Here is a 72089-nt window from a genome sequence, read left to right on the forward strand (position 1 = left end):
TACAATGTAGGATGATCTCAGCGTCCCCCAACTCAAAATTGTCAAATTCGTAGGCTCAATTCTTATTGAATTCATTTCAATGAGAATGTTCATATTTCATAACCAAACCATAAAAAGTGGGTAAAAAAAGAGTCGCGCTAGAATGGCTTCAGCAGGGGACACTTTGACATGATGGTGCACACATGTTCGTAGATGCGTTTTACTCGTATCTCAAAAGAAACGTATCTACGAGCATGCGTGTGCCACCACGTCAAGATGTCCTCCTGTGTGTCCCTCACTAAGGTCACTCCAGCATTAATCTTAAAAAAAGTATGATCGTGCATTTTCCTTGAAAATCCTTTTCCTGCTCAAAGTGATCGAATTTTATACTTCGAATAGAAAAATATTTTCCTAGCTCATCCGTGGAAAAAAACTTTTTCCAAACCCTAGTGTTATTCTGTCACGATTACCACAAGCTCTTTTCTAAGGTTGAATTCATTTTCCTATAAACATTTTCTCAAAATTTAAATTCCAATGAAAAGGAATTCCCCACAATTAGTTTATTGCCTCTATCAGGAACAATTAGTTTTTCTTTTGATCAAGACAAATCTTGGAGACTAGATTTTTATTGATTTATTTATTTATTTTGCTTAAACCATGACTAAACTATAAGATTAAGAAAAACATCGAGGTTACTGAGAATTACTAAATAAAAACAGTGCCATTAAATACGGTCAACATAACTGAAACCCATTCTTATTGTTGGAGAATCTCCAAACACTTCAGCTCAAACTCTCAACAATCTGAGAGATGGCAGAAAAAGTTCCGAAGGTGGACGATATTACCCCTACTACAATAATCAAAAGACACAGGGACACCTGCAAAAAAAAAAAATGTTTTATTGCCTGTCAGCAAAAAATAAGAAAAAATAAAAAATCAACCAAAAAAATAACATTTCTTGGTGATCAATGGGAGGTCCACAGAGTAAAATTCCCAGATTAGGCAATCAGTGGGGCATGGATTTCATATCCTTTGTGAGTCCCATGAACTGGGTAGCACTAGATCACCCCACCTATTTCCTGTTAATTACTCTTATTTTTGATAGTGAAGTAAACAAATTATATCAAACAGTGAAGATGAAATGCTACTATAGAATTTTGATATGAGCACACCTGCAACCAAGTCACTTTACCCTTCAAAATGCTTAGAAAGCAAGCACAAGGGAGGATCAAAGTCTGCAGTAAAAATAATGAAAAGTGCATTAATCTTAGTGTAGATATAATCTTCCTTAAATCAATCCTTTTTTGTATCAGATGTTAAGTTAAAATCAACAAAACATGAACTCAGGAAATTCAAGAAAACTTACTACAAGCATGGTGAGTAAAGATCCGATCAATGCCATCACAAGACCTGAAAGATAATTAGAAGATTCACCATAATAGACCAAAAAGATTTATTACTAGATGATTAGAAGGATAAAAAGAAACTTACCGAAGAAAGGTACACTGAGGGCCACGATTAAGGTAGAGATTACCAATGCTGTTCGTATAAGGATCGCATACATGTGAGATTTCATATGGTTTGATGGTATCAGCTCTTCCAGACTCAATGCCACTGGGGACATTGTTAGTGCATATGTGAATTCCCATTAAGGAAACTAGAGAATTCTCTTCTTTGAATTAATGTTGGGTTTAGGAAATAATTAAATCAAGACAAGCATTGAAGGGACCGTTTTGATGGAGCAAGAAACAACTCACCCCATGAGGTCTTGGACATTAGCATTCCCCATATATATATTTTTGCTTATCATGAGTATCCTCACCTTTCGGGTGAGACAAATCCCCCAGTCACATGCACCGTCCACTCGAAAAGTCCTATGTGCAACTGGTTGAGTCGAGGGTCAACCAGACCCTGGAGGGTGACCCCAAGGAATTCATTGCTTCGTGGGGTTTCGAACACTTGACCTACCCTTCCTGAAAAGCTTCTCGCCACTAGGCCAACTCCTTGGGGTTATGATTATTTGTTATATACTTTGTTAACAAAATTTGGAACCAATCCTTAATAATTAAGTGAAATATTTATTTCTTTCCTAGCAAACTTTTATGTCTTCACCTTTGAAGGCTGTCTAGTCTTATGTATTCTGATAATATATTCTAAGAAAAAGGATATTTGGTGAATGGGTTAACCACCTGCCAAAACAAAAACCCAAGAAGCAAGTTAGACTCACACAATTCTAGATTAATGACTTGATACCTACATGCACTATGAGTAAAAATTATGTAGTTGTAATCCTATACATATTCAATTTGGTTTTGGCCTAATATCTGGTATTCTTTTGTTCTTCCCCTTGAAACTTCTTTACACATGTTTCGGTTACTAAGCTATTTCTACGTGCCCAAATTTCAGTGCCATCAAGGGGAGACCTATTTTTATGGAGAACACGTTCATCCTAGGCACTGGGTTTATATTAAAAGATGTGTAATGCCCTCTATGGGAGGTGGATATATGATCCATATAGAACACAACTCTCTAAAATCAATCCAAGCTAAACAAAAGAAAAAAGTTGTTCTAATGGCTATGATTAAGGGAAAAGACATGCCCAAACTAAACTTCAAGAGAGGAACTATAGAGGGGATGTCGCAGTATACCGTAGTCCAGACAGCAATCTTGGAAGCAACCAAATTTTGGGGCATGTTGAGAGTGAACTGTGATAATGTTGTCTCCCCAAACATACTGTATCCCATCACAGCAACTCCAGCGTACATCACCGTAACAATTGCAAAACTGCAAGAGTATTTTAATCGAACTTTACCAGTGAATGTAATGTGAAACAAGAAGTATTAAGGAAAATTTACCAAAACATGCACGACATATCGATTATTTACCAAAACGGATCACTATACATCTTATTTACCAAAACAGCAATTTACCATTTTGGTAAATACTTTATTTTACCAAAATGGTAAAAATAGTAATTTCCATATTTTTGCTATTGAAAATACATTTTTTTTTATTAAAATGTATTTTATACAATATCAGAAGGAGCCTTCTAACATCAGATTAGAATGTGTATTTTATACTGTGTCAGAGGGTTCCTTTTGACAAAAAAGGCATTTTTGGTAGCAAAAATATGGAAATGAATGTCTTTACTGTTTTGATAAGTAAGATCTATAGTGCTCAGTTTTGATAAATAAATTTGAAAAGTTGTCCGTTTTAGTAAATTTCTCAAGTATTAAAGTATATTCCCTTAAGGTTAGACAACATAATTAGAGGTCAATAGGTTAGTAGGTGAAGATAGGATGTGTACTTGGGTCTGTTAATTAAACTCCATTTTTTTTTTTTTTTGGGTAGAAAATAAAATGGGCAGTTGAATCCATTTGGATCTAATCGTGGTTCCACTTTAAAGAGGATCTGAGTCAGGTTGAAACACCCCATGAAGAAGATCATCCAAGCTATTCTAAACACCCCATAAATGGGAGACTAAAATGCATTTTAAGCCACTAAAGTTTAGCAAACCTATTATTATAAAACAATGAAAATTATTATGTCTGTAACTTGTACTTTGTTGGTCATATCGTATTAAGATCGATACCATAGATTCAGCTATATAGCTTGTATTTTGATGTGATTTTTTAACTCAATTTTGCAACTTTTGTTCTAGGGGATATTTTACTTTTCACGGGTTATATTTTCATAGCAAACTTGTTATAGGGTTTCTACGATGGATTTTCAGTTTTTCTAATAAGTGAGATTGATATATTGTAATTCTAGTTTTCATAGAAATTGCAAAATGAACTCATCATTAGTGGTGGATATAGGCAATTTTGCTGAATCACATAAATTTTTTGACATGTCTCTCATTATTTCTGATTTACATTTTTATTTTGATTATTATCGTGGTTTCTTGCAACCAATTTTCTACAAACAATGATAAAATGAAAATAATTTAATTTTACCTTGTTAAGAGGACTGATGGGTATTGGCTTGGTTTGGCCATTGAAGTGTAGATGTTAGGGAAAACGGCATGTCCTGAGTAGCAATAGCCATAGAGGCCAATGGCAACTGGAAGAGTTGTAAGGTTAAGTGTAGTCCCACTTCTCTGGAAATCAACTTTATCCACCAATCCAACCCAGAACAAGCAGATAACCACCACTATAGATGCAATAACTCCCCCAGCTGAAATCAAATCAAACATCATTAACATTTGCTTAAATCACAATTTATAGTTAACTAAAGAAACCTGATATATTAGATTGTGTGGATCACTAAGTATTGGACAGGTCAGGACAAGACCACCATTCAATTAATGGGTCCCATTATCCAAACCTAATTCTTACAACCTTAAGTGAGTTCACATCCACTTGTGTTAAAATCGAAATAGCAAAGATAACACAATCGTACAAAACACAAGGATTTCGTGGTTCGGCAGTGTGCCTACGGCCACGGAACAAAACAAGAACAATCACTATTTTCTCATAAACTTTACAGCCCTAGAAATCTCTGTTTATCTAACCGAGAGTTACCAAAACATGTAAAACTCCCCAAAACAAAAATCCACAAAAATAGAAAATCTTTAAGAAAATATTACTTGATTGCCCTTTTTATACTCATTAATAAATTTTACACAACAACTTGGAGATCATGTAAATATTTATATGCATTAGTTTAGGTTTTATAAAAAAAGCCAGCTGAATATTAGATTTCCAAAGGAAACTAATACCAACACACCTGAAATGTAACTTAGAACACTTAGGTCCCGAAGCCATACAGTAGGAAGAACAGCAAGAGTGGTCATCAATGCAAATAGATGGTGGGAGTCCAATACCAACCCTCCTAAGCTTAAATGTGCATGGGGGAATAAGGATGACAAGTTATCGCTCTCCAAAATTATATGCTCCACGCAACAAGCCTGCAATTAATGAGCGAAGATATGGCGTTAGGCTAGGCTAATTAATCTGATTATTTCCTTGGATTAGACAGAAAGTAATGTATGATAAGGGGCACACAATCCCTCCTCGTGTTATCGCACTTTACAATGCAATAAGTAAGGTATATAAATGTGGATCCCTTAGTATTTAATCAAAGAAATCAACATTTAATAAATCTATGTGGTAAGATGTGAGATATAGGAGGTGGGTTATAACACCCTCCCTTATGTGTGAATACAATCCGGACTCTCTATCAAAATGTGGTTTCACAAGAAATTGAGTTTGAGACACTACGAGAAGCAAATTAAATTTGAATCTCCCCCCTTCAGAAAACACTACATTACTCTTTCTCGGCCAAACTAGCCCAAGAATGCTTCGCCCACTTCATGGATCTGACCAGCTCATAAAATGTCAATATGGTTGGTAATTCTGAACCACTAGATTTGAGCATTTTTCATCATCAGTTTCTTGCCCAAGATTACAAGGATGTATTAAAAAAAGTTCAAATTTGGTAATTATTCGTGTAAATTTTGTAAAAAATTTGGGAAAAATCCGGGGAGTATATAAATGATGTTTTTGAATTTCTTTTTACCAAAATCCATCATCTTCTACCTCTCTTAAAATTCTATTTTATTTTTAAGATTTGAATGTCGAAAAATAAATAATTTTTTTTTTTGAAACTGATTGTACATTTTCCTAACAAAATTTTTCCTGAGAAAAAAATCTTATACCTACGGGCTCTCTTATGTATTTTATTTTTATTTCGACCATTCTTGAAAGAAATAGCGATGAGCAAGGACAGCACCATTGCTAAAGTTATAGTGATGACTTTTTGATCTAGGGATGTTTACGAAAACGTGATCAACTTTTGACGAATTTATGATTCCGGTTCACTGTTCATTTTAATTACCAAAACATGAATGATAACGAATTCGGAGGTTTTTAAAGTGACTATTTTGCTTTCGCAGTTTTAGCGTGACATTTTGTAGGTTTAAAGTGACTAAATGGAAATAGTTACTTTAAACCTGAGAAATAAGCACTTTAAAACTGTTGAATTTGTTACCATTCTGAAATATTTTTAATGAAAACGTGATTATCCCGTTTTGGTAATTAAAATGAACAGTTGCCGAAATCGTAAATAATTCATTTTCAGCTCACCAAATGGTATTTCACCCATCAATCTATAGTGGTCCGTGTTGTAGTTAATTAATGGATAGATCATGGATTACTTTGTCAATTTCAGAAAGTTTTACAAATATTTTGAAAATTTTGTGACAATAAAAAGGAGTGCTGAGTGGCTTTTTTTTTGTTGAAGGATCAAGCTTCGCTCCTCGAGGGGAGAATCAAACCCTTACTGTGCATGGAGAGCAGGAGAGAGGATTTGTTGGAAGAGTGTGGATCGTATGCACCCAGGGTGGAGGCTAGAAACCCTCCTCCCACATCTCAAACATTGCCACGTAAGGCACAATCCAATGAATTAACGCCTAAAATATCTCATTTTCCAAATTTCCTTGAATTGTGGTTTACATAGCAAGCGTTGAGGTGTGGGAGGAGGTCCTCACTCAATTAGCAGATCCTCTGTAGCGCAATAATGCTATTGCTTCCTGTAGTACTCTCCACATATGAGAGAGAGAGAGAGAAGTTTAAACAATAATAGTATCTCACCCCTCTATTGTACATCCTTTAGATCTGATTTAGGAAAAAAAAAATCTCAAAAACATTTATTTTTCACTTAGTGTTTAAAATATCTCCTTTTTAAAATTCTCTTGAATTTTGGCTTAGGTGGCGTGTATTGAAGTGTAGGAGGAGGGTTTCAATTCTCCACCCTGGGTGCATATGATCCGGACTCTATATTAACCACTAACAACACCAATGCAAAAAAACTAAAGACGGAAACAGACAATTCGATTGAGGCAGCTGTACTTACGTACAACTCCACGTATAATATTATCTGCATCCACAAAACAACAGAGTAGAATGTTAATATTGAATGATTTTGATTGGGAGAATTCTAGGGTCCAACGTCCTTGCACACCAAATGTGCAACCAACGGCTGAGATGGGAGGATATTTCCTAGGACTTCCATTGATTACTGATCCCTAGGAACTTGCATTTATCTTCTCATCACAGTCGTACGTTGGACGTCTTTGGATCCTTGATAGATATATTTGTTTGTCTTGAGAATGGATAGATACTATAGTTGTGGTGAAGGACTAACCGAGATGGCAAAGCGGCCTATGGTGCCAAAAGCGGCTTGACCGATGTCTGGGTACGTCTCAAGCCCAGGTTCACTATCCAAGCAATAGCGCAAGAGAACTCCAGTATACCACGAGAGAATGGCGAAGATGAACAATATGGAGAGTCCAGCCCATCCTCCTTCTCTAATTGCATATGGGGTAGACAGGATTCCAACTCCACACAGAACGTTCATGCCTGCAATTCATGCATGTTGACATACGCAAGTAACACAAAAATGGTAACTAAGAGCAATAAAATCATCATCAACATATCACATGGTTTGGTAGACTTCCACATTATCTTAATATCATCTCTAACTTCTACAATTGGGAGATTAGAGAGATATGGTTGACCCTTTGGGATCATTTGTAATTATCATATGGCTGGCAATGGAACTTGTGTGCAATGAATCGCATAATAACGATAGCAAGAACCTTAATTATTGAAGGAGCGGGCAAGTATTACACTCTATCCCAAATTTGTGTTGACTGATTGTATGATTACAAGCACACATCCCAAGTGTGCACGCGACTTAAAGGAAACTGGTGGACTGCCATTGTTGGACACTGCGCTGAGCCTTTGACATCACCTTATAAAGCATCATTATTTTTAACATGTATCTCGAGGAAATAAATCTATGATTATCTTTCCACTACCACATCAACACAATGTCCAATGAAGGCAGTGCATCACAACTCTTAAAAGTTATTAGAACTAGATTGACATGTCAATTGAGACATTAAACCGACACAGGACATCCATATAGAATAAATGGTACACAATTTGAACATCGAAACATGTTAAGATCTCCGTGCTCTGACTAGAAGACCATACAATAAAATTATGGACTTAGAAAACAATAAATTGGAAAAGGTGCATAATCCCAATTGAACCAATCATAAACTCTGTTGAATTTGAAATTAACTTGATTAAGCATATATGAAGGGACAAGCACTAGATCCAAGATCCCAATCAACATCACCCAAGAGGAAGATCAAAGAACATGGATTGAACAAGGTAAGGAATCCACAATCATTTAAAAAAAGCTATTGTGATTAACCAAGAGAGCTTCTCTTCCCACACCTAATATTTTATCACCCATAAATTAAATTTAATGAAATTATATATAACATACAATAAAAAAAAATGATATAGACGCACCCAAACTGGATTGCGCAAGAAAAGGAAAAGTGATTGAGCAGCCCAAATGATCCTCCAACAATATCAAGCCTTTGATTTTGAGAGTTTCTATTGCGCCACACCAACTTTTGCTAACACCACCCCAATTCATATGTAAATCACCAAAGAGTTCACATCTTGGGTGGCATTATCAAAAGTTGGTGTGGCACAATAGAAGCTCTCCTGATTTCTAATTATTCTGTCCTCTCATAATCCAAAATAATACAAATAGTAGGATAGGATAGGCATTATTTCTTAATAAATTGATTCTACTACTACTACTACCCAATAATTATTGTAAAACGACAAATTTTAGACAATAAGAATAAGTAAACAGATGGTAGATAGTGACGAGGGTCCAATAAATTAGTTGAATCGAGAACCAAGTGGTGCATAGGAAAAATAGATTCTCTTTAGTCACCATGTGTTCTCTATGCTGGGAGGTCAATTTTCTAAAAGTGGGGTCAGGAGATACGACAACATTTTCTTACGAAGAAAAGGGGTAAGTTTCTGGTATATACATACAAATAATGAATAGAGACACGACAAGTTGATCTTTCAGATTCGATATGGGATGTTGGTCGTTTAAACTTTAAAGGCAGGGTGGACCTTATAACTTTTTTTATTTTATTGGAAAAAACTAGGCTCAATTTGTGGTTTAGGCTCTCCCATTAAACTGACGGTTGAGATAAGAGGAACAACACAGATTTCATAGAGATCTGTTTCCATCTTCATAGAGATTAACACAATTTTCTAATGATGCATCTTGAGAATCCCGAGATAGGAGGAATAATACATATTTGCTTGAGATTTGTTTCCTTCTCTATAGGGTCAATTTCTTTAGCAAACATTTAGGGAGATTTTATTGCCACACCAACATTTGCTAATACCACTTCAATTCATATGTAAATAATAAATTGTTAAAGAATTAATCATATTTGGGGTGGTGGTAGCAAAAGTTGATATGGCAATAAAAACTCTCAATATTTTTCCGAGAGTCTTAAGCATTTCAACCTTCTGTCTGATGGAGAGCATCAAATGTGGGTTGATGCTAGAAAAGTCTTTTTCGTAATTAATGACACATTTATTGATTATTTGTATCTTACTATTATAATGAGAGAAGGTGGATTAGAAGTGGTTGGCCACCGAAATTTGAGTCGTCATAAATGCTGTCATTTTTATATTTATATTTAATATAAATATGATTAATTTGGTAAAAATTCATAAAATTGTTAAATCAAGTCCCTATAATCACTTTGTTTAAAATTTAAAATTATAAAAATATTTTTTTTTATATTATGTAATCTTCAAAAACTTTTTACTCAATATTTTAAATTAAAATAAACTCATTTAATATAAGAAAACATTGTAATGACTCTAAATTGACATCGTTTCACTCCTTGCTGATGTGGATGTGTGGATGGAACCATAAATGCTTAATGCTTTTCATTGAGAAATGAGTGAAAAGAATACGTAGTTAACACCTCCATGTCAGTAATGTGTGAAACGATGTCAATTTGATGTCACTCCAACATGACTCTTTTAGATATGTGTTTTTGCAAATGGCACGATCTACTTAAAATTAAGGAAAATCCTAGGGGGAATTTGTTTTTCTTTGTGGTTCTTACTACGTAGCCTAGACATGTTTCCTTGAGATACAATTAAAAAGCATATATGATTACATGTGCAACTCCATGTCAGATATGTGAGAATTGCAGTAAAGCCCAATGTCACCCCAGCATTACTCTAAAATTAATTGACATTCGTTCATTGTCCTTCTAATTTTCTATTATCTTTTCCTAAAAACATTTATCCTGAAATTCTCTCCCAATAAGAAAAATAAAAGCAAATTTTGCATGCATTACCTTCGGTAAATGCAAAATAAGTAGAAAAATTAGATCAATAGATCCATCTTTTTTTGGGGGGACTGGTTTTCAGACCAAATACAATGGGTCTTCAAGAGAACCATTCTGTTTAATTAAAGATACTGTTTTAAGAAAGAACAGGTTTTTTAATAATCAAACCTTAATAACCATCCCAACATCTAATTGGAGATCATCATTCTTAAAACATTTTAAAAAGAATAATGTTGAAGTGACCTTAAGATTGTACCTCATATCGTACATCCTGACGTGAAAGTGTGTATAGGAATCATAGATGTTTTTTGAGTGAAATAGAATCTATGGCTCCTACACACTTTCACATCAGGATGTGCGATATGAGGTACAATCTTGAGATCACTTCAGCATGACTCTTTTAAAAATTCCAATCCACAGAAATTAGTTCTGCTTTGTGTCTCCTTATTAGTATTATGAGTCGTGATAATCTGATTATCCTATGTGACAAACTCAATTAACTATCTGACGTGACAAGTTTGGGAACTGTAGATCTGCACTCCTCTGGATACACGGTTTTGAGATACACTTTTTATAGGGAAGTGCAGTTGTGTATCCCAAGGAGCGCAGATCTATGGTTTCCGAATTTGTCAAGTCAGGGTAGTCGATTGAGTTTGCCACATTGGATAGTCAGATTATCACGATTCTAGTATTATTCTATTATGTTATGCATTTAAGGCAAGAACCAGCTTGTTTTACATAGTGAGTGAAACAAGGGTTATTAATGAAATTAGAGATATAGAGTTTTGAATAACCGCTTACCATTAAGAACAGCTTGACCAAATGAGCATTGGCGAGAAGAAACAGGTGGTTCGTGTGAAACCTTGGAGGGTTTTTGCTCTGGGTCTAACTTCTTTAAAGAAGACTTCGTTGTAGGATGAGGAGGAAGCAAAGCATGTGAACTACGCCGCTGTTGTTGCTCTTGTTGTTGCTGCTCATTTGTTACTGTAGGTAACAAAGGCTTAATCAAGGAGGAGAGGATTTCGGGTGTGTGTCTCCTTGTTAATGAAGATGAGAGAAAAGAACTGCTTAATCGGGACAATGTAGGAGTGCCCAGAAACCCAATATTCGGAGATGGTACACTACTATACATATCAATAGATTGCCTGAAATCAAGAAAATATAATTTAATAAAAATGAATTCTAATACAGTGAGAAACATTATGAACATGCATGTAAAATACAACAGTGTAGAGTTGATTAAAATTTGGTGGAGACGAAATGAAGTCGGCATTAAAATTTGTATGAATCAGCATGAGAAAGACAAATTGAAAACTCGACATAATTATGTATTATGTTTATGATCATTTTGGAAATAGAAATTATTAAAAATAAACTTTAAGTTATCAATGGGAATTATAGGTGCATTGATTTTTAAAACATTCATCTGAACGATAGTTTTCAAATTCGAAAAACATGACTTGAAAGTCCATCAAGTCAACAACTTGCAAGTAAAATAATTTTTAACGTTTTATAATAAATAAAAAATATTTATTTTTTTCCATAAAAATATCATACAAGAATTTATCAACTAATTAATGGGACAAATTTTGTAGAAATATATATGATATTAGATGTTCAAAGTATTTACCAATTTAACTATATTACTGATTTGCTAAATATTTAGACTTTCAATATACTTTTAGGGTGATTTGGACAAAGGTCCCGTGTTTTACGTACATGTGATTATTTGATCTGAGGTACATCTCGAAGTCGATGCAATTGCAAACTGATTCTGTTGAGCTGACAAGTTGACTACTTGACTTTACTTGATTTTCCATGCTGACCAGGTGAACTGGTTCCAACAAGTTTTGGGGGTTAGTGAGTCACCTTGAAATCTAATCGAGTAATCATTAGAGGAAATGGTGAAGGTCATTGGCCTGTTAGTGTTAGGAGTATATACAAAGGAGTTTTTAGGTATTTGATTGAGTAATAAAACTATGCATAATATGGTTTTAAATCTCGTCCAACATATCTTAGTATTGTCCACCAACAAGAGGGATAGACAAGTCAAATGTATAGAATGAGATTTAAAACCATGGTTCAGTTGTCTCATTGTTGCACAAGACAACTCAAAAGTATCGGAAAATTAGTCCAAGATGACTCGGTCATGTTCATGGATGAGATGAGATGTCAAAATGAGTTTTAAAATCATGAATACGAGAGTAATGCTATTATAAGGGTAATTTAGACTTTTCAAACAAATTCCCTTGACTATGTACAAGAGTGTTGATGATATAACGTCTTTTTTGGTGCCCTCTCCTAACATGTTTGCTCTCAGCCCAATGCTTGACATGTAGCACGAATGACATCAACAATAGAGAGAAAGCTTCTCTTTTGTCAACACGTCCTCTGTCACAAATTTATTTTTTAAGATTTCAAATCTTAAAAAAGGTCGTCAGACCCACATTGACAATCCAAGAACACAATCTTTTAGATTTCATGGAAATATTCATATTTAAAAAAAAATATATTTTTCAAGCTTAATCCAAGGTGTTAGAAATGGATGGCCACCGAAAACTCAAATTTAAAAATAAATTTCAATGATGAAAAATAACTATTTTTTTTAAAGTTCATATAATGTTTTCCTCTACAACTCCATTGCATTGGATCATACTTTTAAATGTCACAAGGTGACCAGATTAGAATTTATTTATTTATTTTTTCACTATGGGCATTAGGGCTTGTACTAAAAAAGACGATATATTATCAAAATTCTATTATAATGGAAAGAAAACAAACCACTCGAAATAAGTGTGGTGCCCCAATGCAATTATGAACATTTTGGGACCTTTCTAACTCAAACCACGTTTGAGGTTCTCCTATGGGGCTGAGACGAGAGGAACACACACAAATTTCGTAGACATCAATTATAGTTTTTTAAAGATTACATATTTTTTATGGATACAATATTTCTTGGGAATCGCAAGAAATATTATCCCATCTCCACTGTTTGTTTAATGAAGAGCCTCAAACCTCATTTGAGCACATGACTTTCCGTTGTGGGACACGTAGAAACAGTGGAAGATCCATAGAGGTCAAGCAATGTTTTGACTCATTGGGTTCGATTTTTAGTTCGTCACTCTAAAAGAAACCTGTTGGTATGGTTTGACAAAGATGATTTGTTTCTTACTTCCCTTAGATTTGTTTGTTTGGTTCGCTGTATGTATAATTCAAGCATTGAAGGTACAAGTATATGTTAAAAAAAATCTAAAATTAAATTATATTTTAAATTATATTTACTTCCTTTTATACATACATATGCGTGAAGAAGAAAGAAGATCATGAGGAATATCCATTTTCTTTTAAAAAATAAAAAATGAACATTGTATCTTCACTATTTGATTCAACAAACCAAAATGTGGGAAAAAATCTGATAGCAAAGGACCAAACAAAATGTGAATGTTGAGACACAGTGCAAATCCATATCGTTACTTAACGAGATCAAGATGATTAGGGGCAAGTCATTTCAGCCTCGGACGAGATTGAAAACCATGGTTACAGATCTCTTTAAAAAATATATATATTGACATTTTTGATTTTTTTAAAAAGACATAAAAATAAGAGAAATTCCTCAAAATGTGGTCAAATTTTGATGAAATTCCAATTCCACCTCACTATTCATTTTAATTTCCGAAATGTGAACAAAAAGGTCGCGGATTTTTCAACTGATGATCTCACAGTTTAAAGTGACAATCTCGTAGATTTCAAGTGACTATCTCGCAGGTTGGCTACTTTTTGCGATACCTTCACTATATAAACTAGTGAGTTGTCACTTGAAAAACCAACAATCTTGTTGTTCACGTTTTGGGAATTAAAACGAATAATTATTCGGAATCGAAATTTCATCATGTTCAACTCACAAATATCCATCAAATTGAATCTACTTGAAAACTTGAGAGATGACTAAATTGAGTTAAATAAAATTATATTAGTTTTATGAATAATTTCGAGTCAACTCAAAAATGCATCGAGTAAGTTAAGAAATTTGACTGAGTTATTTGGTTCTATTATTTCTTGCAATGAAAAAAATATTTTTTATTTATTATAAATATTTAAAAATTAATTTTCAAATATTCATAAATTAATATAACTTTATTTGACTTATTTGAGTCGACTCGTAAGTTTTCAAGTCGATTTGATTCAATGGAGATTTAACTTGAGTTTTAAAATTATGTTTGAAAGATTTTAATAAATTTAATGTATATATATATATATATATATATATATATATATATATATACATATTTTAGACATTATATCGGTCCACACACACAAAAATTAATACAATCATCATTATTACATCTCCAAGAGTAAGATGACTAGTTTTGGGCAGAAAAAACAATGCCTTTTTTAAACATTTAAATTAGATTTAGAGTATTTTTATTTAGTCTGTGATGTGAGATAAGACTATGGTCAAGGGTAATGTCATCAATTTTATAACATATAAGTACCTCAAATATGCACGGAAAAATGGTTCTTTGATCATTTAAGATAGTTAGTGTAAGAGTAGTTTAGGTTTTTTTTTTTTCTAAATGCTTTTAAAGATTTTTCTTTCACTTCTATATATAAAAAAAAACACTAATGAGTTGGACCAATTGTGTGTGACACACTAATATCCCATCATCTATAAATTTGTGGGTTAAATCTCCCATTTGCCATAGGGTCATGGGAATTTATTTCTTTTATTCTTCACCTCCTTTAATTTTTTTATATTTTTTCTTCTATCCTTTAATCAATTTTATTATTTTTCATCTTTTACTTCTTTAATATCAAATTTTTTTTTAATAATATCCTTTCTACTCTATTTTTCTTTTCACTTTTACCCTCTTAACTCAAAAGAGAACGCCTCTCTAACCTTACTATATTCTCTTTTACTCTTTCATCTACTTTATTATTTTTCATCTTTTATCTCTTTAATTTTAATTTTTTTTAATAATATTGATTCTATTAAGTTTTAGTGTCATAGGATCTATTTTATTTCATTTAGTATTCACTTTCCCTCACTTCACTATATTTCCTATTTTATCCTTTTTGATGTTCTCTATTATTTTTCATTTTTTACTCATTTAACTTCAAATATTTTATAATAATACCCTCTTCAATTTTATTTTTTTTGCGTTTACTCCCTAAATCCAAGAGAGGATGCTCTTGTCGTAGACACCAGGTGAACTCTAATACTGTATAAAGTCCATCTTTAAGAGTATATATTTTTTGTTAAAAGGAGTTTGAAGTAGGGGTGCAACTTGGTCGGGTTCAAACCGAGAACCGAACCAAACCGATGGCTTTGGGGTGGTTTGGTTAGGTTTGAAACAAGTTGCGGTTCTGTTCCGGGTTACAAAAATAGAGAACCAATCAATTTGATTCGGTTCTTGGATCAAGCTTGTATAGAACCGAACCAAACCGAGAATCGAATTCCTATACAATAAATAAATATATATGTATATAATAATTATTATGAATTATTTTAAGCGTTATTACATAGATTAGTGATCTTTTATGGATAAACTAATGGTTTTTTATGGATAGATTTGTGATTTATTATATGAAATTTTATGTTTATTTTTTCATTAAATTTTATTAAAAAATATTACTTATAATTTATAAAATATTTGCAATCCATAAAATTGAACCGAACCAAACTGACTTTAATTTGGTTTGGGTTGGTTTGGTTCCAATGGAATTTGGTTCGATTCTGGTTCTTATTTAGTGGAACCGACCTACGTTAGTTCGGTTCCAATTTGACCTCAAACCGAACTGAACCGAACCAAGTTGCACCCCTACTTTGAAGTACATATTTTCCAAAAATATACCTTTTCAGTCATTGTCCCTTTTACCTATGTGGAAGCCACAATGTATCGGTGAGAAAACTTTCCTTAATATCAAGTAAGAAAGTGTTTTGCAAAAGAGAGATTCTAGTGGCTGACCAAATTCTACTAACAACACACCAATTCTGTCAAATGAGATTGGTGTGTTATAAGTAAAATCTGATGTGCTAATCGAAGTTCTATTTTCTATATTATGAACATTTATTCTTATTATATTCCACCAAGACAACCTTAAAAGTAAGGAAAATGCTGGAATGACACAGTAAAGGTTCATGCAATATAAAATTATGAATAGAGGAGTGAATTCAATTAAATTTCATGCAAAATCTGATGAGAATTTAATTGCATGAAATTTAATTAAGCATAATAATCCAAACTGGAGATTTTAATACCAATTAAATTAAGCATCTAAAAAGCCTAAAACTCTTCAATAACAGCTAAGAGGATTAACGCATAGACCAGAACAGAAACAATTGAACAGAACACTCACGCAGAGTCACAGAGAGAGAGAGAGAGAGAGAGAGAGAGTACCGGTAACTCTGTGGCCAAGAAGTGTTATAAGAACTCGGTTTGTTTTGTGGTTGGCTTACGATCGAAGTATCCGAAGAATCGGAATCGTTACCATCACCATCGACTACTTTATCAGAGACATTCTCTACATCCTCATCTTCACTCTCGATGTAGAAGCTCTGCTCCGAAATCGAATTCTTCATTTTTCTTTTTCTGCAAAATCATTCTCTCGTTAGTCACTCTAGTCCTTGAAAGAAAGAGAAAAATAAATAGATCTCAGAACTAAAATCTTATATTTTTTACAGATCTAGTGCATGAAATAATCAAAATTGAGTGAAAAATAGAAGAAATCGTGGATAAAATTAATCGGATTCTCAAGAACGACTGAATCTGCCATACTTTTGAGACTACTTCACGAATTTAAACTTCTAAAACGAAGAAATTACTGATTTACTGGAAAAGAAATCGAGTACATTAGTGAAAACTTTTTTATGTTGGTGAAGGAGCTTCTATTCAGAAACTCTAAAATAATCAAAAAAAGAAAAAACTAAAATTTCGATTTAAAAGAAACTTACGAAGAAATTGATCTCCAATAGAATATAAGAAGTATATTTCAATTAATATTTTCAGAATAGAGATCTGAATTTCAAAAACGTGAGAATTGCAGTCGCAAGGCATCACTCATCAGTAACGAAAGATCTAAAAGAAGCTCTGAAAGAAGGGAAAAAAAAAAGAAAAAAAAGAGGGCCTTTTTAAGCTTTAAAAGTTAAAACCTTTCAGGAGTCCAAGATATCTGGATCTCGAAAGCTCTTAATCGAGTCTTTAACGACCTGTACTGCAGAGAAACTGAAAAACAAAGTTGTATTACTTTTTCTGAAGAGTTTGCTTTACTCTCTCCAGGGACTAAGTCTTCACTCACTTATGTATCTATTAAGGAAGAGTAATGGAAATCACGAGGAGAGGCGTTAATATGAATGTACGTTAACACCCTTGAAACTCTATGAATTTACTGAATGGGTCCACAACAAAAATACATGCCACTTAAGCCATAATTCAAAGAAATTTTCCAAAAAAGAACGATTAATGATAAAATAACTCGCTCATACATATCATAGAACTTTTTCCTTGTGTATCCCGAAGAAATAACATCTATGATTTTGTGCACTTGCCACATTAACCGTGTACACAGCCAGTAGGTGCTTTCGAGTCAGATTATCATGACTCAAAAAAGAAACCTTTTTCAGTAAAGATTGTAAGTCTTACTAAGAGAGTCGTTTTACTCAAGTGAATTGCAACATTTGCAATCCACCACCACATCCTCCTAAATTTCGTAGAAAAATTTGAATTCAATAATAATAATTTCAAAAAATAAATTTGTCTTTAGGCTTGTTTTAAGGTTTTGAAAATGGACGGCTATTGAATTTTTACATAACTCTCAAACTTAAAATTGAAAATTCAATGGTAAAAAATAATTTTTTTTGGATTTTTTTTCCAAAATTTATAGAATTTTATCCTCTATAACTCTGAAGTATTTGATCATGTTTTTGGATGCCACAAAGTGAGTTCAAGGATCTTTAGTAAGAGTGAAATCCTTACTTAGTAAGGCTAGTTAGACTCTTTTAAAAATGAGATATTTTAGGTATTAATTCTTTGGATTATAGCTTATGTGATATGTACTGAGGTGGGTGAGTGCATAGGATTCAGACTCATGCAAAATTTACAAGAGGAGTGCTAAATTGAATTCAAAAAGACACTCAATTTTGTTCAATTGAAGAAAAAAAATCGTTCAATTTTATTCTAAATCTACATAAATAAATAAATAATAAAAAATAAAAATTCAATGTGATTGTATCTCGATGATTTGTTGCAAATTTTTTTTTTTTTTTTCGTGCTTGTTCACCTCTATCGACATAATATTCAGTAACTCTTTTGCATGACCCTTGTCGCGGTTGTCATTGTCATCATTGTGGGGTTTTTTTGTCCCCTCTTTTACTTCAATCTCCTCCCACAAAAATCTCCCTTACCTTTGCTCCAAAAGTTTCAACGATCAAGTTAGGGTGAAAGTTAAACAAAGTTTAGACTTCACGAGTGAAAACTCACATCCTTTTACCTTCTAAAAGATGTATTTATAGAGTTTGTAATCAATAAGTGAATTGTGTATTGTCTAGACCTTATCAATCTCACAAAAGTAGACATGTAGCGTGATTGAGGCATGTTGGCATCATATTAAATCTAATTGACACATAATTTTGTGGTATGATTGTCTAACAAAGTGGATGATCTGTCGGACTGCATGGCTTAAGAAAGACAAGCATGCTTATGCTTTATGGGGAATCATAGTTTTGTATCCCGAGGAGAGTACATCTATGGTTCTCAAGCTTGTCACATCAAATAAGTTGATTGAGTTGCCATGTACCTAAGTCAGATTATCAACCACTCTTATACATTACCAAAATACCCTTAAATTTCAATTTTCAAAATGTATTTATTGCACTTTAACATGTGCCCTAAATAAAATCCAACCATTTTTAATGGGAAACACTTTCCTTATTATGATAGTGAAGAAAAAAAAAAGGCTTACTAAGCCTCATCCACCATCTAAAAGATCTCGAGATGCGCAAAAAATATTGAAATCTAATAAGATCTTGTTTTGCACATCTCTAGGTCTTCTTGATTGTGGATGAGGCTTAAAAAGCCTTTTCCCCTCACTATCATAGTAAGGCTAGCCGGACTCTTTTTAAAATATTAAAAAAAAAAAAAAAAAAAATATTGCTAACTGACTCCAAAAGTTTGATAAGACATCTATGCAAGTCTATTCGGTAGTTCTTCAAGCAATATTGGATGTTTGGGCTTAAAAAATCCAATTGAACTCTCAATAATTGAATCGGATCCCTTCTAGAGAGTTATCATGACGTGCATGAACAAAAAAAAAAATATTCGAATATTACTATTGGATGCTCATAATTAGGCGTACTTTTGAGAAGACATTTGTCTCAGGCTGACGTGAAAATACATAACTTATTAAAAAAAATTGTTAAGCTCACATATTTATTTTTTTAGATTTTAGATCTTAAAAAAGATCATTGAGCTCATATTGATTATCACATTGACAATCCAACAAGACAGCCATCGAGATTTCATAAAAATATTCATATTCAAAATAGAAAAAAAATTATTTTTCAAACTTGATACAAGGTATGTAAAACGGACTGCTACAAAGCACCTAAATTTAAAAATAAAATTCAACAATGAAAAATAACAGATTTTTTTTAAAGGTGATATAATTTTATCTTCCACAAATCTCTTTCATCGGATCAAGATTTTGAATGTCGCAAGGTGATCAGATGTGAAAGTTTCTTGTTTTCATTATAAGCAGGAGAGAGAAACCCTTTTTTTTAATAAGTTATGTGCTTTCACATTAGGGTACGTCAAGTACATGCGTCAAAAGTACGCCATATACCAAAATTTTTACAAGACGTAACTAATAAAATTGAGTCGGATATTTGAATTTTTCCAAAGTGTGTTATAATTAACCAAAGGTTCATTCTAAACTGACTAAACTTGACACTGCACTAACTTGGCGATATCTCTTGAACCATAGATTCTTTTCTTAGAGATACAACAAGGAGAAAAATTTATAGTTCTATATATTTTGCCACATCAGCACAATGTTGAGCACAGTTAATTCAGCATTTTTCTTAACCAAATCATGAGATGAAATCATCTTATTTATCATGTTGAGCACACACATTTCAAATTTTTACTAAATTATTGAAAAGGTGATTTTTCCATTTTTAAATGAATATAAGTTATTATTTTTAAGAATCATAATAATCTGACTATCCCACAAGGCATACTCAATCTACTCTCTTGATGTGATGTGACAAGTTCGAAAATTGTAGATCTGTACGTATTGAGATACACAATTTTATGAGAAAATGCAGTTTTGTATCCCAAGACATACATATCTACCATTTCCAAACTTGTCACATCAAAAGAGTCGATTGAATGTGCCACGTGGGGTATTCAGATGATCAAAAATCTATTTTTAAACAGTTAAAAGGTCATTGGATAAAATATCAATTTATCCCCTATTGCAGATGCACATGGGTAAGGGATAGTTAAGAAATTTTAGTGTAAAAATACACCATTTTAAAACAAAATTAAATATTTACCACAACACTAAAATAATATAACTTTTTAAATACTGCCCTGCTAATTTTGAGATATCTAGCGTATGAGTTGGTAAATTCCTCTTTTAAACATATAAGTACCTAAATAATTTTGAGAGAATGATCCAACTTGGTTGACTTGGCTTAACATGAAGATAAGCTATAGATCTAAAACGTGGAAGACATGGAGCGCTTTACAGAGCACTTGGCGAGAATGTTTTGTTTTTAAAAGCATTACCAATTAGTTTGTAGAGCAGCAAGTAGGGAACCTGTGATATTTATTTTAAGTGGTTTCCTACTTGTCTTTATAAATCAATAATTAATGTACAAAGTTATATAAAAAAAGGACATCTCACATCGTTCCACGTCATAAGCCACTCATCTTCTCGCTGATGTGGCCACCATTAATGAATCTTGAAGGAATGTTCTCATACTTCTCATGTAGAAAAAAAAAAAACAAAAGTCTTTAATCTCCTTAAAAGTCTTTCTAGTTCATGAGATTTAAATGTTGAAGAAACTAAAATTTTATCATTTTCAACCATGAATCTATAAATCTTCAATAGGTTTAATGTAATCCGCTAGTCCTTATTTGGAGAATTTTATAAGTTTTTGAATTTTTTTTTTTTTTTTAAATCTATGACTAAGATCTAACGTTGAACTTGATCACCAATCACTGTCCATGGAATCATGACATGTTGATTAATGCTCTTTCATTGATGGTCAATATTATATGTACTTGCCATGATTTCTTGAAGGCCGTGCATCCTAAGCATCGTAATATTTGTTTGTTTATGGTCTTGGTAGGTTTGTGAGTGGTAGGTATGCCTAACAGCTGATGATAGGAGTCCATGGGGATTTGGCTCGGATCATAAAATCTAATTCTTGCCCATAATCTGATTCTTGATTTCAGTGTTACATTTATAATTAAAATCATCAACATTGCAGCACCCATCTTAAAAAAAAAAAAAAAATTCTATTTCTCAGTTTTTCTTAGTTAAAGTAATATTTTAAAAAACATTTATAATTAAATTTTAATATTTTTGAGTTATTTAATGAATATCTATTGATTCACACTATTGGAGTCATGGAGTTGGCTTAACTCATCAAGGAGTCGGGTATTTGAGTTATATAAAATAGGTTTTCTAGTTAATTTGCTGGAAAAACAATTTTAACATAAGGGGAGTGGATCGTTTGTAGTATGTTTTTCTTGTAGTGGAATTTGATGGTTGAGGGAGAAACACGTCACATATCCACAATATCCCTTTCATTAAAAAATTGGATGTCGTGAGCCGTCTATTTTCCAAGCCTTCATCATACTTAAAAAAAAAATGTATTTTTTGTCATTTAAATAAAAATATGATCCACACAATGATCCATAAGTCTTAGGTGTTTGATTTTATTTTCAAGAAGTCAATCTCTACTACTTAACTGCCACTACAAGTACTACAACAAAACACATACTACAGAGGATACGCTCCCTAAAATAAGAGAGGCCCAACATGTGTACCAATTCTTCATTAATATCGTATGAATTGGGGGTGCTGTTAGTAAAAGTTGTATGGTAATAGAATATCTCTCAAATAATCCATCATGTAACGCCCTCGGAGTAGAAATACTAAACACGTCATTACCAACTCAACAAATATTGTTCTAATTCAAAAGGCAATGTTTAAAGGTAATGGTAAAAGCCTGGCAAATGTTGATTGGTGTACTTCTGCAATTTGGTGCATATTTTGCCATAAACAATGACTCTAACTAAGAGATTAGAACAAGATCCTGTTGGGGTCATAAATGAATCTCTTAATTACTTTTGAAAGATTCCTCTGTGAACTTTATCAATTTAATAAGATGGTAAGTGGTGATACAAACTCTTATTTAATTAAAGTTCCCTTTAGTAAGGACATGTTTGGGAAACTAAAAAACTTGGGCAAGTCAAGGTTGGTTCTGGTCTCAATTCTTTAAATCTTGTTTGGGATTTCTGTGGAACTCAAATTTTGGATAAAACTGGTTTAATTCTTGGATTTCTAAAACAAAGTTTTCAAATACAAGACAAATAGGGGATTTTTTTTGTGTGAAACAACAATAGTACATAACTAGTTCAATGTAGAACAAATTAAAATTGACTTAGTTAGACCCCAGTTGCTTTTGCAACAATACATGATTGATCTTGAAAGCTTCATCTCAATCGCACCAACTACATGATTAATGAATGAGAGCGTAAATCTAGTGTCAACCTTAGTTTTGTTCAGTGATTTGACTGTTTATTTGTTATAATTATTCAAATTCGAGAAGGATGTGCAAATACTTTGCTCTGTTAATTGATACTTTTTTTTTGTCACAAAATTATGAGTCTGAGGGTTAAGTTAAATTCCAAACCAATAACCATAGTCTACAGGAAATTAAGTAGAACATAGCCAGGGAAGAACACAGTCCTGAAGAAAGACCCAGTTGCACCACATTTCCGATCTTCCGAACCTAATTCAAAAGCCTCTGTGCGAACCACGCACCCTCACCATCCCACCAATCCCATTTAGATGGTTGATAGCATGTTGCGAACTGCGAATTGCATTTTCGTGAACTCATCAAAATCTAACAGTTGAGGTTGTCGGATCGTAAGAGATGCAAACATATAAATTACTTGAACATCCAGGCTTAAATCCCAATATCACATCAGAGCACAAGGAGGCATACATTTCTGGTCTCTGTCACCTGGGTCACCTTCAAACCACTGCGACGAAAGAGAACTAGTTTGAAACCCTTTGTAGAAACCCAAAATAATCCGTGGATAAAAAAACCACGTGTCAATACCCTTGACTGACAAAAAAAAATCCTCTCTATCGTTCACATTGTCCTTGTATGACGTCATTTATTTGATTTATAAGCATCCATCAGAACCAAAAATACCATCAATGTATGATCCAAAACTTCTAAATTCTCCTCACACCGTGTAGACATATTGTCCATGGACTTCCAAGAATTTACTCCTGTATTGAGAGCTATCAAGGCTTCTTTGAGTGAAGGCTACCCACGAGAGAAGAATATACAGTGTCATCTGGAGTTAGGCCTGCCTCAATCATCTCTTCATACAATTGAAACGCCTCATCTGATCTTCCTTCCTTGGATAAGCCCGAAATCATAGCTGTGTAGGTCACCACATTACGTATCAAACCCTTCTCAAACATTTCATGAAATAGTTTCAATGCACAATCAACCTTACCAACTATACAATTCCCATGTACAAGTGACGTGTAGGTATACACATCTGGCTTCAACCCTTTCTTTTCCATCTCATCTGTAAGTTTCTTAGCTTCCTTCATGTTCTCTTGTTTGCTATACCCATCTATCAGAACATTGTAAGTAACCGTACTTGGCCTCACCCCTTTCTTCTCCATATCTTTAAACACCCTTTTAGCTTCCACAAAATCTCCTTCCTTGCAATATATGTCAATCAATGTCGTGAAGCTCACGGTATTAGGAGCAACACCCCTATCTACCATGGTGATCAACAACCTCTTCGCCTCATCACTCCGATTTGACTTGCATAACCCACTCGCAATGGTGTTATATACAAACACGTCAGCCTCAACGCCTTTCTTCTCCATCACAACATGCAACTTCAAAGCTTCATCTAGCATTCCTTTCTTGCAATACCCATCCATTAATGTGTTGAATATCACTTGATTTAAGTCGATTCCTTTACTCTGCATCTCATTCAACAAGATCATCGCGGCTTCCATATTCCCAACTTTACAAACACCATTGATTAAGGCCCCAAAAGTGTAGGAATTCGGATTGAGGTCTCTTTTGGACATTTCGTCAAACAAACCAAATGCCCTTTTCATATTTCCTGATCTACAATTCCCATTGATCATTGAAGTGTACACATAAACATCAGCTTCGACCTCTTTCTCATGCATCTCTAAAAACAGCCTCTCAGCTTCTTCAAGCTTGCCCACATTCGAAAACCCATCAATCAAAAGCGTATAGGTCACAACATTGCGGGTCAGGCCATCCTTTTCGATCAAGTTCAAGATCTCATTAACCTCCCCAAAATCCCCTCTCTTGATATAAGCATCTATCAGAGAATTATAAGTGATGATATTGGGTTTGATCCCTTTACCAACCATCTCCTCCATCAATTTTCTAGCACTTTTAGTTTCTCCTCTCTTACACAACAAATCGACCACAATCGTCATCGAATAAACTGACACCCGAACACCAGATTCGAGCATTTTTCGAACAAACCCAAGAGCTGAATCCGCCTTATTAGACCTCTTGAGGGCAACTAGATAAACCATACAGGACCTCTCATCGATCTCAAAACCATTGTTTTTCAGGTATTCGAACATCTCTAAAGCCTCTTCAAACTTTTTATTATCCGAATAAACTCTGAAGAGCATATCAAACACCTTCGAAACCATTGAATCCTTACAGATACTCTCCACCATAGAAGCTAAAACTGAAACTTGGGATTCAAGATCTTCATGAATTACAACAGAATTAAGAAGATTCTTGGCTAGAACAAACTTCCTGTCCTTGAATAACCTGCAAATTAGGGTTAGATAGGCTTGAATATCATGCTTGTAGGAGGAGATAGATTGGTTTCGATTCAAAAAATTGAAGAAATCCAAGCAAGTTTGAGTTTCGATTTGTGGGTTTGACAGAACTAGGTGGATAATGTTGGAATTGAGATTGGAGAAGAAAGAAGAGGTGGGTTGGAGAAGAGATTTGCTGCCTGAGACGATTAGGGTTTTAGAGATCTTGTCTGCAATTTCGTGATTGGAGCTGAGAAATGGGTCAGAAGAAGGACATATAGATTTGATGGTCTTGAGTAATTTCTTCTTTTGATTTTGATTCGCCATGAGAGAGGAAGAGTAGCAGTTGAGTTGGTAATTTAGCAAATTTGATTTAGAAATTTGAAGCAGCTTGGCGGTTAAATCTGAGGTAATTTAGAAATACCCCCGGAATGTTGATGAATATTTTCAATACACCCCTTCCTCTTTAACCAAATGACATATCCCTTGACCATTGTCTTCTACGACAGATTCAAAATGACCGAATTACTCCCATGTTGAACACTCCTGTGTGGTCATAGTGCTGCTGTCAGGACTCTGGACTCAGGGGGAAGGATTTGGGCTTGGCTATTAGGAGCCTAACTCAGCCCGAAATAGTAGAAAAGCCCATGTTTAGCCCTAACTGCCAGTTTAGTTTTTTAACTTTATAAAACTAGGGATCCAATATCCATCCCAAATTGAAAAATGATTAGATATGAGAGCAAATTTGTTACGATGTTTTCATTTTCTTTTTTAATTAAAATCATACATCTAGCTATACATAACATACATATATATAAATATTTTGAATGGTCTTATCCAGGCCTGGATATAACGGGCTCAATAATTTGAGCCAAATTTTACTTCGAAGGCTAAAAATAAGGTCCTAAGGCTTAAGCCTTGGTTTTTTCGGGCAGAGTCGTATTAGAAAAAGAAAAGAAAACACAATTTTCCCTTAACAAATTTAAGTTTTTCATAATTTAAGCGAACTACAAGACATAACCCATCAATATTATTGTCTTATAAAAATATTTCCTCTATTGATTGCCCTCACAATTTTTATTTTTATTTTTTATTCTCTTGATTGTCCCCACAAGGGCAAAATCCTGACTCCACCCCCTCTTGCCTATCAAAATAGAATTTGTAACTTGCTATCCTCTTGCCTAACAGGCAAAGATTTTACCTCCATGGAAAACTTGATTCATTAGGATTGACATGAGGGTCCAACTACATTAATTGTATTACTAGAATTCGTATTGTACATTTGAAAGTATTGGTTGACCTCTTTGTCCTTGCTTCTCTTATGATACAATCTTCATCTCATTTATCCCCACTTTTTTCCTCGATTCAAAGAGAAAAATGTTGGACTAGTACCAACAGTTTATCACAGAGGACTCATGAGCCGAGATCATTTAATTACATCAGCTGCCCTTGGTATCTAGTGTGCTATTTTCAAATGCTCAATTCAGACATTCCTGTTGTATTTTCAGGTTTATTTCCAAGCTGATATGGACAATAGTAGTTGAAGTAGGTATGAGCTTTGTTTGTTTATTATGACAGGTAAATTAGCTATGGAGCCAGTTAAGGTTATTTATTTACTCACAGCAGTTAATGAAGCTTAGGACCTCTGATTCTATGATGTAAGGAATTATATGTCACTGATATCACAGGTCTAGCAATTCAATGGTCAAGACACAATAATATCATGATTTCGATGGTCTTGTCATGGGATATGCACACTCAAAGTTGATCCAAGTATACAGCTTGATAATACAATTGAACTATTGCATAATGCATCTAGGACGAATTTAGAAAATTTTAATGGGACTTGGAAAATGTTTTTACACATGATGTCTTGTAAAGGGATAATTTTATATATGAATCATCACCATGGTTTCAAAATTCGTTCGAGATCGAGACATGTTGCCCGAGTCGTCTCGATATCAAGAATGGATGAGACGGATGGACAAGTCAAATTTTCAGACGAGATTTAAATCACCACGTTCTTTTTCAAAATTTTGAACAAGACATCTCAAACGTTTCGAAAAACTTGTCCAAGACGACTTGGTAATGCGAAACCAAGTTTTAAAACCATGATCATCACGACTTGGGTTCAAGATAAACATGGTTAAAAAAATAAGTAACAATTTTTTTTATTAAAAAATGTAAATAAGTGGGTAAAACAATTTTTTTACTTGTATATTCCTGATTATTGGTACTATCAAATCAATTCGGGTGTGTCATAGAATTTTTTTATATATTTAATTATGTTTTTTAAGACTTGAATGCACACCTTGATATAGTATTGTAATACTAGAGTTCGACTGGCATTCCCTTTGGGGGTTAAGGGGGTTAAAAGAGAAAAAGTAATAAAATTAAAAGAATATTATTACAAAATTATTGGAATTGAAAGAGTAATAGAGAAAAAATAGTAAAGTTAGAGGCATATTATTGAAAAAGGGAAAGAGTGGGGGGAGGAAAGTAAAGATTATAAAGTTAAAGGGGGTAGGAAGAAAGAAACAAATTGAAGTAATTGTAGGTGGATGTGATGTCTCTCTCTCTCTCACACACACACACAAACAAACAAGTGTCGCATGTATGTGTTTTATTATATAATATTGCAAAACTAGAGTGCATGCATGGGCATCCTCCTTTACGGGTTAACGGCGGTAAAAGAGGAAAACCATCCCATGTATGTGCTATTAGATATTTACTCTAAAAAATGTATGTTCTTGTTATTGTATAAAACTTTTTTGTTTTATTTTTATTTTTCTATAAGCAAGTGAATATAGTGATCAATAATTAATAGGTGAAGGCAAGTTTTGAATTCAAATCATGATATCGATACTTGCAGATTTTAACCAATTTAACAAGTAAACACCTCACATTTTGTTGTTTGTTAATAGATTTTTAAGAATTTATATTCTTTAAATAGACTAATCATAGGGGCAGATTTACAGTGGGGACACTCGCCCCCACAAGAATTTTCGAAGTCCATTAAGATTTATAACTATTGTGATTGATAATAGCGACAGATCAAGAAATATGCCGTTATTGCCCCCAAAATTTGTTTCCCATGCTAAGTTGGCTCCACAATTTTTTTTTTTATTTTTTTCACTCTTAGTTGCCCTTACATAGGTAAAATCTTGACTGCGCCTAGGTTTAAGTCAATATATATTAATGAATTTATCTAAAAGTGTTTTATAATTTAGAAGTATCAATCAATATGAATTTACGTCAATAATACACACGCTCATCTCATTATAATAGTAAAAATATTATATTATGAAATCGTTATGTGTAAAATTGCCAAAACAAAACCTTATTAGATATTTGTACTAACAAGAGTTAATAATATACGTCATATTTTGAAGAAAAAAAAAACTTACTAAATATTGAACATTTGAACCTCATTTGTTTTATTTTTTTTAAATTAGTAAAGAGCAGAGAAGAATGTCAACTGAAACTCATAACTTATCAATTCCATGGTTCCCCATTTCCATTATCATAACTCTCCCAACAGTGGTATCTATCTATTTGTCCTACTAAGCAATCTGATTAAAAAATAATTAGGTCTCCTGATAAGCCCTTTACCCTTATAAGAAAATAAGAGTCCTTATATAATAAGAGAGAAAAATATGATAAAGTGGAAGATATTCTAGAATATTAGAGCAAACTACATTAAGAATCAAAAAGTCATTTGTAGAACAGTTTCCTTCTCTTCATATACACCAAATCCCAACACCTAAAGCAAGTCATCTTGTGCTTGTTTAAGGGGTGATGATTTTAAATAAAATACAAAAAACTTTCAAAACATGCGAAAGGGTAAGTTTCGATATATCTAAATGTTTCTGTCTCCATCAAACTGTCATGGTACGGCTGCAGTCTTAGGTGTAAGAACTATCTATGTATGTTTTATTATTATTATTAGATATTTACTGGGCGGTCCAATCTGTTGCAATTTTATCTTAAAAACTCGCTTACTTTATTTGTGAATTGAGCAAACCTTATTTTATGAATCATACTACCATGACTAACTTAGTAAGATTTCAAATCTTAATAAAGGTGGTTGAGTCCACACAAGTTATCAAATAAGAAATCCAACAAAATAGTCTTCTAGGCTTCATGCAAAAACTGATCATATTCAAAACAAAACACATTTTTCAACCACTACCACTCTTTTTTACTTTTCAACCTGACGGTGGTCGCGCCTTAGCCTTTGTTTATGAACCCGAGAAAGATTCTTAAATTGTAGGTATTAAAAATGGATGACTACTGAATTCCTAAATTTAAAATTAAAATTCAACTTGTCAAAATTATTTTTTTCTTTTAAGTTCTTATAATTTTATATTTTATAATCACGTGATATAATATTATGTGGATGCCAAAATTGATGGGTTAGAATCAACTCCAAAATATGTTAATTAACAAATTTACCTCATAAATTTGATTTTTATGACATGGATCTCGACTCCAAAGTTTGTTAGGTAATAAATTTGATAAAGTGAGGTTTGGTGGATAACAAACTTCATAAAGTACGATTTCCTTGGAATTGTCAGAATTTCCAGACCTACCTGTTTTGGCAAGGCCTAATTAGGATGAAGGCTAGCCAGAACAACAGAAACAAAAGGATACCTAGATGAAGTGCGGGATTGATTTAAAAATGATATACATAAAAAGAGAGAAGCGATTACATGTTGTACCATATTCCATTAAACTAAATAGGTATTTCTATTATGATCCAAGTCTTGAAAACAAAAAAAAATGTGATTTGATCCTATAAGATCTAAATAATAATCTTGTTTTTTTGAATATTCCATTCCACCCCGAAAAGTAATTAGGACCAGTTCAGTCACATTTTCGTATTCCAATAGTGGGTCTGCCGGGTAAATCTCTCTATTTTTATTTAATAGAGAGAAAGAAGAAAAGGTTGGCGTCAAACTCAACTTGCCTATGACTTGGATACCGTTGGATTGAGATTAAGGAACACTTGGGACACCCACACGTATGACTTCTATTGCACCCTGTAGGAGGTCGGCAGACTCCAATTAACCAAGAGAGCTGCTATTGGCCTCCCAACTTTTACTTATGACACCCTAATTTCTTAAGATATTATGCAACAGTGACTTTGTTAAACACTGCATTCAACAATATACTACATGACAGTGCACATAGAACTATAGATTATTTATCACACTCTAAATTAAGATTAAAACACACCATTCTACATACCTAAGCTTGGTTCACATTATTACCTAAACACTACAAAGCATTATAACACAAATTAACAAGTGAGTTTGATACCTAATATGAGCAATATTTCCTCGGGACCACCTGCGAGGGTGCTCCATCACTTACCTGTTATTTGTGATGTGCAGGTGTTGCATGTGCCCAGGGGAGGGACTCATATTCCTTAGCTCCGACTCTGACTCATCCGGTCCCCCTAGTCAAAAGTAAGTTCGGACACTCTAATTATAAGAAAAAAAAAAATAACTTCAACAATTATTTACAATTAGAATTAAGCTCATATAAAATCCTAAATCTAACAAATAAATATCTAAGAGAGAGAGAGAGATTCTACTGCACCCCAACTTTAACTTGTTGTCCGTTATTCTCTATTTTTTTAAATGGAGTGTAATAAATAAAAGTTAGGGTACCTATAACAGCTCTCTTTGAAGAAGCTTCACTAAGAAGATTGGTCAAAATAATAATCGATGATGGGATGATCCGAACCATCGACCAATTACATCCATTTTTACATCGAGAAAAAGAAAAAAAAGGGAAAATGCTGAAGTAACATCGAACTTGCCATCATTTCAGACTGCTAATGTGGATGTGTCTATAGAACCATTAACACTTTTCATTGAGATGCGAGTTAGAAGCCTCTATGGTTCTGGGCACACCAATGTCTCTAACGATTTTAATTTCAATGTTACTCCAGCACAACCCCCAAAAAGGCAAATTTGGCTTACTAAAGTTTGCTTTCAAGTATGCCATTTAATACTTGGGTCTTGAACCATCTAAATCAGTTCAAGGACAGGTGAACATATTAAATACATGTTGATCTCTTAGAGTAACAACTTTTAACTTTTCCCAACTTCTAATTACTGGTCCCCAAGAATTTTTTTTCCTTTAATTTTTTATTTTATTTTAAATTAGCTCCCTTGTTTTAGAAACAAGAAGGTAGAACCATTTAAGGAAATGAAATACGATAATTCTTTTATAATACAACAGCAAGATCAACCATGTATTCTAGAGCTGAATGTTTGGACAAGTAAGAAACACTACGTTTGGCATGCTGAGACGAATGAGTCGAAAATAACAATGAAACTAATGAAATCATTCATGAAAATGTAGTTGCCTTAGTAGGCAACGAACTAAGAGAAATTATATTGAAATAGTCGGTTCCTATACAATTGAAGTTCATTTATAATCCTCAATATAATAGATTCCAAAGAGCAAGAGAGAGATTAAAAAGATTTGAGGTAAGAGAAATTATGAACCATGTTTGAATTGACACATGACATGGGTTTAGATATAATTGAACGAGGGGGCAAGATTCATTAAGTTAGGCCCAAAATTTTGATCTACTGTCCATGCCCAGTCAAACACCAAGAATTAATTTCATAAAACGTTTCTCAGCACCATTACAAGCTAATGTAACTTTTTTTAAATTATTATTAGATTTTAATTTTGGAATGTCGGAATTAGATAATAGGAACTACGTCTTCAGAATCCAGAATATTGTTTGGCTATGTGCAGTTTACAGAAATAGATTTCAGAATTAAAATCATCACCCCTATTTTTCAAAAATACCTTTCTAACTTTATCATTTGTCCTCTTTTACTCTTTTATCCAAATTTAATGTCTTTCCTCATCTCCCCTTTCTTAATAATGTCTCCAATTTTAATATTTTTTGACTTTTTCCCACTTAATCTTAATTTTATTTTTAATAATATCACTTTAATTATATTAGGTCTTTCACTTTCACCCTAATAATCCGAAGGAGGGAGGCAAGGGCGAAATTCTAGTTGAATTATAATAGTGAATTGTGAGAACGAATCAGATTTCATGATACCGACGCCTAGGCCAATTTAGAATTAAGATATTTCCATAAGACAGTGGTAGGCAAAGTTTGATGATGATTACTAAGTTGATGGGCCCTGTCATTTAGGCAAATTGATCTTTGGGGATACACATGGGGTCCTTCAAGGTTAACTAATGAGATGCGGCGCCATGGATACACTTTTATTCAATTCCACAAATAGAAATACAACCGTTGGGAATCTCCATTGGCTTCTTAAAAATTGTCAACGGCTACCTCTTATAAATAGATCCCACCTCTCCTTCCCAATCTTCATTAACACCAACAACACCACCTTTCAATCTCCAATTTCTCTACTCTTTTTCCTCTTGTGCGTGTTTGTGTTAAGGCTTTAATGGAAGACATAGAGAGTACTACCCCTGGAAGATCCATGCATGGAGTCACTGGAAAAGAACAAACCTTCGCTTTCTCTGTTGCCTCCCCAATAGTCCCCACCGACACAACGGCTAAGTTCTCCTTACCCGTCGACTCTGAACACAAGTCCAAGGTCTTCAAGCTCTTTTCCTTAGCTAATCCACATATGAGAACCTTCCACCTCTCTTGGATCTCCTTCTTCACCTGTTTCGTATCCACATTCGCCGCAGCCCCACTTGTTCCCATCATTCGCGACAACCTTAACCTCAAAAAGGGCGATATTGGCAATGCTGGGATCGCCTCAGTTTCGGGGAGTATCTTCTCTAGGCTTGTCATGGGGGCTGTATGTGACCTACTTGGCCCAAGATATGGGTGTGCATTCCTCATGATGCTCTCCGCACCGACAGTGTTTTCAATGTCTCTCGTATCATCGGCTGGGGGATATGTCGCTGTCAGATTCATGATTGGTTTCTCTCTTGCCACATTTGTTTCTTGCCAGTACTGGATGAGCACCATGTTCAATGGAAAGATTATTGGGCTTGTTAATGGTACTGCGGCAGGGTGGGGAAACATGGGTGGTGGTGCTACTCAACTCATAATGCCCTTACTATATGAGCTTATTCGTCGAACTGGTTCAACCCCATTCATTGCTTGGAGAATCGCCTTTTTCATCCCCGGGTGCCTTCATATCATCACAGGGATCCTAGTACTGAGCCTTGGACAAGATCTTCCAGATGGAAACCTTAGTAGTCTACAAAAGAAGGGAGATGTTACCAAAGACAAGTTCTCTAAGGTCTGTTTCCTTTGATCCTAGTCTCTCTCACTCTTTATAAACATTAATTTTGTATAGTTGTGTTTCATCATGTTTTATAAGGCTGCTTACTAGTGTGGATTCATACATCTTTTAATTAACATTTATGTGAACATTGTGTTTTCTCTCGAACAGATTTTTTTTCTCTTAATAGCTGAAATTTACTTCTTTTCGTGTTTTCTTCTTCTATAGGTGCTATGGTATGCTATCACAAACTACAGGACATGGATCTTTGTCCTTCTCTATGGCTACTCCATGGGTGTAGAACTTACCACCGATAACGTCATTGCCGAGTATTTCTTCGACAGGTTCATCTTCTTGCCACCCATTACATTATTACTGTAAAATTCAAATTTGAAGGGAGATTGACAAACATTTTCATCTTTGACAGGTTTGATCTCAAGCTCCATACCGCCGGTGTGATTGCAGCAACCTTTGGCATGGCCAACATCGTGGCTCGTCCCTTCGGTGGCTACATGTCAGACTTGGGTGCACGTAGGTTTGGCATGCGAGCTAGGCTATGGAATCTATGGATCCTCCAGACTCTGGGAGGGGCCTTCTGCGTCTGGCTTGGTCGTGCAAACTCGCTTCCCATTTCCATCTTTGCTATGATCCTTTTCTCTGTATGTGCTCAGGCTGCATGTGGAGCCACCTTTGGCATCATACCATTCATTTCTCGACGATCATTGGGTATAATATCGGGCTTAACGGGTGCTGGAGGGAATTTTGGTTCTGGGCTTACTCAATTACTGTTCTTCACAAGCACAAGGTACTCCACTGCCTCGGGGATCACTATGATGGGTGTTATGATCATGGCGTGTACCCTTCCTGTGACATTGGTGCACTTCCCTCAATGGGGAAGTATGTTCTTGCCACCTTCGAGCAACGTTGTTAAAGGAAACGAAGAGTACTACTATGGTTCGGAGTGGACCGAAGAGGAGAAACAGAAGGGGTTGCACCAGGGCAGTATCAAGTTTGCTGAAAACAGCCGATCTGAGCGTGGCAGGCGCGTTGTTTCTGCACAAACCCCTCCCAATTCTACACCTGATCATGTCTAGACCAAGAGAAACGACCAAGATGTTGGTGCAGTAATTATACTGTATCCTCTTTAAGTAGGGAACAGATCTATGTAGCCCATTTTTCGCAGTACATCACATTGGAAGTAAATAAAAAGAGATTTACTGGGCAGACCTATCTGTTGCAATTCTAGTACACTTGTTAAAATGCTCCTTTGCTTTAGGAAGATTGTTACATGAACAAACCTTACTTTATGAATCAAACTACCATGACTAATTTAGTAAGATTTCGAATCTTGCTAAGGGTTGTTGGGCTCACATGGATTAACAAATTAGTAATCCAACAATACAGCCTTCCATATTTCATTGAAAAAATCAGATTCAAAATAAATAAAAAATAAAAAATAAAAAAATAAAAATAAATGAACTTGATCGTAGGGGTTGAAAATTCATTTTTTTCTTATAATTATTTTTTTAAAGTTCTTAGAATTTTTTCCTTCATAACCTTGTGGCATAAAATCATGATTTTGCAGGCCACAAATTCATGTGGTCAGAATCCACTCCAAGACACGTTAAGTAAAAAATTAAACTCATAAATTTGAATTTTATGATGGGGATATCCACGCCAGGGTTTGCCCAGTAACAAACTTGATAAAGTGAGGTTTGGTAGTTAATAAACTTCATAAAGTAAGGTTCCTTTGGCATCGTCAAAACTCTAAAGGAGTTTTTGTAATAAAAATGCAACAGTTAGATTTACTGGGTAAATCTCTCAAATAAAATTCAGATTTTGTGTACTCATGGTTTAGATCAGATATAAGAATATATACATTTATCACACAAAAAAACACTTCTTTATCGGATCAAGTATTTAAAAATGGACAGTCACTGAACTCCCTAATCGGATTTAACTGCCTTTATGACGTGGCACACCCTCCACAGGTACATCGAGCTAAGTACCCTCATTTTGTTCATAGAGCTGCCTATAGTGAGTTTGGGCCTGCCTTTGGATAAATGAGCCTAACTTAACCCTAAAGAATAAGCCCACCCTTGACAGCTACATTGGGCTAAGTTCCGTCATTTTGTGGATAGAGCTGTTAATTGGGGATTCGGGCCTGGCTTGGATAAATGAGCCTAACTTAGCCCTAAAGACCAAACTCTTATTGAGTCTAATACGGTCATGGCCAAAATAGGCTCCGATCATGGTTTTAAATCTCATTCGAGACTGACACCACTCGTTCGATACGTCTCATTATAGTCCACCAATGAGACATGTAGATAAGCCAAAGTATCATATGAGATTTAAAATCACTATTCATTTTTTTCGTTGTTGAACAAGACGACAAATGTATCAGAAAACTTGTGTGAGACAACTTGGTCTCGTTCATGGACATGATGAGACTTCAAAACAAGTTTTAAAACCATGGCTCTGATTGGACTGAACATTTTTTAGCCTAACTCTACTTTTTATGCTAAAAATAAGGCCCTTGGTACTAATCATTAATTTTTTTAGGGTGGCGTGTATTAGCGGGCTAATAGTGGAGAGGCCCAAGAGCCTATAAGGAAAGAGATAAGACAATGAGTGTTCGATGTGGAACTAAATTCAATATGCCTCCGCACATGTGAGTTAGACTGGGTCAAAGTACGAGGAGATATGTATTGAGTAACGCACGTGAAAGAGAGAAAGGCCCACTCTGATACCATGATAAATTTAAGGATCAAACTCAAAATCAATTGACAACGAGTGGAGAGGCCCAAAAACTTATAAGGAGAAAGAGAAGGTTTTGAGTGTTTGATGTGAGACTAAACTCAACAAACAAGATTTGAACCTATGTCATGGGATCAACTCTCCTCAAACCTTTGTCACTTAATGGTCGACACTCTATAATGTACAATTCCAATGGTCTTGTTGTTGGATGCACTCAAGTTGAACTGAGTATACAGCTTGATAATATGGTCGAGCTTGCATAATATATTTGGGTTGGATTTGGAATATTTTAATGGGACATGGAAATCTTTTAATGTATGATGTCTTGTATTATCATGTTCAAGGCCTAATTTTCAATGAGTCATCACAAGTTGGGTTCAAAACCCGCATTCAAATATTAATTTCTGGACACTACAATCCGTTTGCTTACGGAAAAAATAAATGAGTCTTGTTGTGGTGACACAAAGTGTCTACTGTGATTCTCACAATTCTAACATGAACATGCATACATAATCATAGATGATTTTTACTCGTATCACGAGAAAATAATCTATGATTATGTGCACATCCCACGTCAGATTTGTGAGAATCGCAGCAAATGCTTTGGGTCATTTCAGCATTTTCCAAAATAAGAACAAATACAACGTCCACGAGGGGAAAAAAAAAACCACTTTCTTTTGTTAATTAAGAGAGTAAATGAGTTGGTAAAACAATTTTTTTACTTTTAGATTACTGATCATTAGTATATTTTTTTTGGTGGATAAAAAGCTAGAACCCTCCCCCATCCCCTTTTTTTGTTGTTTTTGGGAGATAAGCTAGACTTGAATGCACGCCCTCGCAGTATATGTCACAAGTTAATTACTAGAATAATGATGAAGGCACGTGGTTTCGGTATATGGATAGATATGCGGATGACATTGCAAGGGTAGAGAGCCGCACATCTTTTTCTTATGTATCCCGAAAAAAAACATCTATGGTTATGTGCCCTTGTAACATCAACCACGCATCACGACTCTAATTATTATTATAAACTCAAGTGAATGGTATTTTTCATGGTTTGATTTTCTAACATTATTACAATGAGTCTTGATAATCAGACACCCCCTCTCAGACATAGGCTCTCCTACACCCCTATCATAGAAGCGAAGATCATTGGCCTCAGATACATAAGAAAAAGATTTGTGATTTTATATATTCAAAGACAAATAATCTATTGTTTTGTGATAGGGGCGTATGTCAGAGGGGAACGTTAGAAAATCATTATTCATATTATAATATTTATGAAAAATAAATTTATGAATTAACATTTATGAAAATTGTAAAGTTCATAGAAAAATTATCTTTATAGAAAAGAGAGATGATTGCTATAAATTAAGGGTTTTGTTAATATGTGTCCTAAGGGCACAAGTTAAAGTGCAATAAATACATTTAAGAAATTGAATTTTGTATTGAAAATGCCCTTTAAAAAAATCTCATTTCACCAAAATAACCCTTGATGCTTATTCCCAAGGTATGTTTATTGCACTTTAACGTGTGCCTGTAGGGCACTTTAACGTTTATGTTGTACCTTTTAAAGTAGTACTACTAAAAAATGTGAGTTCCTATTATTAAATATTTTATCTTTTATTTGTTTTTATTCTTCTATTAGAAAGTTAATTATCATGGTTAGTAATTATTTGGTGAAGGTAGATTTGAAACTAAGTCTTGAAATCAACATCTAAAGATTTTAATCAAGTTGGCACCTTCACATTTTCTTGGTTGTTAGTAAACTTTTAAAGGATAAAAGAATTTAAATTCTTTAGATAGATTTGTAGACACTCAAATTTGACCGAGCCCTTGATATACGCTCAAAAAAATTGGAATGGACCCCAAAGCTCAAACCTTCACAAAATTCATTTACTTCAATGAATGATCTAAGGCCCTACTCATGTGGCCTATGGACCCAAATTTCTCACCACTATTTTACACTCCTTAATCTAACCTAACATTAGTCCAACCTATTATTATACCTATCCAAGCCCAACCTACCACCTAAGCCCAATGGATTACAAATCCAACAACCCACTACTCAACCATCCTACCCAAGTTCAACTAATCTATTTAAATTCAATTCTTAATTCAAGCCCAACATCACAACCAATCATTCGAGATCATCAAGGTTAGACACATGTCACGACTCCAACTCACCCCCCTCATCCAATTACCTACCACCTAAGCCCAATGGATTCAAAACCCAACAACCTACTACTCAACCATCCTACCCAAGCACAACTAATTTATTTAAACTCAATTTTTAACCCAAGCCCAACATCACAACCAATCACCTAAGATCATCAAGGTGAGACACATGTCACCACCCAACTCACCCACCTAATCCAATTACAAACCCCCATTACTTTTCTCTAAAAATATCATCTATCCACACATCAAACCATCACCATACTCTAACATACTCTCATCATTCCCTACAAACTCATTCTCACAAGTCAAATCCACACTCCTCATCTCTAATCAAACACTATTTCTCTCCAATCAACTCATCTAACACTTCATCTTCACACCCTTTTTGACATATGTCACCACCTCCTTCACATTCCCAAAAACTTAATTAATTACCCTCTTATACAATTTTTTTTTAATTAAAACTCACTCCTCTCAATTCATTAAACACTTTATCAATTAACCACCCCCATACTCTCAACCAAACACCACTCATTTCACTCCACCTAATACTCAACCCAAATGGGTTGAAGGATCCAACCCATTTGAGTTATCAATAACTCATTTATACCATTTTTCACAAATGCCCCCTACCACCCTCAATTTAGAAATACCCTTTCTCACAATCCTTAATATATTCTACTCATTTTCATTAATTCACCCAATTATATCCCTAAAAATTTCTCTCCAAATCTTATAAGACCCCCATCACTCTCAACTCACACCACCTAATGAAAAATTAAAAAAAATATCATTTAAAATTACAGCTTTCTCCACTCTCAACTCACCTTACTATTCTCTACTCTCAACTCTCTCTCAAGCAAGTCAAGAAAGGTCAAGGAAGCATCTCCTTTAAAAGTCAAAGAGAGTCAACCTAAGAATAAGGTGGGTCTTGGACAAAAAAATAAAAAAAAACACCTCCCTTTTTTCCCCTTCAACTTCCCCCCTTCTCTCCCCTCCAACTTTCCCCTTTCTACTTCTCTCATTTCTCTATACCTACGCACACACTACGAAAGGTTCGATCATCAAATGATTTTTTTCAATAAGGGTGCCCTCAATGGTTTAAACCAATATCAAAGTCCCTTGGGAGTACAAATTGGATTTATCTGACTTTTTTTTTTCTTTTCAAAATCGACCAAATTCGAGGTTATCACCAACGGTGAAGGGAGTAGGGTACCTAACACCTTCCCTACTCCCTAATATGGACCCTCTTATTAGATCTAAAATTGGATCAATGAGCCATATCCGTACGAGAGTCACTAAATGCAAAAATAAATGATTTTTCAAAAAAGTACATCACGGGTGACCAGTCACACCCATTTGTAAAAAGAATGGTGGGGACTCCAAAATCCTCATAAGTGATTGAGATATTTCAGAAACAAAGAATTTCATGTCCATAGGATTAATCTAACATGTTCATGAATCTATTTAAAAGTATTTTGTAATTAAAAAGTATCAATTAAAAGTATTTTGTAATTTAAAATAATGACGAAGAGAGAAGAATTAATTAAAATTATTCTTAATTAATTCCATATTGAATTTATTTTTTATAAGAATGCCTTTTTGTGCCTCGATGCTCTAGACCAAATCTAATATCTAACTAATTTTTTAAATTGTTGGAAGAGAGAGAGAGTATTGTTTGAAACTTGAACGAGTGAGAGACTGAGTTGAAAACTTTAGAAAGCAAATAGGTAAAATCGATAAGATTTCTTTTATAGCAGGAATGGATGTCCACTGAAATAACTTATCAATTTCAGGATTTTCCATTTTCATTATCTTAATTCTTCCAACATAAGTATCTATCTCTTTGTCCTACTAAGCACTTTGATGGAAAAAAAAGAGTCCAACTAGCCTTACTAAGTCAGTAAGGATTCAGCCTCACTAAAGGCACTTGGGCTTAATTTGTGATATCTAAAATTATGATCCAATACTTCAAGGTTGTAGAAGATAAATTTTATGAATTTTGAAGAAAAATTCTTTAAAAAGTTAATTTTCACCATTGAAATTTAATTTTAAATTTAGGAATTATGTGGAAATTCGGTAATTGTCCATTTTCAAAACCCTCAATCAAGTCTAAAGAAAATTATTGTTTGAATTTTTTTTAATTATTTCTATCTAAGTTTTTTCATAAAATCTAGAGGATTGTGATGTTGGATTGCAAATGTGATAATCTATTTGAGTAAAATGACCTTTTATAAGATTTAAAATCTTTACTAAATTAATAAGGAAAATATTAAAAAAAAAAAACAAGTCTTATGATGAAGCTCGTATATGAAAATAAGAGCCCTTATCGAGTAAGGTGCTGTTTGTTAAACTGAAAAAAATAAGTGCTGAATAGCATTAAGCGCTGAATTTAAGTGCTGAAAAAGTTGTTTGTTTAGATGCTGAATCATATTTGTTTCACATTACTGAAATTGATAAATTGTCTTTGTTACCCTTACAATCATATTATACATTGTTTACATGTTTCAAATGCTTATTTATTATCAAATACAATAAAATATATTATTTCTTATAAAATTAAAATACAATTTATTTTTAAATAATAAATAATACTCAAATCTTCAATTTATAAATAATAATTTCTATTTATAAAAACCCATAAATTTCAAATTAAAAATAATAATGTCATACAAGTCACCAAAATTTGAAATCAACTTTAAAAGAACTTAATTTTGGATGAATAATTTTCAATGGAAATGAAGGATATGTAATTATAAAAGCACCATATGAATTAATAAGGGCAATCCACACTATAGCCATTTTTTTATTTTGTTTTATATGGGTTAAAGTTTTTGGAATGAGCAAATTTTTAGTGAGGATAATCTATATGGTCTAGAGATCATCATCACCAAAAATCAGTCTATTTTGAAACTTCTAACTCATTAAAAATAGTTTTCAAAAAAAAAAAAAAATGGACAATTTACGGTTCTTGAACTTGTTTTGATAGGGTTAGAAGTTTCAAGATGTGCTGATTTTTTGTGAGGATGATCTCCTCATTGTAGAGATCATCCTCACCAAAAATCAACTCATTCCAAAACTTTTAACCCATATAAGATAAAATAATTTAGCTATGGTGTGGGTTTATTAATTTGTGGGGTGTTTATATACTTATCTATGGGATTTAAGAGGTAATATCCTTTTAAGAATAAGGGTATATTTGTCCGTGTTGAAAAAAGCGAAGTGCTTACCGCTTCAGCACTTATTTTCAGCATCAAAATAGTGCTGAATTTTTCACTTATTTTCAGCAATAAGCACAAGTAAACAAACGTGCTATTTTGACAAAAGTGCTAAATTTAATTTTTTTCAATAATAAACACTGAAAAATAGCGCAAACAAACACCACATAAGTGTGCAGGCTAAGAATAAGGAAGAAATCATTCCACTTCAACGATAGAGCATACTATTAAAGAAACTAAAGTCTTTATAGAACAGTTTCCTCCCCTTCATATACACCTTAACCAAGTCAGCTTGCTATTGTTTAAGGGATGACCGTTTTAAATAAAATAAGAAAAACTTTCAAAACATGCGAAAGGGCAAGGATATTAAAATGGTATCTGTCACCATTATACTGTTATGCTCGGCTGCAGTACAAGTGTAAGAAGTTTTTATTATTATTTAACTTTTAGAAATAATTGTGAGACAGATAGAGATTGCCATCAAACCAAACTTGCCTTTGAGTTGGAAACTGTAGGATCGAGGGGGACGAGTGAGTTTTAGCTCACAAATCTGTAAGCAAATTTGCTCACACTGCAACAGCTGTTTGACATGCAGTGCAATTGACAATAACCAAAAACAGAGAATTTCTCACCCTATCGTGGAAAAGATATCCTGATCGGATCTGCACCTTGCTGGATTCAAAAACGTAATCCGATGCCATGGGATTGTTGAGAAATAAATTTTATGAATTTATAAAAGAAAATAAAAAATATTAACTTTGTATTATTGAATTTTAATTTTAAAATTAGATATTATATAATTATTAAATTTTCATACCTTAGATCAAATTTTAATACTTTAGATCAAATTTTATGAACTTATTTTTTAAGAATCTTGTTAAGATGTGTCGTAAGGGAACACGTTAAAGTGCATTAATTACTATTAGAAAACTGAATTTTGTATCAAAAATACCTTATGAAAATAATCCGAAATGCTTATTCCCCTGATTTTTACTTCACTTTAACGTGTTATTTGGGATTTTTAGTGAAATCCAGAAGACTAGTGATAAGCTATTGGATTGTCAATATATGTGAGCCCAGCAACTCCTTTTAAGATTTTAAATCATAAATTAAAATTTGTAAGCAGAAGAAGTGTACCTGTCAGCAAATATTTTTTTTTTTCCTTAGGGGAGATACGCGCGTCTGACTTCAATCGCACCTATAGAACGTCGGCATGCGAGTAATGATGAGAGTTGCGTGTTTCACTTAAACTATTTTTAATGGGTCCCGTTCGGCGCCCTACTGTTTACCAAACCACTCTATCTCATGAGTCATGAACATGAACAGGTCCAGAAGAGAGATGTTGGGGTTGGAGCTTTAGGACCCACAAGTAAGGTCAAGGTCTTTCATGGTTCTGCCCAACATGAGATCAACATTACTGTTCAATGTACTTTTGGTAATTTTCAATTTTTTCTTCAATGGAGTGTCTGTTTTTTTTTTTCCATATAATATAGATGGATCTTTAGTTTTTGATATTAAATGGAAGGGGTTTAGACTTTAAAATGGATTCTTGCCCAACAATCTAGTTTTTGTAGTTCTTAGTTTTCTTTACTTGATTTTGTTGTTTTTCAGTGTGAGATTGATGTGCAAATTGATTTATTTAATCTGTAATTATTACTAACCTGATAATCAAAACATAATAAACAGTATAAAAAAAAATTTTACCCAAAAAAAAAAAAAAAATTTCATCGGAAGAAAGAATTAAATCACTAAAGATAAAATAACCCAATCCAAAAATTTCAATTTCTCAAGCTTCCAACTTAAAAGAAAATCTTTAAAAAAAAAATCCCTTTTAAGCATATACACCGCCATGCACTTACTTGAACCACCATGATTAAGGGACGCATAGAGAGAGAGAGAGAGAGAACGAGAGCAAGAGAGAATGAGAGAGACGATAGAGAGAGAGCAAGGGAGGGTTTCAGTGAGAGACAGGAGAGAGAGTTCAACTCTGTTATTCGTTTCTATTTTAAGGGAAGAGGGATGTGACACTAAATAAGAATAAATGGAGGGATGGCGCTACGAATAGATGCATAATTTATAAGTAAATGCAAATCGGCTGCTATTTTCAATGTGGATCGTCCATTTACGTTATATCGGACGGACCCTATACATTTGTTAAACAGTTTGGTAAACAATAAGGCGCTGAAGGGGACCCATTTTTAATATCCTAATAAGAGATTAAAACGTTACCTTTCAAACACTATAACACATTCAAAATTTTTTAACAATTATTTATAATTAGGATTAGACTAATTTAAAATCCTATATCTAACAAATACATATTAGAGAGAGAAAGAGATAGTTTTTATTGGCACCCCTACTTTTACTTCTTCCAACTTATTTTTATTATTATTTTAATTGGGTTTAACAAGTAAGGTTGGGGTGCCAATAGAAATTCTTTTTAATGAAGCTTCACTAAGGATGTTGGTCAAATAATAATTTGATGGGATGATCTGAACCATCAATCAATTACATCCATTTTGACAGTGAAATTGTATATATAAAAAAAAAAGAAGAATAATGATGAAGGCATGTAGTCTTAGTGCGCAGTTCATGTGACAAGGGCACAGAACCACACATCTTTTTCCTGTGTATTCTAATGAAAACAATCTATGGCTTTATGCCCTTGCCATGTACCTAACCGCATTCCAAGACCGCATGCATTGTCATACAAAAGTTTGCTTTCAAGTATGCCATCGAGTATATGGGTCTTAACCCATCTGTATCTAGGATAATGCTAAAGTAACATTAAAATGTACATCGTGGGGGACATTACTGATGTAGATGTGTTAGAACCATAGATGCTTTCATCAAGATCTCACTCGTATCTTGATGAAACGCATCTATGATTCTAACATACATCCACATTAGAAAATGTCCCCCACGATGTACATTTCAATGTTATTCTAGCATGATCCTGAGACGTACAAATCTACAATTCTCGAACTTGTCATGTCAGGGAGTTGATTGAGTATGCCACCTATCGAGTCATATTATCACGACTCTTTTTTATGGTGCAACGGAGAGATCAACTATGCATTCTAGAGTTCAGTGTATGGACAATTAAAAGACATTATGTTTGACATGATGAGATGAATTATTGGAAAACAACAATGAAATCATTCATGAAAAATGTAAGAGTAGACTTAATAGGTGATGAACTAAGAGAAATTATATTGAAATAGTTTGTCCCTATAGATCCGATGTTCAATTGAATTCCTCATTTGGAAGAGATTTGCAAGTTGAACGTCCTAAGAGAGGGAGAGAGAGATTAAAAACAACTTGGTTAATTGGAGGTAGTAAAAGCAGGTATGAACATTCTTTGAATTGACACAAAACAAGGATTTAGATAGAATTGACTGACGGGACATGATATAGTAGGTCAGGCCCAAAATTTTGGGATATATTAAAAATTTTAGCAGCAGCATTGATCTACTTTCCATGCCCAATCATAGGGGTGTCAATGGATTGTTGAAAATTCGAATCCGATTCAAATTCGAAAAATCAGATATTATCCGAAAATTTTGGATATCAGATTTGAATTCGGATAGTTTTATATATTCGAATCCTTCTTGGATACGGATTCGATTATTAACATTTTGTATCCGATTCAAAATAATATAATATATAATATATATTATTTTATTTATTATTTATTATATATATAATTTTTTTAATAATAAAAAATCAATTAGATAAAGAAAAATTGTATTTTTTTAATATACAAATTATTCGAATTCTAATTGGATAGAATTTTAGAACATCCGCTGGATTCGAATTCAAATTCAGATATCATATAAAAATTTTGGATTCAGATATTAGTGTATCCGAACCGATAAGCATCCGTTGACAACCCTACCCAGTTGAATTCAAAAAATCTAATTTCTCAATAAAAATTTTCTAAGCACCATTACAAGCTAATGAAATGTTTTTGAAATTATTAGGTTTTGATTTTGGATGGTCAAAATTGTATCATGGGAAATACTTCTCTGGAAGCTGATTTCAAAATTAAAATCATCACCCCCTTTGCTGACTCCCTTGGTATAATATTAAAAAAATGTCACTTTTGTACAAAAAATAAATATACAAGAGAGTCTTGATAATATGACTCGCCATGTGGCATACTCATTCGACTCCCTGACGTGGACAAGTTCGTAAACCGTAAATATGTATGTCTTGGGATATAATTTTTATGAGAAAGGGCAATCGTGTATCTCTAGGTGTACACATCTATGACTCCCGAACTTGTCACGTCAGAGAGTCGATCATTGAATATGCCACCCAGGGAGTCATATTATCACAATTCAATGCAAAATGGTAAGAAAAAAGTCCTACATCATTCATTATTTTAGCTAATTTTTGAGTTATCACTTTTATCATTTGAGCCAAACATAATATTAGATTCTAAAAATAGATTATGGGAAAAAATAGGATTTTATAATACCGGCCAAACGTCTCCGAATGTAAAATTAAGATATTTCCATAAGATAGTACATGGCAAAGTTCGATGACGATAAGTTGACAACTAAATTCATGCGCCCTGTTATTTAGACAAAGTGATCCTTGGAGATGTACATGAGGTCCTTCAAAGGTTCACTAATAGATGTGGCGCCAAGGATTCACTTTTATTTATTAAATAAATTCCACAAATAGAAATGCAACCGTTGGGAATCTCCATTGGCTTCTTTAAAAATGTCAACGGCTACCACATTTAAATACTACTCCCCTCTCCTCCCCAATCTTCATTAGCACCAACAACACTACTTTCCCATCTCCAATTTCACTACTTTCTTTACTCTCTCTCTCTTTTGGAGTGTGTTTGTGTTAAGGCTTTAATGGAAGACATAGAGAGTACTACCCCTGGAAGATCCATGCATGGAGTCACTGGAAAAGAACAAACCTTCGCCTTCTCTGTTGCCTCCCCAATAGTCCCAACCGACACAACGGCTAAGTTCTCCTTACCCGTCGACTCTGAACACAAGTCCAAGGTCTTCAAGCTCTTTTCCTTAGCTAATCCACATATGAGAACCTTCCACCTCTCTTGGATCTCCTTCTTCACATGTTTCGTATCCACATTCGCCGCAGCCCCACTTGTTCCCATCATTCGTGACAACCTTAACCTCAAAAAGGGCGATATCGGCAATGCTGGGATCGCCTCAGTTTCGGGGAGTATCTTCTCTAGGCTTGTCATGGGGGCTGTATGTGACCTACTTGGCCCAAGATATGGGTGTGCATTCCTCATGATGCTCTCCGCACCGACAGTGTTTTCAATGTCTCTCGTATCGTCGGCTGGGGGATATGTAGCCGTCAGATTCATGATTGGCTTCTCTCTTGCCACATTTGTTTCCTGCCAGTACTGGATGAGCACCATGTTCAATGGAAAGATTATTGGGCTTGTTAATGGTACTGCGGCAGGGTGGGGAAACATGGGTGGTGGTGCTACTCAACTCATAATGCCATTACTATATGAGCTAATCCGTCGAACTGGTTCCACCCCATTCATTGCTTGGAGAATCGCCTTTTTCATCCCCGGGTGCCTTCATATCATCACAGGGATCCTAGTACTGAGCCTTGGACAAGATCTTCCTGATGGAAACCTTAGTAGTCTACAAAAGAAGGGAGATGTTACCAAAGACAAGTTCTCTAAGGTCTGTTTTCTTTGATCCTAGACTCTCTCTCTCTCTCTCTCTCTCCCTCTCTCTCTCTTTATAAACATTAATTTTGTATATTTGTGTTTGATCATGTTTTATAAGGCTTCTTACTAGTATGGATTCCTACATCTTTTAATTAAATTGAAGTGAACATTCTTTTTTTCTTTTGAACAGAGGTTTTTTCTCTTAATAACAGAAATTTACTTCTTTTCATATTTATTTCTTCTTTAGGTGCTATGGTATGCTATCACAAACTACAGGACATGGATCTTTGTCCTTCTCTATGGCTACTCCATGGGTGTAGAACTTACCACCGATAACGTCATTGCCGAGTATTTCTTCGACAGGTTTATCTTCATGCCATGCACCCATTACATTATTACTGTAAAATTCAAATTTGACGAGAGATTGACAAACATTTTCATCTTTGACAGGTTTGATCTCAAGCTCCATACTGCCGGCGTCATTGCAGCGACCTTTGGCATGGCCAACATCGTGGCTCGTCCCTTCGGTGGCTACATGTCAGACTTGGGTGCACGTAGGTTTGGCATGCGAGCTAGGCTATGGAATCTATGGATCCTCCAGACTCTGGGAGGGGCCTTCTGCGTCTGGCTTGGTCGTGCAAACTCGCTTCCCATTTCCATCTTTGCTATGATCCTTTTCTCTGTATGTGCGCAGGCTGCATGTGGAGCCACCTTTGGCATCATACCATTCATTTCTCGACGATCATTGGGTATAATATCGGGCTTAACGGGTGCTGGAGGGAATTTTGGTTCTGGGCTTACTCAATTACTGTTCTTCACAAGCACAAGGTACTCCACTGCCTCGGGCATCACTATGATGGGTGTTATGATCATGGCGTGTACCCTTCCTGTGACATTGGTGCACTTCCCTCAATGGGGAAGTATGTTCTTGCCACCTTCGAGCAACGTTGTTAAAGGAAACGAAGAGTACTACTATGGTTCGGAGTGGACCGAAGAGGAGAAACAGAAGGGGTTGCACCAGAGCAGTATCAAGTTTGCTGAAAACAGCCGGTCTGAGCGTGGGAGGCGCGTTGTTTCTGCACCAACCCCTCCCAATTCTACACCTAATCATGTCTAGACCGAGTAATATCGATGAAGTTGTTGGTGCAATAACTTTATGTTTGTTTTTTCTCTAAATCAAGGTATGATGTATGGTGGTAAATTAAAATGTGTGCTTAATGAAAGAAGATGAAGCATGATTATGGAGAAATAACATCATTCTCTAATTAGGGTATGAGTATGGAGTACTTTTCCTGGGGTACAATATATATACTGGTGATCAATCATGCTTTCTTTAAGAGATCTATCCCCCAAAAAAAAAAAAAACTTACAATCCATATTTATATTGGAAAACTTTTTTATATTTTTGATACACGAAGAAAAAAATCCCTTTTTCAAGAAACTAGGATTTTGACTAGAACTTTTTCTATCTTTGAGGAATTCAGATCTGAATATACCTGGTGATGGTTGAACCTAGTGATGGTTCTTTCTATAAATGGTTGTTTTTAAATTGGATGAAATTGAAAAGGTTTTTATTTAAAGGGATCCTCAATTATTTCCCGGGATGCCGGAAATAAGAAATAGATAGATTGTTTGGTGTAGTTGTGTTCATGAAGGTGAGATCTTAGTTGATTTTTAATTTTATAAGATATAAAAAACATAAGATGATGTTAAATAAAGATTGTTGCCACTAAAGTCTACACACGTTTATACTTGAATAAGGTGAGTTTAGGTTTCTTTTCATGTTGCTGACATGGTTTTAAGTATTTTTATGGCAAACCCTAGCTTATTAGTGTACGGAACACCCTTCAAAGATCTTTCTTGTTTTGTGTTTTACATGATGGAGGAAGGTTCAACTGATCCAAAATTATGGGCCATGGCCCAAAGAGTTGCACCAATTGGAGAAACACATCATCCAGATCATACGGTCAGGGGCAATTTTTTGGCTAGAGTCATCCACGAGAAGCCATCCAAAAATCCTTGGGGGGTAAGAATTGATGATGATGATAAGGTTGATTGATGATTTTTGTTTTACATTTATAGGCTTTTAGAAGAGCCCATGATTGATTAAAAATCCATGATGAAAAGTGCCTATATTCAATTACTAGAATCATTGTTTTTTATGTTTGTAATAGGTTCTTCAAGATGCTTATGGCTGATTCGGCCAGTAAAAATGTGCCATGTGTCGCACAACAGAAGATTGGGCCAACTCTAATTGCTGATAAGTAAATTCAGAAATTGGATTTTAGCAATTGTAGACCACGGGCTTGGACCTACTTCAAGCCTGTTCATAAAGCCCATAACAAAATAGATTTAAAATCATGAATCAAGAGGATATTTTGTTTTGTGGAAAATACTGAGCTGACTTCCTTCAACACTGTGCTGACATGGCAGTGTATGGATAACCATAGATTTTTGTCTTGTATCTCAAGGTAAAAAATCTATGATTCTCTATACACTGCCACATCAGCACAGTGTTGAGCCCAATGCCGAAGGAAGTCAGTTTGGAACGGTGTGGGGTCTCCAAAAAAGAAGTCAACCTAAATCATACTCTGAAAAAAAGATGGACAAGTGTGACCTTTTTCAACTAAATATCACATATTTCCAAGGGTTGTTGAGATCTTGCCACGTGGCAAAATTATCAGAGACAGCTGTTGGTAGATAACCTGTGCAACTGTAATACGTCGAGCAACTTACTGTAATACAGATGAGAAAAAACAGTGTGAAAGGATCCCCAATTGTTGGTGGACAACGGCTAGCTACCACACCACGTGGCCTAATCATGTACTTCCAAGTGTTATGGAAACCAGTGGGCCGGTGGCAGTCCAAGAATGGATGGATCATTCTAGGTCCATAGTCCAAACCACGATATTCTAGTCCATGTGTGTGTCACCCAATTGAAATCGGAATAGCGTATCTCAAGCCTAGATCTATCTTATTTTATAATACCAAAATTAGAACCTATAACAATTGGAAAGAGTTATGGGCAGTTTTGTACCCAAACAAACGTGAACTAGAACCAATACGAATAACTTTTCGTTTTGGAAAAAAATTTGCTAAAAAAAATATCAATCTAAAACTTCACAGAACCCCAGATTGGACCTTCACACGAACTTAAATATATTAAAAATATATCTAATTTCCTTAAAATCTCACTTTTCAGTATATTTCTCAAGTCTCAATTCAAAATTTCTCGGTACAATCTGTAATTCCAAACTCGTTTGGATTCTGGGTTGAACTTTTCTAAGTACTAGAATCAATTATCAATAGTAACCAAACCCACTGACACCTGTAATGGGTAATGGGTACTAATGTACCGAATTTGAGAGAGTAAATGTAAGTTCACGAGTATCCTAATCTGTTAAGGATGGGAGTGTGTGCTACGCTGTCAAACAGCTGCCATGTTGACTTTGAAATTTTGCCTTCCAAATAAATGGTAAAAAGCACCCCATCTACATTTCTAAGCCTATTTAAAGTCATTTCGCCTCACTACAATCCCTTAAAACAGTTAGAACTCTTGAACATACATGCTCGAAAAACATTACAAAGATTTTAAATGTCCACTGTACTTCTCTTCATTTTCATGTTACTGTTGTCTCCTGTGGAGTTCACAGTAATAACTGGCCCAATTACAACCAGGGCAGCAGAAGCGACGAGGTCTCTACCACAGGTTCCTAAAGACCATGTTACGCTGAATCCCTTAACAAATCACAAGCGACGTGTCTTTCATGATCAGGACGTTAAGAGTTGTTTGCCGAAGGGGTTTCGACGTTCTTCAGCACCTAGCCATTATGGGAACTATGATACCCTTGGTTCATCCATGTGCACTTCTAACAAACCATGATATGTATCTCTATGAGTGATGTAATTTGTATTTTATGTTGGTGCACGGGTAGGGTATTTAAGAATGTAAGTCATCCAATTACCTAGTTAAGGGAAACGTTGTATGGGTCGATAAATATGAATACTTTGAATGATAAAATAATAAATTATAGCATTCCATGTAAAACTATTGATCTTGGAGTTCGTGATGATTAGTTTTATGGCACAAACCGTGGTAGTTTTATTAAGGTAAATCTTATAAGAATCCAATGATTTGGGCAAATTAATGAGATATTGATAAATCAAATATTCAGTCATGAATACGATCAATTTTTTGGTTTAATTTTGGGTATAACTATCTTAATTCTTAATTAAGGACCTATTTAGAATCAGGACAGTACCCAACGATCAGGTAAACGGTAAAATATTATATATATCTTTGACTATTTGTTTTACTTATTTATGGTGGTTTAATTAATAATTTTTTAAAGAAAATATTGAAATGACAAAAAGAATGTACTACGATTCTCACAAGTCTAACGTGGGATGTGCACATAACCATAGATGTGTTTCCTCGTGATACGAATAAAAATCATCTACGATTATGTATGCATGTCCACGTAAGAATTGTGAGAATTATAATAAATCCGGTGTCACCCCAGCACGGCTCATTTTTTAATAGTAATCTATGAGGCAGATAATCTCCATTCCTTTTCAACTTCAAATAAGGACTCTAGATCCTATTCATGGGTTCGTATTTTTCTTAGGCACAAATATTTATTTTCTGTTTTTTTTTTTTTTTCTTTTCACCACACATATTAGGTAAGTCGGGATAAATCCTCATGGGTGGTCACAAGAGGGTTTGAATTCAAAACCTCTCCTTTTTTTAGGAAATATGCCTTGGTCACTGTGCCCAACGCTTATTGGTTCAATTTATCTATTACTAATTAATTATATAACAAGTTTTTCTTATACTGCAAAATTTGAAAAGGCCACCATCCAATTCAAATTCTACAATTTGCACAAGGCCTATCTTAATGATTTTGATTTACACTAAATTTGGTGGACTATGAGATTTGTAAATCTATGGGTAGCAAAAAGTTTAAGAGTTGTGATGACCTAGTGTGCTAAAACATACATAGTCTATATGTGGTTGACGTTGCAAGTGCATAGAATCAAAGATCTTTTCTTCGGGATACATAGGAAAAAGATCTACGGTTCTATGCACTTGTCACGTCAATTGCGTCATCATTGCATACATTTTAGTGTGTTATTTTATTATTAGTCAAAATTTAAACCAAACATTATATATAATTCAATAAGGACATTTAAGAGTACACACGGATTTTGCATGTTTAGGAAGCACTCTTATGCACATAACAATATTTTCAAATGGATTATTTCATTTAAAAATATTGTTGTTCAAAAATGGAAAAAAGTTTGAACCGCCTCTCGCGCTTCAAACTTTCAGTAGAACCCACTACCTTACATCACACATGGTGTCTCCAAGGGTATTAGAGAAAAAGTAAGAGTATGAAATAAATCAAAAAACCATGTGTCACGTTATGAGGAAGGTTCCTCCAAAATATTGAAGTGGTGTGACGACTTCAAAGTCGGACTCTTTGAACATCATACATTGGATATTTCATGTCTAGACTTATTAACTGAAGTAATTCAACACATTATTGTACATGGTGTAATGTTGGGTATTTCACATATATGTGTACTTTAGCACATTATTGTACATGGATGATGACGAATTGAAATGGTTGGTGGGATATACGTACCCAAGGGATTTTAGCAAGATATGGCTTTCTCAGAAGTTAGTTGTCTCGCCCTTGCTAGTCAAGCCTATGACCTGGACACTTATTATTAAAAAATTGAATATATTTAATCCCATAAAAATTTATCATACATCAAATGCTAGCCATAACACCTCTTTACTTATTAAGAGCTTGAGTAAAATTTCTCCCCAATGTTAACTAATGTAAAATCTTGCAATGTCACTACTTTTATCATGTTTTCATCCTTTTAACACAAATATTTTTTAAAACCAACAATCTCTAACTTAACAAAAGATATTTTGAAATTAACACAAAAAACAAAGAGCCTTTGACCATAAAAGCAAAAGTTTCTTCGAGGTCAATCCAATTTTTCCTAAAGATACACAATTTACAGTAATGATTTTCTAGCTCAACTCTAATGGACCAGCTCAAAAATTCATTGACAAGGCATGTGCAAGAATTGTAGATTTTTTCTTTTGGGATACACAACTATACATCCCCGTCAATTAGTTTTTGAATTATTCTGTTAAGTTGAGTTAGAAAATCAGCAGTCATTATAAAAATCTCTAGGAATCTCATCGAAAATCCTATGTTTGATGTTATGGCCCAAAGGTTGTTTGAAGTAACTAATTCCAAAAGAATAATGATTTTCTACCTAGAAAATCTTCACTCGATCAATACTTTGATGATGTGTCAAGGACACGTAATAATAGATCTCTTTCATCAGGAGATACAATTGCACATCCCCATAAATATGTGCAGTGTACATCCCAACTAAAAATACCTATGATTCGTGTCTTTGTCACGTCAGCTGAGTTGATATTTTCTAGTTAGAAAATCAGACTCTTTCCAAAATACACGAGAGTTACCTCAATAAATGCACCAAATGGACAACTTGGTACTTGCTATCAAATCGAATCACTAAAACAGCGAGGCCAATTACGTAAATCCACACAACATTTGTCTTTTAATCCAACTTCTCACCTCTGACCAAAACCATCTAAAAAGAAAAATAATAATAACCTCGATATTCATTGAAACTCATATAAATATCACATTTTTCCCAACTTCTCATTTACATTTACAACCCTTTAACATTGGTACCACTAACTCTAATACTGATAGTAGTGGTAGAAGAAGACGATGAAGGAAGCCCAAACAAGCTTCTGTAGTAGACACGTGCGGGATCCATGTGTATCATTTGGCCAGAGGTGCAGTCGGCTGGTGAAAGAGCAGAGAGCAAAGTTCTACATACTCCGCCGATGTGTCACAATGCTCATGTGTTGGCACGAGCGAGGTGACATTTGACTCTGAAGTGCGTCGATACCGCTGTGTCTGTGTGTGTGTGTATGTGCATATGTACACACACATCAAAACACAGCTTTAAATTTTAACAAATTGTAGCCCATTTTATGACATATTTGCTAAGGTATGTTTGTGAAATTTTGTTCTTTTAGATGTATATGTGGATTTTGCTAGCTTGGTTTTATTGTATTCTACATTTTCTCTTTGACTTAAATGGAATTATTTATCGAATAAGGAAATTATAAAGATTAGTTCTTTCTATTCTTTTGAGTGTTTTAAGAGGATCGTTGAGCTAATAATTAGATCGATAAATGGATCCATGAAAAAATTAAAGGCAAAATTTCGATTTGTTTTAAAGTTTATGAAGTGGGTTTGTACTCTTAATTAATTGCCATGAAGAAAAGAAAGATTTGTTTTTACTTAGCGAATGTTGTAGTCATTCTTGATATACAAGTAAATTTGGTGATCTGACGGCTTTTTGAAGAAGTATATTGGTTGTTTAAGGGAGATTTTGTGGGAAAGAAGAATGAAAAGAAAGAGATGTAAAGTTTTGTTAAAAAATAAAAATTATGATCAATGGGTGGGTTTGTTTGCACCCTTCATTAATTCTTGACCTAAATTTTTGTTTGAGATCTTTTCTCTTCTTCTTCTTCTTCTTCCATTTTTTTTTCCTGATAAGAAATTGTTCTCTAATCTCTACAGTTGATTTTTATTTTCTAAAATGTTATAATAATTCTTTTTTTTTCTAATTTTAATTTTTACATTTACAACTCATAATTTGATGGATGACCTGGGCCAGTGGCACCATTTGCACGAGAGAAACATCAATTGGCTGATTAGGACATTGGGGCCAATCAGACATACGAACTTACCATCTGATGTAAATGCCATTTACTAGGAATTTTGCTATTATCTCAACACTTGAAGGTGGCATGTGCAAAATGCACATGTATCAGGGCTTACTTGTAATTTAAATATTAGTATTAGTTAGAAGGTTTTTGGAGATTATATAGTAAAAAGGGAAAATTAAAATATTAAAAAAAAAAACTAATCAACATGATCTGAGAGATGTGAAATTGTAATTTTCTTAATTTTTGACCACAATGACCCTGATTATATTAAGTTTAAATGTTAAGATAGGACATTTTTGAAATCCAGATTTTGGTGTCGAGCTACCTTTACTCCACCTTCTCTCATTGTAATAGTAAAGATATGAACAAAGGAAATATATGATGCTCATGTTAAGTATTTATTGTTGTGGGAAATTATTCCTCCCCACATTTTTACGTTCACATGGTCCAGCTTATTGATCCTAGATGTGTCAATGACTCGTTAATTAGTTAGACAATTCGACGAGATCCTTTGACACTTAAATTTCTTCCCACGTATGTCATGTGATCCCGGCTAGTTGGTTGAGTCAACTCCCGCTAGTTCAACTAAAGGATCCAAAAGGGTTGTATTTCCTTTCGATGGTTCAGTTCAATGAAACTTATTGGTTTGAGCCAACATTGACCCGTCTGAAGGAGAGTTTGCCCTTCACGTGCTTGAGATCGTAATTATTGTTTAAGTACCTAACTGAGTATGGCTAGTCTGACTAACATAATCAAATCGCCAACCTTATCAAGGCTTCTCGATAGGAAATTTATAAAAGATTTGCTTTGAATATATTTTTACTTTGACCAAAATTGACTTGGACCCTAAAATTTAATCAATGGGCCACCTCTATCCAAAAATCATATTAATTTAGATATTTATTGTCATGTATAATGCTATCCTATCCATATTTTCTCCTTAGAAAGGTTAACATTCTTCAATCAATTTGATTTTGAGGTTAAAATAAAAGTTTATGCATAAATTTATTTAAAAGGAAAAATATTGTAGATTTTAATAAATTGGTAATTTAGAAAGTGTTCTTTTCTTTTCTTTTTTAGGAGAAATAATAATGAGAGTTATTATTGCCACACCAACTGCCTACAATTCTTTGATGATTGACATAAGAATTGGTGTGGCAATAACAGCTCTGTCCACTCGGAAAAACGGTCCGATTGAGATGAGTAATTTACAAAAATCTCAGATCTTCAAGAGAAATTAAAATATGGCAAAATGTACGGAACATAGTGGGCAACATATCGCGAGAAAATGAAGAGAATTGAAAATAGCAGTCTTAGTCTTAGATGCAGAAATCTCTGGCTTACGTAAGCCGACAACGAGAATCCTTAGAATAGCGTGACATAGTACGTTATCACAACTCACCCATAAGTGCTGCCTCGTGCGGCCTCCGCTTTCTTTCTTACTTTCTGAGGGGCCCATATTTTACAAACCCTTAGTATTGCTTTTAATTACAAAAAGATCCCTGAATCTCGTTGGGCTTTTAACGGGACCAATGAAAAAAATTATTTATGTGGATTGTTCACTCATGGTATTTGGGCCCTTTCTTGCTTGATCAATTCACCAAAAATCATAGTGATTGTTGACTTGTAATTGCGAGCTCTTCATACAGGCCAATCAATCCTTCCGAAAAAAAAAAAAATCCTCCAAATTTTCCCATATTTCTTACTGGAAAACACTTTGATGATAGAGTCAATTATTAATGAGGCAACACTTCAATTATTTTCATTAGATGTCTCTTGTTCACGTCTAATTTATAAATATTTATCATATCTACCAAATGTCATTTCTTGAGCTTCTTGTTCTTAGGCATCCCATAATACGGCTTGTCTATCAATTTAATAGGGTAGTTGCATGTCTTCAACATCAAGTGGTAGTGGTAGGCTTGGTGGGAGAATTTTTTTTTTTTTTTTTTTAAATGACCACCCCACTTCAAAATTTCAGTAGAACCCACTCCTTTTAATTATATGTCACATTTTCAAGGGGGTATCTTAAATATTAAGGAAAAAGTAAGGGAGGTGAATTAAATACAAAAGGCCACGTGGCTTTTAAGGAGGAGGGTTCCTTCAAAATTTTCGGACTCGGTGGGTTATGCACGCCACCACTGCACATGCCCATGTGATGCCAAACACTACGCCATCTCTTCCATGAAAAGTGCTCATTGTTCTCTTTGAAATTGCTTCCAACACTTTGTTTTGATCTAGTTGGGATATTTTGATGGCCAATGGGCCTTTTTTAGGTACCTTTGATTGGCATTGACAATGCTAAAGGGCCAGATTGAAGTTCTAAACAGGGTGGGACGGCTTTGTGCTTTTTTTTATTCTCTTCTACAATTACAATAGTTATTGGATTTGAGTTTTTTTTTTTAATAATCAAATAGAATTGATGAAAATCAATCATGCCATGACTAAAAATCATTGAAAAGGCCCACAATGGGATCATGGGTCAGTAGTTCAGTACCATGGATTGTGGACAGGTCCACAGCTCTACAAGCAAAAAATGGGTCCACATAAGAAAAAATTCACTCTTACAAGACAAGGTGGTACATTGGCCATCCAAATTGTACTCTGCCACAAATGGGTGAAAGAAAAGTGAAAGGCAATTCAGTAAAGTGGGGACCAAATGACACGTAGGGAGTAGTGGAAAACACGTGCGTGTGCTGACAGGGTTCAATTATGGGGTTATGATGTCACGTTCATGACAGGTGTCAATGTGTCAGGGGTATTGTATTGGGGGTTAAGCTACAGAAGAGTTAAGACTACGGACAATAGTGTTCCAATTGGTGTTACTGGGAAGGATCCACTGCTTCTCACGTGTGGGGACACCGCACAATAGCCTGAATGAGACTAAAGAGATTTTAAAGGACAGAAATAATATACCTTTTATTAAGTAAAAAGGACTTTATCTTTATGGTCAACCTTTACTCTCTTCTTAGAATTATTGTTGATCTATCAGATCCGTTCCCAAGATTTAGGATCCAATCCATTAGGATTTTGGATCTGTTCCGGATCAATCATTCTACCGGGCCCAAGTTAACATCATATGATTTTGGTCTATCCCTTAGGGGATGTTTGAATCAAACTCTAAAATCTGATTTAGATTCTAAAATTTAATTTTAAGCATAATCAGATTCTAAGTTTCTATATTAACTTTAAATTATAAAAGTGATTTTCTTAGAATCAAAATGGAAATCAACTAGAATCTTAAATGAATTCGGACATAATTTTTGGAAAATATACTATAGTTATTTCGCTATAAAATGATTACTATGTTATGTAAGTATATACTATTTTTATCACAATTGTAGAAACAGGTTAAACAATTGAAAAAACAAAGTTTTTTATTCTAAATTATAAAATAAATTTTTAGAAACAGTGTAGTCAAATCAGATTTTGATTATTGAAATTATAAAATCATCGTTAGTTGATTGAATGATGGATGGATCATGTGTATCTCTTACTCGTACAGCGCCTATCACAATATCACTCCCAAATCTTACCATTTTAACTAGTTCTTATATGCTCTTTGTCCCCAAAATTCTAAATTCCACTGAGGATGATTAGTAGGTAAAACTACTCTCTCTTCCTCAAACCTTTTGTTTGTGTGTGGCCTCGGTTGTTAGAATTGACAAGGAAGGGACACAAGAACGAGACATTCGCAAAAAAGCTAGCTGAGACCAAAACTCAAGAAGCCTAAAGAACTATGGCCACATTTAACTTTCAAATTCATGTGCGCTTGTCTCCTATGAAGTGTGTTAGTCAAATCAAGACCTTGAAATATCCACGGACACGCACACACAAATTCATGTGATGTTGTCCCCTATGAAGTGGGTTAGTCTTAAGGGCAAATTACTATTTAGTGAGTTGAATATGTGAAATTCTGATTCTAGATAATTGTTCATTTTAATTCTCAAAACGTGAATAATGATATCAGATTTTTCAAGTGACGATCTTGTAGGTTTAAAGTGACAATCTTGCTAATATTTTTACTCCAAAGTGACAATCTCGTTGTTGTTGTTGTTGTTTTTTTTTTTTTTTGACGAACCTACGAGATAGTTATTTGGAAACAGAGAGATTGTCACTTTAAAAATCTTAGATCTTGTTGTTCATGTTCTAGGAATTAAAATGAATAGTGAACGGGAATCGAAATTTCATCAAAAGTGATCACATTTTGGGAAATTTCTTACTCTAATCAAGATCTTGAAATATTGTGCGTAGACACACCACACTGTCTCATAGTGACCCTCGTATTCTATTGCCTTAAAGTTCTTTTTTTTTTTTTTTTTTTGAAACATTTTTACGACCCATTTCATGTTAAGCTGTTTATGTCAGTAAAATATAAATATGAGTAAAATTTGGAAAATGCTAAAATGACAAGATGAATTTACTGCGATTCTCACAAGTCTGACGTGGGACGTGCACAGTACCAAAGATGTGTTTCCTCGTGACACAACTAAAAACCATCTACGGTTATGTATGCATGTCCATGTCAGAATTGTGAGAATCACAGTAAATCCTGTGTCACCCCAGCACGACTTGTAAAATTTTGACATATAGGAGTATGGTTTTAGGCTTTAGTTATAGAATTGGTGTTTGATAGAAAAGGGATAACTACATCGTAGATAAGGAATGCCTAATCAGACCTGGGACCATGGTTTTTTAACTCGATGTCTCGTCTCGTCTCGTTCAACTTCAAAAATGAGTCGTCTCGGACGAGTTTTCCGATACGTTTGAGATGTCTCGTGAGACAAATAAAAAAAATGAAAGTGAATCGTAAATCTCTGTCAAAAATGACTTTGTGAGTTGGTCTCGTTCAGCTCTGATACCGAGTTAACTCGGGTGATACGTCTCGGTCTCAAACGAGTTTAAAACCATGCCTAGGATGGGGGCCATCATGAATTTAGTATTAATTATGATACAACTCCCATAAAGTTATAGGGCTAGGCCCAATTCATGTTTAAGGCCTAAATAGGCTTGAGAGAAAGGCCCATCCTGGTCCAATGGTTTATATTATAATACTCATATATATATATATATATATATATATATATATATATATATATATATATATCCCGTTCGGCACCTTAAGTTTTACCACACACTTTAACAAACGCGTTTTGTCCTACATGGGTTAGAAGTTTCGGAATGAGCTGATTTTTGGTGAGGATGATCTCTATGGTGAGGAGATCATTCTCACTAAAAATCAGCTCATTCCAAAATTTCTAACCCCATCAAAAATGATTTACAAAAAATGGACGGTCCACGATTTTTCAACTTGTAAACATAGGGTTAAACATTTCGGAATGGGCTGATTTTTGGGGAGGATGATCTTCTAATCATAGAGATCATCCTCACCAAAAATCAGCCCATTCCAAAACTTCTAACCCATGTAGGACAAAAAACGTTTGTTAAAGTGTGTGGTAAAACTTAGGGTGCTGAACATTTCCCTATATATATATATATATATATATATATATATATATATAAGGGACGGTCTAGCAGCCCTAAAGTTTGCCAAGTTTGGTGCCAAACATTTTTCAAAATATGGGTTAGAAGCTTTAGAATGAGCTGATTTTTTGTGAGGATGATCTCTATGATGAGGAGATCATCCTCACCAAAAATCAGCCTATTCCAAACCTTCTAACCCCATCAAAAGTGATTTACAAAAATTGGACGGTCCACGATTCTTCCACTTGTAAACTAGGGCTAGAAATTTCAAAATGAGCTGATTTTTTGTGAGGATGATCTCTTCAACCTATTTCAAAACTTCTAACCCCATCAAAAGTGATTTACAAAAAATGTTTGGCACAAAACTTGGCAAACTTTAAGGCTGCCGAACCGCTCCCATATATATATATATATATATATAGAACAACGTTCCTAAGACTCATATTGGGACTCACATTGCGACACACCGTTTTGTCTTATATGGGCAAAAATATTTGGAATGGGCTGATTTTTTGTGAGGATGATCTCTATGGTGAGGAGATCATCCTTGCCAAAAATCAGCTCATTATGAAACTTCTAGACCGTCCAATTTTTGTTGAAAAATTATAGACCGTCCAATTTTTGTAAACCAATTTTGATGGGGTTAGAAGTTTTGGAATTGGATGATTTTTTGCCAGGATGATCCCCTCATCACAGAGATCATCCTCACAAAAAATCAGCTCATTCCAAACATTTTTGCCCATATAAGACAAAACGGTGTGTCGCAATGTGAGTCTCAATATGAGTCTTAGGAACGTGACCCATATATATATATATATATATATATATATATATTATATATATATATATATATATATATATATATAATATATATATATATATATATATATATATATAGGATTAGAATCCGTATACACATAAAGCTACTCATAAAGCTACAACGTGTTTTGTCTTATATGGGCAATAATGTTTGGATTGGGCTGATTTTTTGTGAGAATGATCTCTATGTTGAGGAGATCATCCTTGCCAAAAATCAGCCCATTATGAAACTTCTACCCCCATGTTTACAAGTTGAAAAATTTTAGACCGTCCAATTTTTGAAAATCACTTTTGATGGGGTTAGAAGTTTTGGAATGGAATGATTTTTTGCAAGGATGATCCCCTCACCACAGAGATCATCCTCACAAAAAATCAGCCCATTCCGAACCTTTTTAACCATATAAGACAAAAACGTTGTAACTTTATGAGTAGCTTTATGTGTCTATGGAACTCGACCCATATATATATATAGACCAACTAGTTGCACACCACTAATCATTGGTTACAAACCAACCTTAAAAAAAGTTATTTTTTTTTTTAAACCTATTGATTGCACTTCAATATGTAATCTTTAAGGGTTTAAAATTTATTCATCTTCTTGCAGCTTTGTATTATCTACTCATGCTCTATTTTTTCATGATTGATTTCACTCATGTTCTATATTTCTTGCAAAATGTTTCAATACCTGCAACTTTGTAAACATTGTTTAGAAATGACTAAGCATTCCTTGCAAAAATTATTGAACCAGCAAAAACTTCTACAAAGAAAAGAGTGCAATATTTTTTAATTAATTTGGAGTGTAATTATCTAAATGGAGTGCAAAGGGGGAATTTTTAAGTGATGGAGTGCAATTGGCAATGGGTGGTGTGCGACTAGTTGGTGTATATATATATGTATGTATATAATTTAGAGAAAAAATTTCCCCTTTTTTTTATTTATGACGGGGTGTTCGAACTTATGTCCGACTGGGGGGGCCGAAAGAGCCAGGGCTTGAGCCAAGGCATATCGGTCCTTCCCCCGGGCACGTACAACACACGTATAGGGTAAGTGAGGGTGCACCCTTCTGGGTGGCCCCGAGGAAATACTGCTCATACTGGGTATCAAGCTCACAACCTACAAGACTCTCTCCACTTATTGGATCTGAAATTGCCATTGAGTCACCCCTTTGGTGTTGAAAAACATTTTTCTATTTTAAGCCTTAGTAAGCGTTGTTTTGCTCAAATAGATTACCACATTAGCAATCCAAACCCCACTGCCATCTAAATTTCATCAAGTTTAAACTCGAAACCCTTAAAAAAAAAAAATCACAATTTGTTTTGGGATTGATCCAAAGTTTTGAAAATCGATGGTTACAGAACTTCCACCTAACTTGAAAATTTAAAATTCAACAATGAAAAATAACACTACTTTTCTTTTGTTTTTTCTTTAGATTTCAAAGTCCAATTTTGTCCCCTACAACCCTGAAACATCGGGTCATGTTTTTTTTATGTCACAAGGACCCTTAGAAAGGGTGAAAATCCTTATTTAATAAGGCTTGTCAGACTCATGTCCCCATAAGAATTGAAGTGAATCCATTAAGATCATAGTGTATTTTCTACCGCGTGAACCAACACTAACGTAGTTCTATTGTTCTTCCACATAAATTACACCATTTCTGTCTTCTTCAATTTTATCATATTGTCCCGTTTCTTTTATCATAAATCTCAGTTAGGCCGATTGAACATGCATTAAAACCCAAATTATTCATATCTGGTTCTTTAGTTCATAATCTCTGGATTTAGTTAATAACTATGAGTTGTACACTTGTCATGATAGAGTCTCGTGACTTAGACCCATAGCTGGTTGGTTTGACACATTGCAAAGCAATCTTGAGGTCCGGGGTACAAGTCCAGTTTACCCATAAAAATAAATGGGATGTCCTGAGTTTGGACCTGAAGGTCCAACTAGTGGGCTATGATAACAGGTCTCTTAAGGCACCATATCCCACCCAAATGCCCCGGATATGTGCAATACCACACCAACCACACATACCAAAACAGATGGGATAAATCCTTGTGAATGTGCCAACAAGGGGTGCTTGAATTCAAGAAATTCATTATAGATGAAACACAAGAAAACAATCTGAGGGGTACAAGAAGATTACAGGTGGCAATGTGTCATGTTGAGATAAGGGTATTATAATAAATTAAACTAACCCAACCCATTAAAACTGTTTAGTAAAATTCTAATCTTAATTAAAAAAAATAAGTTCAATTTCCATCATCAAAAATAAAATATTATTATTAAAAATAAAATCACACAACCATGAACCAATATTTACCAACATAAATTAAGTTATATTACCTACATGAATCACCATATTGGGAATCAAACACCACATGCCTTTAGATTTCAATGAAAAACTCATATTAAAAAAATATAATATAAATAAATAACTAACTTAATAAGAAAAGTATTTTTCTTTTCCAAATTAAAAACTTAACTATTAATTATTTGAAAATATCTTAAAACACACTGTTTTATAAAATTTAAAAAATGTATTTTGAAAAGGCTACAGTGCCCTATTCCTATAATAAAGGTAAGGTGTCTACACGACAAGTTCTTGTTGGAGTTTGAAACACCTAGGGCTCTTAACCACAGCCTGACATGTTAGAACTCCAAAAATGTCATATAGACACCTAACGACAACGACATCGACATCATTCTAAGTCACAACTCTTCGGAAAACGTTCTAAGAACTTCTAGCAAAAAATAAAAAAAAGAAATTAGGTAACTTGGAAAATCTTTCAATAACTGTTGATATAGGAGATGCCTTCTATGCTTCATGATTTAAAATAATACGTTGAGGACAAAATAACTAAATGGGTTGATGTCCTTTTAACCTATACCCAACTCCTTTAATAATCGTGTTAAATGGGTCAACACTATTATGAATCAAACCCAATTAGGCTTGACCCAAACCTACTAATTTTTGTCATTTTCAAGTCAAGTTCCCGGGTCATGTTTTGATTACCACCCATAAGATCACCATAACAAAACTTTCCATCCATTCCATACTTCTTATAAAGAAACCATGAATTGTCTTGGAAGAGATGAAACCCCCTCAATTTCTTACATATCAACAAAATTAAGTTTAAACTGGAGCTGCAGTAGAGCAGCAACCATCCATAAATTACCAACAATTAAGTTTAAACTAAAGCTGGAGCAGAGCAGTAACCATTCATCAATCGCCCCACACCCACTAAAGATCTGGGCTCACTAACCCCATTGAAACTTTTTCACCCTTTCCATCCATCCTGGGCAGCAACTACCATCTATATGTTATAATGCTAGCAAACATAAATAAAACAGAAACAAAAGATCTAACTGTACAGGTCGTCCTCATCAGCACCACCAGCAGAAGCTGCAAATGGGTCTGAACTAGTGGCTCCCGCTCCTGCCTCCGAGAATCGGAACTCAGTCCCGAACCCTCTTGACTGTTGTAACGTCTGTGCAAATGCCTGATACTTGCGAATGTCAGCGTCACTCACACTCCTACGAGCATACTTCATCGACTCCTCAAAGTGAGCAGCCTTGATCTCTGCCACTTCATCCTCAGCGTCCTCTTCCATTGCCTCAGGATGCTCACTTCTTCTCTTCTCCCTTTCTATATCCTGCATTAATCAGATTATCCTTATTAGTTTAGGCCTTGCACACAAACTAGACAATTTAAGCAACAAAGACCAAGTTTGGTACGAGGAAAGAATGAAGAAACATACTTTCTCAATGTTCTCTCTAATTGCATACTTGCATGATCGCTGGCATATCTCAGTAATATCAGCTCCACTAAAGCCTTGAGTATACTTGGCCAGGGCTCCCAGATCAACATCTTTTGAAATAGGTGATTTCCTGAGGCAGGCCTTGAAGATACTATGGCGAGAGCCCTCATCAGGGAGAGGGATATAGATCAACTGATCAAGCCGGCCTGGCCTCAGTAGTGCTGGGTCGATTATATCAGGCCTATTGGTAGCACCAATTATGAAAACTGTCTTCTTTGCAGACATTCCGTCCATTTCAGTCAAGAGTTGATTTAGAACCCTATCAGCAGCACCACCAGCATCTCCAACACTACTCCCCCTCTGTAAGAAATAAACAAGTACATATAAGTGTTGACCTAAACAGAGAAAATCGTTCAAGTAGTCCACAAAAAAAGAGAGAGACCAAACAAACCTGAGTAGCAATGGAATCAAGTTCATCAAAGAAGAGGACACAGGGTGCAGATTGGCGGGCCTTGTCAAAAATTTCCCGCACATTAGCCTCACTCTCTCCAAACCACATTGTGAGCAGCTCAGGGCCCTTGACACTGATGAAGTTTGCTTGGCACTCGTTAGCAATTGCCTTTGCCAACAGAGTTTTCCCACATCCAGGTGGACCATAGAAAAGCACTCCTTTCGAAGGAGACATACCAAACTTCTCAAACTTTTCGGGATGCTCCACTGGATATTGCACGGTCTACACATTGAAAGTATAAACTTAAAATTAGGTAACATTCCCAAAAATAAAGTAACAAGAAACCAACAAACTTCCCATATCCAACATTTTACCTCTTGAAGCTCCCTCTTCACATTTTCGAGCCCACCAATATCGTTCCAGCTGACGTTGGGCACTTCAACAACCTGCACATGAAAATTCAAAGTCATACTACTACTAAAAAGGATATTTCTCATCAAAGCAGACACCTTTACGGCTACTTATGTTGGAATTATCCCGGAACTCGACTCACTGTTTCACGCAGAGCGGAGGGGTTGCTTATTCCAAGAGCAGTCTTAAAGTGCTCATCTGTAACAGCCATGGAGTTGAGTATCTCAGCATCTATGGATTCATCTTCCAAGTCGATCACATCCATCTTTTCTCTGATGCATTGGAGTGCAGCTTCAGTGCACAGTGCTGCAAGATCGGCACCAACATACCCATGGGTGTCCTTTGCTATCCTTTCTAAATCAACCTGCATATGGGGAAAAAACTGTCAATTGGCTTTGATAAGATGAAGGTTTTTTATCAGTAACAAAAGATAGATTTCAAAAGAGAAACAAAGTTTAAAGGATGAATGATTATTTTACATCTTCAGCGAGCTTCATGTTCTTTGTATGGATACGAAGAACCTCAAGACGACCAACTTCATCGGGAACACCAATGTCAATTTCCCTGTCAAACCTCCCAAACCTTCTCAGAGCTGGGTCAATGCTGTTTGGCCTATTTGTAGCCCCCATAACAATAACATGGGCACGGGATTTAAGACCATCCATAAGTGTCAGGAGCTGAGAAACAATCCGCCGCTCCACTTCTCCATGTGTCTTCTCTCGCTTGGGAGCAATTGAGTCGATCTCATCGATGAAGATGATGGATGGTGCATTCTTCTCAGCTTCCTCAAATGCCTTCCGAAGATTACTTTCACTCTCCCCGGCTAATTTAGACATTATCTCTGGTCCATTGATACAGAAGAAGAAAGCACCAGTTTCGTTGGCAACGGCCCTGGCAATCAGTGTCTTCCCAGAGCCCGGAGGTCCATACAACAGAATTCCCTTTGGTGGCTTCACACCAATTGATTTAAAAAGTTGTGGATGTCTGAGTGGAAGCTCTACTAACTCCCGGATCTGAGCCATCTGTTTTCGGACTCCACCCACATCGTCATAACCCACTTCATCCAACCTATCTTCATCCTCTCTTCTCACTGGCTCCCCCTCACAGAAGACTTCAGTTTCCGGGGCAACCACACAGAACTCTGCTGGGTCAGTCTCAATGACCTTAAATTCCACACTTCTCATTCCACCTCTAACAAGGAAGAGATCCCCTTTCCTTACTGGACGATATGCTTCGAGGAAATAAGCTGCAAACAATTACATAGAGATAGAGGAAACAATCAAACTCTGTAATGTAACACTCCATAATAATAACACAAACTTCTCACTTCCAGAAAAAATAAAAATAAACAAACAATCCAAAGTTTGACCAAGGAAACAAAATATACGTCAAACACAGTTCAGAATAGCTATTAAACCCCCTCCAAACAGCATGTTTGCTCCATGCGTTGGGAATTTGGTTTAGAACCATATCATTACAGCAATATTTGAAGATAAGGAAGAAAAAAAAAATCCAAAAATCAAGCTACAAACACTAACATCATATCTAAGGCATCAAAAATACACTAGGAATCAGAAAAGGAGAAGAAAAAAAATTGAATGATGTAGCACAAAATATAAATCGATAACAGATGGCACGAAGAATGACATTTTGAAACTTTTACGAAAAGATATGCATCTGAAATGCTGCAAATGTAAAAATTAACAACTCAATGACCTATATACTTGCTGACATTGTGAAGTTCAGCGATCTCATAATTATCAACAAATTTTGCTCACCATAGACAACAAATTGCGTCTACAAATGTACCTAATTAAAATGTTTCTCATAACCGTGGAGACCCATCACAAACACCTGGGATCTACTTCCATAAATGAAAAAAATGCTTCTTGCAACTCACAAGAAAGACCCACAAGGTGGAGTCTTTAATTTGGACAGCCAACAATCATCTCATCTCACAAGGTATTATTATTGATGATTTCTATAACCTTTGCAAACGTAATGGTAAATCCATTCACCATTTTTTATTCGTTGTAGCTTTCCCCAAGTGTTTGGTCCTACCTTCTTAGCCTCCATTTTCCCCTCATTCCAAAGTTGGCATACCACTGTGTTCAAGTTTAAAAGAAAATGGTGCGAGAATGTGAAAATTTTTATAGCAAAGAATAGCCAATTCCTGAAGTGTGTGTGTGTATGTATATAGGTTAGGATCCCTTGACTAATGAAGAATGACTCGTGGAAAAAACACATGACCCCAACGTTTAAACACAAAATCCAGTGGTATCAAGATACGCATAAATCTCAACTGTTGGATATTGTATCTAAACGGTTGAGATCATGTGTTTTCTCGTAAGTCATTCTTCATGCGTCAACAGATCCCAACCCTATAGAAAGGAACATGGAGGTCAAGAAGACCACGGTAAAGTATAGTCAATTCCTGAATTGTTCCCAAAGGATCATCCTTACAAGTTGCACCTAAAACCAAAGAACCATGAAAGCACTCAAGATATATGATGTAACAAAGGCAAGGAGTAAGGAATTGAACACAGTTGAATTAACTTTGGCCCTAAATTCCCAAAACATTAATAAAAACAAAAACCACAAGTATATTCAAAAGCGCGCACACACACACACTAAGCGAAACAAAAATATGTCTAATGATACAGCATTGCAACATTAAATACAAGAAACATTAGATAAAACAAAATACGAAAAAAGCAATCCATCGAACTGATCAAATTACACAGCAAAAGCTTACACAAAAGAATGCAACATATAACAACGTATCGACATCCACTCAAGAAATTCTCGGAATCCAATAACGTAATAGAAATAAGAAAAATGTATGTGCAGGAAAAAAAATTTTGAACTCACGTTTCAAATACGCATCAAACAGATTCCCAGTAACACCGTCAATGGTATCATCCACAGGCAGTATATGCACACGCTTTCCATATTTGACATCAGGGCACTGGTGCACAGAAACGACGTCACCTAGCCTAACCCGCAAGTTTGATCGAACAACTTTATTCATCCTGATCTTCGGTTCATCACATGTGTCATCAGCAAGAGCAATGCAGATTGTATCCTTCCTTTTCTTCCCCTAATAACCCAAAACCAGAGAAAAAGAAAAGTAAACAAACTCGTAATTTCAACATGTAGAACCCCCATTCCCAACAAACTTGAAAAAATCTTGATTTATGGAATCTTAACTCCTGAGAACCATTCAAACCCACACCTCGAGAGAACATACACAAAAAATATTGATGGAAACTATTACAGTTCAGAAGATCTAGTTAATATCCACTTAAACCCAACAAGTTTTACAAAAAGTGAGCTTTAAAGTTCCCAAGAGACCCAATTTCTTTCCTCGCAGTCGTAAATTCAAAGAACAAAAATAAACTTATAAATGCATTAACACACAAATCACCAACCTCGTAAGCCTCAGATCTTACAACACCTCCAGAAGAAAATCCAGAACAAAATCACAAACGTTTAGCCTCTTAAATACCCAACAAACAAACCTACCGACTACCACAAACCCCAGTTTTCAGGAACCCTAAAACATAATCCATCCATGTTTCACAAAATATTAACTTTCTTGAACCTAAATTTTATTTGAAACATCCCCATCAGAAACCCTAACCTATCCAAACCTTTAAAAGCGTAAGAGATTACAAGAATTTAGACCAAATTCACAATAACAACGACAACAACAAAAACTAAATTACCTTAATCAGGATCGTATCACCACGGAAAAGCTGTAACTTTTCCATTGTTTCGGGGTTCATCGACACCACCGAGTTGTCATCATTAACAGCTTCATCGACTACAAGACGATTCGCTGCCTTCTTACGTTCCAAAATTGCTGTGCTGAAATCCTTCTTCGTTCCCTTACTGTAATTCACAGAACCCACCATTAACAAATCAACCAAATAATCCGTAAAAAAATAACTCTAAAAATACAAGTATCAACGATCGATCATGGTAAAACAAAGACCAGAGATCATAGAAGAAGCTTACGAGTCTGAGGATTCAGCTTCGTTACCCATCTTTGATTCGAAGAATGGAAAGAGAAACTCGAGAGAGAGAGAATTGAAGGATCTATCGATTGACTGGATACTTACAGTATCGGACCTTCCATTTCTTGTGACTGAAGAAAATATTTAGGTAAAACTACTTAAAAAGACGCTGTCAGAGAACTTTCTTTATAAGTAGCCCTTAAATTTTGAAGCGGGAATTAACCAACTCCTCAAATAAACTCTAATTTTGTATTTTTGTAGGAATTCAATTTAAGAGTTGTAAAAAAACTGATTCAATTTGATTTTATGATTTTTTTTTTATTATATATAAATAATTAACTCTAATTATTAATTTAAATATTTATTATATTAGATAAATGGGATTTTGTGATTAAATATTTTCTTATTATTTTATTTTATTATAAATTATAATTATTTAAATATAAAATTCATTCAATAAGTAATGAAAGTGAATCAACGAGTCAATTTGATTTTTGGGATGAAATTGTTTATTAAGATTTAAAGTAAGTCTAGTCTTATTAACTTAGCAAGATTTTTCAATCTTACTAAACGTTGTTGAGATCACTTATAGCAACAAAAAAACATGACATGATGCCACATGGCTGTAGAGGACGAAATTCTTTATACTTTGAAGAAAACAAAACTTATAGAAGTTATTTTCCACCATTAAATTTTAATTTTAAATTTTTGAGTTGAGTAGCCATCATTTTTTCAAAACAAGGATATAAGAATGCATTTGTATCTGACCTGGATCCAACTTGAGTTAAGGGATATCAACCCATTTTTTCTTCGGATCTACTCCAAGAGTCCAAACCCACTAAATTCAGATCACTCAAATTTCGAATAAAATCTGACCCATTTTATGACCTATTCTAATCATCTTATTTTATTAAAGCATAATAATTATTTAAATAGGAATCTAAGATCATAAATAATGTAAAGTGAGTAGAATAGTTAATATTAAAAATGTCAATGGGTAGGATTTTGACCCTATCTAGCTCGACCGCTACAGCTATTAAGTCCATTTAGCTATCAAGTCGAAGCGGCCTAAGCTCATTTAATAATAGGGCCGGGTTTGGGTATTGAATGTAGGCCCGATGGGTGGCTTGGCCCGTTATATTATATTAAATACAATATATAATAGTCTTATTATAAATTAATAATGATCCCCTTACCTACCTTCGTAGTGTCTTTGATAATGAATTTGACATGACCCACCTCAATCCACAAGTAGCCTGAATGTTGATGGAAGGGGACCAGGCTTGGATTAAAAATTTATTTATTAAGCCCAGAACGATATTTAGATGGGTTGGATTAAAACCTAATATTTTAGCTTAAAAAAGCTTGGCCCATTTAAAGTTTGGTACACCTTAATTTATATATTAGATGACTCAATCAACTCGATTTTTTTGGGATTAAAGTTTTTTACCTGGAATTGTAAATCTCATCCACAAAGATGGGAGTTGTAACTCCTTTAAAAATGGGAGTTAAGGACATTCTTGGAGTTAAACTCTATGGAATTGGTGAACCAAACAATCAATTAAAATTCTAATGTGATAGTTGTAACTCCAACTCCCTCTAACCAATTAGTAAACTTTTCTTTTAGGGTAAATTGCACTTTCACCTCTTATAATTTGATATAATTCCATGTTGACCCCTTAATATTTTGACAATTGCACTTACCTCCCTTTCATAGACTGTTAAAAATTAGATGTTATTTTACTATTTTACCCTCTTATTTTATTTTTTTTATAAAATAAAATAAATTTTAAAACTATATAATGTACTCGTCTTAGCGTTCACAAGTAAACTTATTTTTTCCACGGGAACATTTTGGTTTATGAAAAAGAATAACATTTTAAAAAAGGTAAAATAGTCTTTATGAAAAGTAAAAAATTTACATTTTAACTGTTTAGTCGATGGCAAGTAGGTGGAAAGAGAGTAAATTGAAGGCATTAGACAACTATAGGGAAGATGAC

The 72089-nt window shown here is 34.5% G+C and overlaps 5 protein-coding genes across 5 annotated transcripts; 2 read left to right on the plus strand and 3 right to left on the minus strand.

Annotated features, from left to right (window-relative positions):
* Window positions 1-653: 653 nt before the first annotated feature.
* LOC147385830 (amino acid transporter AVT1C-like) lies at window positions 654-17463 on the minus strand. The gene is made up of 13 exons (XM_086424667.1): window positions 17331-17463; window positions 16579-16770; window positions 10982-11325; window positions 7126-7340; window positions 6835-6858; window positions 4708-4888; window positions 3936-4155; window positions 2628-2763; window positions 2145-2168; window positions 1471-1612; window positions 1346-1389; window positions 1152-1214; window positions 654-857 (listed from the first exon to the last, which is right to left on the minus strand). Exons 2-13 carry the CDS (start codon window positions 16758-16760, stop codon window positions 762-764), a joined length of 1671 nt encoding a protein of 556 aa, XP_086280793.1. The 5' UTR covers window positions 16761-16770; window positions 17331-17463; the 3' UTR covers window positions 654-761.
* Window positions 17464-22651: 5188 nt separating this feature from the next.
* LOC147385831 (Pentatricopeptide repeat (PPR-like) superfamily protein) lies at window positions 22652-25631 on the minus strand. Its single transcript, XM_086424490.1, has one exon. It carries the CDS (start codon window positions 25589-25591, stop codon window positions 23729-23731), a length of 1863 nt encoding a protein of 620 aa, XP_086280616.1. The 5' UTR covers window positions 25592-25631; the 3' UTR covers window positions 22652-23728.
* A 6930-nt stretch (window positions 25632-32561) lies between these two features.
* On the plus strand, window positions 32562-34701 carry LOC147385832 (high affinity nitrate transporter 2.4-like). The gene is made up of 3 exons (XM_086423391.1): window positions 32562-33534; window positions 33745-33860; window positions 33944-34701. The coding sequence occupies exons 1-3, from the start codon at window positions 32722-32724 to the stop codon at window positions 34608-34610; spliced, it is 1596 nt and encodes a 531-aa protein (XP_086279517.1). The 5' UTR covers window positions 32562-32721; the 3' UTR covers window positions 34611-34701.
* Window positions 34702-46546: 11845 nt separating this feature from the next.
* Window positions 46547-48463, plus strand: LOC147385833 (high affinity nitrate transporter 2.4-like). The gene is made up of 3 exons (XM_086423471.1): window positions 46547-47359; window positions 47594-47709; window positions 47797-48463. The coding sequence occupies exons 1-3, from the start codon at window positions 46547-46549 to the stop codon at window positions 48461-48463; spliced, it is 1596 nt and encodes a 531-aa protein (XP_086279597.1).
* Window positions 48464-64480: 16017 nt separating this feature from the next.
* Window positions 64481-70254, minus strand: LOC147385834 (cell division control protein 48 homolog D). Its single transcript, XM_086422962.1, has 9 exons — window positions 70091-70254; window positions 69799-69964; window positions 68942-69170; window positions 66550-67316; window positions 66213-66434; window positions 66034-66105; window positions 65660-65941; window positions 65209-65568; window positions 64481-65103 (listed from the first exon to the last, which is right to left on the minus strand). Exons 1-9 carry the CDS (start codon window positions 70117-70119, stop codon window positions 64813-64815), a joined length of 2418 nt encoding a protein of 805 aa, XP_086279088.1. The 5' UTR covers window positions 70120-70254; the 3' UTR covers window positions 64481-64812.
* Between the last annotated feature and the right edge of the window lie 1835 nt (window positions 70255-72089).

Source organism: Akebia trifoliata, chromosome 14 (genome assembly GCF_017979445.1).
Source record: "Akebia trifoliata isolate Shusen 1 chromosome 14, ASM1797944v1, whole genome shotgun sequence".
Classification (NCBI taxonomy): Eukaryota; Viridiplantae; Streptophyta; class Magnoliopsida; order Ranunculales; family Lardizabalaceae; genus Akebia; species Akebia trifoliata.

Coding starts and splice junctions, on each gene's coding strand:
- LOC147385834 (XM_086422962.1), bottom strand. CDS start 70,119: ATGGGTAACGAAGCTGAATCCTCAGACTC. Junction 66,435..66,549: donor ACATGAAGCTCGCTGAAGAT/GTAAAATAATCA, acceptor CCCCATATGCAG/GTTGATTTAGAAAGGATAGC. Junction 65,942..66,033: donor TGAAGAGGGAGCTTCAAGAG/GTAAAATGTTGG, acceptor TTCAATGTGTAG/ACCGTGCAATATCCAGTGGA.
- LOC147385830 (XM_086424667.1), bottom strand. CDS start 16,760: ATGAAGAATTCGATTTCGGAGCAGAGCTTCTACATCGAGAGTGAAGAT. Junction 1,215..1,345: donor CTTTACTCACCATGCTTGTA/GTAAGTTTTCTT, acceptor TTTTTACTGCAG/ACTTTGATCCTCCCTTGTGC. Junction 858..1,151: donor GTAAAGTGACTTGGTTGCAG/GTGTGCTCATAT, acceptor TTTTTTTTGCAG/GTGTCCCTGTGTCTTTTGAT.
- LOC147385831 (XM_086424490.1), bottom strand. CDS start 25,591: ATGGCGAATCAAAATCAAAAGAAGAAATTACTCAAGACCATCAAATCT.
- LOC147385833 (XM_086423471.1), top strand. CDS start 46,547: ATGGAAGACATAGAGAGTACTACCCCTGGAAGATCCATGCATGGAGTC. Junction 47,360..47,593: donor CCAAAGACAAGTTCTCTAAG/GTCTGTTTTCTT, acceptor TTTCTTCTTTAG/GTGCTATGGTATGCTATCAC. Junction 47,710..47,796: donor GCCGAGTATTTCTTCGACAG/GTTTATCTTCAT, acceptor CATCTTTGACAG/GTTTGATCTCAAGCTCCATA.
- LOC147385832 (XM_086423391.1), top strand. CDS start 32,722: ATGGAAGACATAGAGAGTACTACCCCTGGAAGATCCATGCATGGAGTC. Junction 33,535..33,744: donor CCAAAGACAAGTTCTCTAAG/GTCTGTTTCCTT, acceptor CTTCTTCTATAG/GTGCTATGGTATGCTATCAC. Junction 33,861..33,943: donor GCCGAGTATTTCTTCGACAG/GTTCATCTTCTT, acceptor CATCTTTGACAG/GTTTGATCTCAAGCTCCATA.